The following is a 60,948-nucleotide window of genomic DNA, read 5'->3' on the forward strand; positions in this document are numbered from 1 at the left end:
AGAAGCATTCCAGAAACTGTACAAATCAAAGTGGTCGGAATTCATATCTAACTCAGCGTTAAGCACCATTAATGATTCGAAATACAACAAGCCGACCAAAATGCCACTCACTCAAGACATTGAAAAGCTTAATGACTATTTACAAAGAAGTGCAGAATCGGCCTTCCAGGAACTTAGCCAAAATACCTCAGAGTGCAACTATGCATGTCTCACCAAGCTAACAATGACCAGGATCATCCTGTTCAACAGACGACGGGTTGGAGAGGTCTCCAAGATGCCTTTAAAAAATTTCCTCCAAAGAGATGACTCTTACACATCTGACGAGCTGGGTCTTTCAGCTTATGAGAAGAGCTTGTGCAAATATTTTACACGAGTTGAGCTAAAAGGAAAAAGAGGACGAAAAGTAGCTGTTTTGCTCAACCCAGACATCACAAAAGCTCTGGAAATGCTTATTGAGAAGCGGGCACAATGTGGAGTACTGCAAGAAAATGAATTCCTCTTTGCCATTCCAAAGTGCTCTAGCTACTACAGAGGTCACGACTGTCTCAAGAGGTTTGCTGCTGAGTGTGGTGCAACTCACCCAGAGTACTTGAGATCGACACAACTGAGGAAACAAGTTGCAACAACTTCCCAAATTCTTAATTTAAAAAATAATGAACTGGACCAACTGGCAGACTTTCTAGGCCACAATATTAATGTGCATAGAGAATATTACAGACTACCTGAGGCAACCATCCAGGTGACCAAAATTTCAAAACTGCTTCTAGCCCTTGAAAAGGGTAAGCTGACAGAATTAAAAGGAAAATCTCTTGATGAAATCCAAGGTACAGTTACTATACAATTTTTTAATCAATTAAGTAATGAGTACTAACTAACATGAAATGAGCAATGTTAAGCTTATTTTTCCATTGTGTTTTCTAAGATTTTACAGACGAAGATGACGACCAGGACATTGACAGCGATGAAGACTCCAATGGAGCCAGACCTCTGGAGCTCAACTCAATCAGTAATGGTTAATGTTATTTAATATTTGTGTAAACGTGTATGTATGATGATTAATTTTAGTTCATTTTAGCATTCTGTCTGTGTGATGGATCTTATTGCAGTCAGAAACGGATTTTCAAAGTGTGAAGGGGAGAACGCAAGGGTATGTGAGGGGAGGCAAAGATAATAGCTGGACAATATTTGATATATCCTGGTTAAAATATGAAGCAGGTGTGTTTAATTGGGGTTGGAGCTAACTGCAGAGCAATGACCCTCCGGGAGCAGGATTAGACACTGGACAAAAGTTGCAATTACTGCTGGTCAAACATAACTTTAAGCATCAACTAAAACTGTTTTGGATGAGAAATCAACATTTTATTAATGTTACCTTGTTACCATTCATCCAACCATTTTCCTCCACTTACCCTGAACCAGTCCACGGTGGCAGCAGGCCAAGTAGGGCTTTCCATACTTTCCTTTCCCCAGCCACTTTCTCCAGCTCCTACTGTGGGAACCAAAATTGTCCCCAGGCTTGCAGAAAGATATCATCCCTTAAGCATGTTCTAGGTCTTCCCCAGAGTCCCTTTCCAGTTAGATATGCCTGGAAAAAAATCCTCTGGAAGCCATCCGGGAGGTATCCTAACCAGATGCCTGAACCACCCTAGCTGGCTCTTTGTAACTTGGAGGAGCAGCTGCTCTACTCCCAGTACCTCCAGCATATATGAGCTTTTCGCCCTCTTTCTCAGGGTCAGCCGAGACACCCTACAGAGAAAACTTCTCTCAGGTCTTGCATGTAACATTTTTCACCCCTGATTAGTTGCATCACTATGTCAAGCATAATGTGTCAAGTGTCAAGGAATCACCATGCTCCACCCTCACTCCATTCAGCCTTACCAGACTTCTAATCTCCTGCACCTTTCACTTATCCAATCATCTCATCAACCATATAACCTCTGTATAAGCTGACACCAGACACAGTCATTGTCAGGTCTCGACTGCGACAAGGACTTTCGTGACGTTCCGATGAGCTACTTACCTGTGCTACCTACCTCCCAATCGATTTCCTGGTTCCGTGTTCCTTGTTTGCTCCTTGGATATCACTAGCCTGGATGCCAGCCCGAACCCCGCCCACAACATTTCTTTGTTCGGGAAGTTCGGTCTGGACTTGATCCGTTGAGGAGTACGAATACGAATGATGGACAGATGATCTACAATTACGTAATCATCCACATAACCAAAGAGCGCTTGGGTTGAATTAGTTTACAACAAAGATGACTGCCACTGGAGAATTGTGATTTCACGAGTTCACACTTACAAATAAGTTAGATAGAATAAATGCCTCATAGTTCCGAGATCCCCTTCCTTTAGTTCACTCAGCCCTGAAACAACTACGTGGTAACACCTACAGGCCACATTGAATGATGTTTTATTAACAAAGTTTGGGAGGAGCATGTTCAGATAATTAACCTAATTAACACGAGAGGAGGGCATTCAGTTAAATCAACTCCATTAACGATAAGAGGTATATATACAGCAGACCTGCCTCTGTTTGTTGACAGTTTATCAGCATCCCTCCACCACCCCATCTCCTGACTTCTTACTATTCCTACCACAACAGGGGGGAGTACTCTGGGTTCGGGCCAAATTCCGTGCTCAAAACCCCTGCCCTGGACAGCACACCAAATACACATAAACCTTAACTCTATCTAATTATATGTAAGTGTGAACTCGTGAAATACCTTTTGATGGGCTGGTAAAAGCCACCTCCGTGTTCCAAGACTTCACGCATGAGGTGCTCCGGAATTTCCTCCACTGATTTGTACTGGTCTACTACAACAACATCCTCATTTATTCCCGGAGTTTGGATCAACTATTCTTGAAAGCAGAGAAGTGCCAGTTCCATCAGTCAGAGATCCAGTTCCTCTGGTACGTCATAAACAAACAAGGCACCATGGATGAAAGGAAGGTGGATACTATCCTAAATTCCCACCACCATAAGGGAACTCCAGAGATTTCTTGGTTTTGATAACATCTATCTCTTCATCAAGAACTACAGTGTCATCACCGGCCCCCTCACCTCTCTCCTCCGTGGAAACCCCAAGTCTCTGTCCTCAAGTCTCTGTCTCTGTCCCTATTGAATGAGATTCCATAATCATTCACTGCATCAAGCTACGCCTTTTATCTTTTTGAATAAGCGACCTGTAGCGGCACAACTTACAGTTACATACTGTGCCTTTAAAATCATCTATGAATAAAAGTGTAGTATATGTTTCTTATGCAGCATGCAACTGATTTTTGAGAGGGAAACAATGTCATATGATTTCATATGCAATGAAATTTGGTAAATATGCCATGAAAAAAGGTTTTAATTTAATTTTTTTACACGGTATAGGTGAACATGTGCGAGATGAACAAGTCTGCAGAGATGCTACTTCATCCACTAAAGTTAAAGGTATGTCTGGTTTTGTTTCAACTTTGCATTACCTTGGTATTCATTTCTCTCTTATATACATTGGATTTAACTATGTTGTACTTTAACCATCTAATACATTTCTAATAGAGCTTGACAGACCAAAGAAAAAAAGGGCCTATGTAAAAAGACCATGGACCGCTTCAGAGGTCAAATCAGTCATGAAATTCTTTGGAAACCACATCACAAAAGGGAAGCTGGCAACTTTGACTGAATGTGAGGCTTGCAAGAAGGCAGACCACCCCATTCTTGCTTCACGGACAAGCCAAAACATAAGAGACTTTGTCCGGAACAAGGGCACAGCTTACAAGAAACAAATATGTAAATGAGTTTATTCTATCTATCTTCTATTCTATCTGTCACAATTCAGTAAGTGACCGTCAAATCAAACTGCTTCCCTAGCTTACAAGAAACAAATATGTAAATGAGTTTATTCTATCTATCTTCTATTCTATCTGTCACAATTCAGTAAGTGACCGTCAAATCAAACTGCTTTCCTAGCTTACAAGAAACGAATATGTAAATGAGTTTATTCTATCTATCTTCTATTCTATCTGTCACAATTCAGTAAGTGACCGTCAAATCAAACTGCTTCCCTAGCTTACAAGAAACAAATATGTAAATGAGTTTATTCTATCTATCTTCTATTCTATCTGTCACAATTCAGTAAGTGACCGTCAAATCAAACTGCTTCCCTAGCTTACAAGAAACAAATATGTAAATGAGTTTATTCTATCTATCTTCTATTCTATCTGTCACAATTCAGTAAGTGACCGTCAAATCAAACTGCTTCCCTAGCTTACAAGAAACAAATATGTAAATGAGTTTATTCTATCTATCTTCTATTCTATCTGTCACAATTCAGTAAGTGACCGTCAAATCAAACTGCTTCCCTAGCTTACAAGAAACAAATATGTAAATGAGTTTATTCTATCTATCTTCTATTCTATCTGTCACAATTCAGTAAGTGACCGTCAAATCAAACTGCTTCCCTAGCTTACAAGAAACAAATATGTAAATGAGTTTATTCTATCTATCTTCTATTCTATCTGTCACAATTCAGTAAGTGACCGTCAAATCAAACTGCTTTCCTAGCTTACAAGAAACGAATATGTAAATGAGTTTATTCTATCTATCTTCTATTCTATCTGTCACAATTCAGTAAGTGACCGTCAAATCAAACTGCTTCCCTAGCTTACAAGAAACAAATATGTAAATGAGTTTATTCTATCTATCTTCTATTCTATCTGTCACAATTCAGTAAGTGACCGTCAAATCAAACTGCTTCCCTAGCTTACAAGAAACGAATATGTAAATGAGTTTATTCTATCTATCTTCTATTCTATCTGTCACAATTCAGTAAGTGACCGTCAAATCAAACTGCTTCCCTAGCTTACAAGAAACAAATATGTAAATGAGTTTATTCTATCTATCTTCTATTCTATCTGTCACAATTCAGTAAGTGACCGTCAAATCAAACTGCTTTCCTAGCTTACAAGAAACAAATATGTAAATGAGTTTATTCTATCTATCTTCTATTCTATCTGTCACAATTCAGTAAGTGACCGTCAAATCAAACTGCTTCCCTAGCTTACAAGAAACGAATATGTAAATGAGTTTATTCTATCTATCTTCTATTCTATCTGTCACAATTCAGTAAGTGACCGTCAAATCAAACTGCTTCCCTAGCTTACAAGAAACGAATATGTAAATGAGTTTATTCTATCTATCTTCTATTCTATCTGTCACAATTCAGTAAGTGACCGTCAAATCAAACTGCTTCCCTAGCTTACAAGAAACAAATATGTAAATGAGTTTATTCTATCTATCTTCTATTCTATCTGTCACAATTCAGTAAGTGACCGTCAAATCAAACTGCTTTCCTAGCTTACAAGAAACGAATATGTAAATGAGTTTATTCTATCTATCTTCTATTCTATCTGTCACAATTCAGTAAGTGACCGTCAAATCAAACTGCTTCCCTAGCTTACAAGAAACAAATATGTAAATGAGTTTATTCTATCTATCTTCTATTCTATCTGTCACAATTCAGTAAGTGACCATCAAATCAAACTGCTTCCCTAGCTTACAAGAAACAAATATGTAAATGAGTTTATTCTATCTATCTTCTATTCTATCTGTCACAATTCAGTAAGTGACCGTCAAATCAAACTGCTTCCCTAGCTTACAAGAAACAAATATGTAAATGAGTTTATTCTATCTATCTTCTATTCTATCTGTCACAATTCAGTAAGTGACCGTCAAATCAAACTGCTTCCCTAGCTTACAAGAAACAAATATGTAAATGAGTTTATTCTATCTATCTTCTATTCTATCTGTCACAATTCAGTAAGTGACCGTCAAATCAAACTGCTTCCCTAGCTTACAAGAAACAAATATGTAAATGAGTTTATTCTATCTATCTTCTATTCTATCTGTCACAATTCAGTAAGTGACCGTCAAATCAAACTGCTTCCCTAGCTTACAAGAAACAAATATGTAAATGAGTTTATTCTATCTATCTTCTATTCTATCTGTCACAATTCAGTAAGTGACCGTCAAATCAAACTGCTTCCCTAGCTTACAAGAAACAAATATGTAAATGAGTTTATTCTATCTATCTTCTATTCTATCTGTCACAATTCAGTAAGTGACCGTCAAATCAAACTGCTTTCCTAGCTTACAAGAAACGAATATGTAAATGAGTTTATTCTATCTATCTTCTATTCTATCTGTCACAATTCAGTAAGTGACCGTCAAATCAAACTGCTTCCCTAGCTTACAAGAAACAAATATGTAAATGAGTTTATTCTATCTATCTTCTATTCTATCTGTCACAATTCAGTAAGTGACCGTCAAATCAAACTGCTTCCCTAGCTTACAAGAAACGAATATGTAAATGAGTTTATTCTATCTATCTTCTATTCTATCTGTCACAATTCAGTAAGTGACCGTCAAATCAAACTGCTTCCCTAGCTTACAAGAAACAAATATGTAAATGAGTTTATTCTATCTATCTTCTATTCTATCTGTCACAATTCAGTAAGTGACCGTCAAATCAAACTGCTTTCCTAGCTTACAAGAAACAAATATGTAAATGAGTTTATTCTATCTATCTTCTATTCTATCTGTCACAATTCAGTAAGTGACCGTCAAATCAAACTGCTTCCCTAGCTTACAAGAAACGAATATGTAAATGAGTTTATTCTATCTATCTTCTATTCTATCTGTCACAATTCAGTAAGTGACCGTCAAATCAAACTGCTTTCCTAGCTTACAAGAAACAAATATGTAAATGAGTTTATTCTATCTATCTTCTATTCTATCTGTCACAATTCAGTAAGTGACCGTCAAATCAAACTGCTTCCCTAGCTTACAAGAAACAAATATGTAAATGAGTTTATTCTATCTATCTTCTATTCTATCTGTCACAATTCAGTAAGTGACCGTCAAATCAAACTGCTTCCCTAGCTTACAAGAAACAAATATGTAAATGAGTTTATTCTATCTATCTTCTATTCTATCTGTCACAATTCAGTAAGTGACCGTCAAATCAAACTGCTTCCCTAGCTTACAAGAAACAAATATGTAAATGAGTTTATTCTATCTATCTTCTATTCTATCTGTCACAATTCAGTAAGTGACCGTCAAATCAAACTGCTTCCCTAGCTTACAAGAAACAAATATGTAAATGAGTTTATTCTATCTATCTTCTATTCTATCTGTCACAATTCAGTAAGTGACCGTCAAATCAAACTGCTTCCCTAGCTTACAAGAAACAAATATGTAAATGAGTTTATTCTATCTATCTTCTATTCTATCTGTCACAATTCAGTAAGTGACCGTCAAATCAAACTGCTTTCCTAGCTTACAAGAAACAAGTATATAAATTATTTTTTTCTATCTATCTTCTATTCTATCTGTCACAATTCAGTAAGTGACCGTCAAATCAAACTGCTTCCCTAGCTTACAAGAAACAAATATGTAAATGAGTTTATTCTATCCATCTTCTATTCTATCTGTCACAATTCAGTAAGTGACCGTCAAATCAAACTGCTTCCCTAGCTTACAATAAATAAATATGTAAATGAGTTTATTCTATCTGTCTTCTATTTTATTCTTCTATTCAAACTGCTTCCCTAACTTACAATAAATAAATATGTAAATGAGTTTATTCTATCTGTCTTCTATTTTATTCTTCTATTCAAACTGCTTCCCTAACTTACAATAAATAAATATGTAAATGAGTTTATTCTATCTGTCTTCTATTTTATTCTTCTATTCAAACTGCTTACCTATTCCCTATTAATATTTTGTAAACACAATCATGGTATACAAGGACACATGGTTTAGCAGGACTTGTGTATGTAGTTCTATAATCAACAGTTCATCTCTATCAAATGTGTTTGTGTAAACACAATCATGGTTTACAAGGACACATGGTTTAGCAGGACTTGTGTATGTAGTTCTATAGCCGACAGTTCCTCTCTATCAAATGTGTTTGTGTAAACACAATCATGGTATATAAGGACACATGGTTTAGCAGGACTTGTGTATGTAGTTCTATAGCCGACAGTTCCTCTCTATCAAATGTGTTTGTGTAAACACAATCATGGTATACAAGGACACATGGTTTAGCAGGACTTGTGTATGTAGTTCTACAGCTGACAGTTCCTCTCTATCAAATGTGTTTGTGTAAACACAATCATGGTATACAAGGACACGTGGTTTAGCAGGACTTGTGTATGTAGTTCTATAACCAACAGTTCCTCTCTATCAAATGTGTTTGTGTAAACACAATCATGGTATACAAGGACACATGGTTTAGCAGGACTTGTGTATGTAGTTCTACAGCTGACAGTTCCTCTCTATCAAATGTGTTTGTGTAAACACAATCATGGTTTACAAGGACACATGGTTTAGCAGGACTTGTGTATGTAGTTCTACAGCTGACAGTTCCTCTCTATCAAATGTGTTTGTGTAAACACAATCATGGTATACAAGGACACATGGTTTAGCAGGACTTGTGTATGTAGTTCTACAGCTGACAGTTCCTCTCTATCAAATGTGTTTGTGTAAACACAATCATGGTATACATGGAGAAGAACACCAGGTGATGAAGAGGTTCCACTTCAGAGCATAGGCGTGTCTTGTGGAGGCCCAAGCAGAAGTGATGGTGGCCACCACCTGAGGTGGTAGGGTACTCAAACCTGCCGCGTCCTGTCCAGAACACACACATGCAGCCGTCAGTTGTGTTCTAGTGCATCCAAGCCGAGGGTCCCCTCGGTCAGGGAATAAAGTGGGAAGTGTCTGGGGAGGCAAACAGATCTACCTGTGCTTCGCCGAACTGTTCCCAAATCAGCTGAACCGTCTGGGAATGAAGTCTCCATTCCCCGGGAAGTGGACGAAATCGTGAGAGCCTGCGGTTGCACAATTCAGCTCTCCCGGACTGTAAATGGCTCAAAGCGACCTGACTCCATAAGAGTGAAGGGTGAGTTGCGATATACAGCAGGAGTGCAACCTTGTTGGTTGATATACACTACTGTCGCCATGATGTCTGAACGGACTAGTATGTGTTGGTCCTTGAGCAAACGTAAACGGTGCAGAGTGGCGTGGCAGCCGCTGCGGATGCCATATGCCCCAGGAGCCTCTAAAATAACTTCAGTGGAACCGCAAACTTGCCCTTGAATTGACTCAAGAGTCAGTTCAGCAGTGACTACACGCGCTCGCTCGTAAGCTGTGCGTACATGGCTACCGAGTCAATTTCCATACCAAGAAAAGTGATCCTCTGCACGGGGGAAAGTTTGCTGTTTTCCCAGTTGACCCGAAGGCCCAGACGGGCAAGATAGTTCAGGTTGTGAACCCTGTGTTGCCGGAGTGGCACAAGGAGTGCCTCAACGACTTGAAGATGCAAGGAGACACTAGCCTGAATGGAAGTACCGTGTACTAGTATGCCTGCCCCTCGAAAGCAAACCGTAGAAACGGTCTGTGTCGAGGAAGAGTGGAGACTTGAAAGTATCCGTCCTACAGGTCGATCGCTGCAAACCAATCCAACGGACGAACGCATTCAAAAATGCGTATGGCTGTCAACATCTTGAATGGAAGCCTGTGAGCCTGTATATATATTCAAAATGTGCAGGTCCAGGATTGGCCGTAACCCACTGCTCTTCTTGGGTACAATGAAGTAGGGGCTATAGAAGCCGGACTACATTTCGGCCGGAGGGGCGGTCTCGATTCCACCCTTCGCCAGTAGGGTGGTGACCTCTGCACGCATGACAGGGTAATTGCCACCCACCATGGTATAGCAGACTCCCTGCTTTCAGGGAGGAGACTGCGAACTGAAATGCATAGCCGAGCCTGATGGTTCTCGCGAGCCAGCGGGACAGCTTAGGAAGCTCCAGCCAGGCTCCCAAAAACTGAACCAGCGGGGTCATGTGAACCACAGATGTACCCATGATGGGGCAGCAAGGCTGCGTCCTGACCATAGACTGTAAAAAAAGATGGACGACGCCCCTTCGCTCTCTTCCATTGATGAGAACTGAAGCCGCCAGTGTCCCGATATGGCGCTGACATATTGGAACTTGAGTCTGCGCAGTAGCGATCTCGGGACCAGACCTGCGCAGTAGTGAGCAGGAAGTAAAGCCGCAAAATCAACGCTCCGCCCTCACTCTCACAGTTCTGCACACTTTTTTTAAAAATTAAAAGAGGCTTGTTAAAATAAAGTAAATACAATCTCCTCAGTCCTCCGAAGATCCCGAAAAAAATGTCCGTTGGTGCTTCAGTGACTACTTCGCTCAGAGAACCTGTCAATCACAGCTGTCAATCATGACGTTACACCACCACATCACGTAACTAACTAAAAAACAACTTATTTTTGAAACAGACACTTGAACTTACATCAGCGTGATAAAAACGACAGCAAATGAAAGAAACCACCTTTGGAAAAAAGATATTTGAAGTGTAATTTAATTGTTTAGTTGGTCTCACGTCTCGTTGAATAACACGGGGAGGCGGGGCTTATGACCTATACTAGGACCAGTCACCGGGGGGCGATCGAGACGTTTTGGCTTCACTTTTCAGGGCTTGTGCGGCACGCTTGGTCCTGACAGAGAAGGCCAGGGAAGGACGAGTCTGGCGACAGAGGGGGATGAGAGTGGCGAGGTGGAGCTTTCACATTTCCATCTGCCCGTATCAGGAGTGCCGCTTTGCCTGCCGTTTGACAGCCTGCAGGGCTGGTGAATGCTGCTGCTGGGTCCGGGCGGGAGGAGCGGGAGCCACAGTAGGGCGTCCTCGGCGGTGAGCGGACTGAGGCGGCTGAGTCGGCGGCTGGGTGGAAGCAGCAGCTGGCCGCCGGGGCAGAATGTTTAATGGCCTCGGGCTGCTCCTGGGTGGGCGAAAACTGTTGGGCAAAGTCCTGGGATGCGCCGCAGAAGAGGCCAGCCTAGGATATGGGGGTGTTGAGGAACGTGTTTTGCTCAGCCTCCCGCATATCATGTGAACCACAGACATACCCTCAATGGGGCAGCAAGGCCGCGTCCAGACAGAGGAGGCTAGGGAAGGACGAGTGTTCCGCGGTGACAGGAGAAAACACACACTGTTGGCAGATCACTGCACAGACCAGCAGCAGGAAAGAGATCTCGCTGGAACACGCCATCAAACCAACACCGCTGAAGAGTCACTCGTCTCGTACAGTATCTAGAACTCGTAGACAGCTTGCAGTGGAGAGAAGTAAAGAAACACTCGGCTCCGATGGAAAAACATAATGCGAGATTGCCGCGCTGCTCCTTTTATACCCACGCGGTGGGGCGGAGTTGCGTTATGCAAATTCAAGTTTTGCCATTGGCTCGTTTTGTAAGATCTCGAAGGTGATAGGCTTCCAAGCGAAACCCCCATTCGTCAATCACTTACGTAACTCAGAGTGATTGAACGAAAGGGAACTGTCCCTTTAAACCTGGATGTCCTAGCAAACCATGATTCAGTTGACCATGGAAGCCTGTGTAAAATCAGGTGTGTTATTTTCCATGATTTTATGGTTAGAGCAACACTTTTAAGTGAGATGTATCTTAAAGAGACCATATAACATTGTTTAGCATGTCTGTTTAATTTGTAGAGTGTTAGGCACTGGGTGTCCCTCTAAACCACATTGGTTACATGCTGTCCTCGTAAACCATATAAAATCAGGTGTGTTATTTTCCATGATTTTATAGTTTGAACAACACTTTTAAGTGAGATGTATCTTAAAGAGACCATATAACATTGTTTAGCATGTCTGTTTAATTTGTAGAGTGTTAGGCAATGGGTGTCCCTCTAAACCATAGTGGTTACATGCTGTCCTCTTAAACCATATATACCAGTATGTGTGTGTGTGTGTGTGTGTGTGTAATATTTTTAATATTAAATATTTTGTATGCATGTTGTGAAGTTGTGTCTGTACTGTAAAAGTAATGTACGTTCCACATTTCAATTGTATCATTTTGTCATGACGCAATGAAACACACCGAATTGTGCGGATTTCACTTTTGGTGAAGTGGTCATACCAAGCTTGCACTCATTATTCTCAGCCTAGAATTCAATAAATCAGAATGTGACAAGTATTAGCTATATTATTAGATGTTATTTTGTATTTAGTGAAAATGGCCAGATGGAAGGAGCAGGATATTTTATTTTTATTTTGTTATTATATATATAAATATATATACACTCACCTAAAGGATTATTAGGAACAGCATACTAATATTGTGCTTGACCCCCTTTCGCCTTCAGAACTGCCTTAATTCTACGTGGCATTGATTCAACAAGGTGCTGAAAGCATTCTTTAGAAATGTTGGCCCATATTGATAGGATAGCATCTTGCAGTTGATGGAGATTTGTGGGATGCACATCCAGGGCACGAAGCTCCCGTTCCACCACATCCCAAAGATGCTCTATTGGGTTGAGATCTGGTGACTGTGGGGGCCATTTTAGTACAGTGAACTCATTGTCATGTTCAAGAAAACAATTTGAAATGATTCGAGCTTTGTGACATGGTGCATTATCCTGCTGGAAGTAGCCATCAGAGGATGGGTACATGGTGGTCATAAAGGGATGGACATGGTCAGAAACAATGCTCAGGTAGGCCATGGCATTTAAATGATGCCCAATTGGCACTAAGGGGCCTAAAGTGTGCCAAGAAAACATCCCCCACACCATTACACCACCACCACCAGCCTGCACAGTGGTAACAAGGCATGATGGATCCATGTTCTCATTCTGTTTACGCCAAATTCTGACTCTACCATCTGAATGTCTCAACAGAAATCGAGACTCATCAGACCAGGCAACATTTTTCCAGTCTTCAACTGTCCAATTTTGGTGAGCTCGTGCAAATTGTAGCCTCTTTTTCCTATTTGTAGTGGAGATGAGTGGTACCCGGTGGGGTCTTCTGCTGTTGTAGTCCATCCGCCTCAAGGTTGTGCGTGTTGTGGCTTCACAAATGCTTTGCTGCATTCCTCGGTTGTAACGAGTGGTTATTTCAGTCAAAGTTGCTCTTCTTTCAGCTTGAATCAGTCGGCCCATTCTCCTCTGACCTCTAGCATCAACAAGGCATTTTCGCCCACAGGACTGCCACATACTGGATGTTTTTCCCTTTTGTAAAAACATTCTTTGTAAACCCTAGAAATGGTTGTGCGTGAAAATCCCAGTAACTGAGCAGATTGTGAAATACTCAGACCGGCCCGTCTGGCACCAACAACCATGCCACGCTCAAAATTGCTTAAATCACCTTTCTTTCCCATTCTGACATTCAGTTTGGAGTTCAGGAGATTGTCTTGACCAGGACCACACCCCTAAATGCATTGAAGCAACTGCCATGTGATTGGTTGATTAGATAATTGCATTAATGAGAAATTGAACAGGTGTTCCTAATAATCCTTTAGGTGAGTGTATATATATATATATATATATATATATATATAACAGTTTTTATACTAAACATAAAACAGATCGAAATCTCACAAAATACGAAAATAATTCTATACATAAAATAAACAAAAAAGCCCCACGCACCAGTGAAAAATATACACTTTAAATGATAACTCTCGCTAAAATGCAACCTAGGGTCTTTTTGTTAATCTACCCGAGGCAAACTTTCGTTTAAAAGCATAATTAGAATGGAAATGCCACTTTTCGGTCAAATTGTCTTTTGAATGGGAGTGCTATAGGGGCATGACTATGATAGCATCAAAATCGCTATTTTTAAAACACTAAGAAGGCTCAACACAACATGAAACTTTGCTCGAAGTATCACCAGGGGCTCTACACATGAACTGGGGGCTCATCAGAGCAGGTGAATTTCTTCCATTGCTCAAAGGTCCATTTATGATGCTTACGTGCCTATTGTAGGTGCTTTCAATGGTGGACGGTGGTCATCATAAGGCTTCTGATTCATCTGTGGCTACACAGCCACATTTGCAGCAGAGTCCAATGCATTGTGTGTTGTGACACATTCCTACCATAATCATTATTACAATTGTGTTGTGTGTGACTTGTGCCACAGTAGACCTTCTGTTGGCTCGGACCAGACGGGATAGCCTTTGTTGCCCTCGTGCAGCCTTCGGTGGCCAAAACCCTGTCGTAGGTTTGTGGTCTGTTCCTCCTCTGTCCCAATGTTGGTATATTCTCACTCCTGCATGACCCACAAGCCTTGCCATTTCAGAGACATTCTGACCAAGTCATCTTGCCATAACAACTCGGTCCTTGTCAAAGTCGCTCGGATCTTTATTCCTGCCCAGTTCTCCTGCATCCAACACGTTGATTACAAGAGCTGACTGTCTGCTTACCATTTAAGGGTACGTTTAGACGACAATGATACTGTATGCTTAAAATGGAGACGTTTTTCCTTTGACTTTTCCGCGTACAGACGACACCATTGCCAAAACGATCCCCATTCACACGGATCCTTGAAACGCTGTATTCTGCTGCCAGGCCATTAGATGGCGATGAAACACTATAGACTGAACACGCACCCAAAACGCCATTGTCGTGTAAACAAATGGCCAAAACACGTAAAAAGTATAATATACCCAGACCTTATATGTGGCTTTGTTCGAAGATGATCAACGATATTTGCTTCACCTGTGACTGGTCATAATGTTTTGGTTCATGAATTGACCAATCATTTCTCCCACGCTCATATTTATTCAATCCAATAATGTGCCTACTGTGTCATAGAAATTTCATCATTCATAAGAGACAGCATGAATTAAAAAGCAACATGGCTTTAAATTTAATTTTAGGATGGTCATAAACAAGCAAGAATATTTAATTAAAATTATGTACTTCGTGCGCAATATGTGGTAATACAAGCAAATAAAAGTGTCAGATAGAGAAAATAAACCCAGGACATCTGTGGTTGTTGTTGTTGTTGTTTCAAAACACAGTGGTATAATGCCTTTCTCCGAAACAAAATTTCTTAAGCTCTTTAAAATGACAAATGGTTGACATGCACAGGATTGATTGTTTACTGCTGTCCAGTTTCTGCGTAGCCGTTAATTGGGGATGAAAGACTTTTGTTCTACAGACGTCTGTATCCAACACTCTAAGAAACACAAAACATTCACATCACTTTGCATTTCCTTGATCCTCTAGTACAAGGAAATTCTTGCGCAAAAACAACCACAAGATCTATTTTCCCATTGGATTTCAGCCAATTACTTCTTTTTACTCACTGTCTGCAGTCTGAGATAGGCTGAATTAGTCATGATGAAATGATGAAACCTGGATTCACTCAAAAGGCCCCTAAATCTGATATTGACGAGATAAGACCGAAGTTTACTTACTCACACACATCAGCTGGGTTTTCCACAATGAGCCACTGTGAATCAGAAGTGGTGTGAAACGGGAAGACAGGAGATTTATTTAAACGATAACACCTGTATCTCAGTTGTTTGTTGTTTTTTATCTGAAACTACTGTAAGATATACTTTTCCCACATTTATCTGCTACAAATTTAATTATTTTAAAATCTACTGTAAACTATATCCCTGACCTGTAAATTAGCCTCAAATAGAGTGCTGCTAATGTAACAGATAGGCCTATTAGAAATCATGGACACCCGTTTAAATTTTGAGTTACACTTTACAATAAGATCCCAATAGGTTACTTAATTAATAGGCTACATTTGTTTTTACAATATTTACAAGTACTTTTTTATATATACATAAACTATATTTTTTATACTATTCATGTTAGCTCAGGTTAAATAAAGGGATTGTTCACCCAACAATTCAAATTTTGACATAATTTTCTCGCCTTCATGTCATTCCAAACCTGTATGAGTTTCTTTCTTCTTTTAAACACAAAAGCAGATATTTTAAAGAATGTTGGTAACCAGACATTGAGTTGACAGCACCCATTGACTTCCATAGTATAGGAAAAAAGACTATGGAAGTCAATGGGACCCATCAACTGTCTGCTTACCAACATTCTTTAAAATATCTTCTTTTGTGTTTAAAAGAAGAAAGAAACTCATACAGGTTTGGAATGACATGAAGGTGAGTAAATGATGATTTTTGGGTGAACTATCACTTTAACATATACAACTTCTGATTTTTTAAATGTTTTAGTAAATATTGAAAGTTACATTAGCTAAGATTTATAAATGCTTTGAACATATTTGTCATTGTTATAATCATATAGTCAAGTAGGTTACACACTCAAGGTCTACACTCAAGTTACTGTGGGATCTGTTTGCAGATTTCAAAATTGTATAAAGGACTTTTTTCCCCAGAAATGCGTTATTTATGAGGCGAAGCTAGCCTACACTTCAGTTCATCAGTTCTGTTCAATTCCTAGGACCTAGCAGTTGTAAGAAAAGTATTTTGATTTTAACAGAATATGTATAAAACAAAAGTGGGGATTATAATCATCTTCAGTCATAACCAAAGCAAGGTCCGCTATTGTATGAATAAATTGCACTGTAGCGCTCTCTAGTGGCCATCGACGGTAACTCTACAGGTTTTAGGACTGCGACAGGTTTTGTTCAAATGTTTTATTATCCTCCTGAGACCTAGATTTTTTTATTATTATTTAGTTGTTGTTTTTTTCATGTCATTACATTGTTTAGAGCATAAAAACAAATAGTTTCGAGCATAAAAAAAAAGAAAAAGAAAAGATTTTCTTATTTGAAAAATAAAAAAAAATATATATATTATTCATATGTTATGCTATGTCCATTAGTGGACTCCAGGACTCAGTTGTTTAAGAAATGAAAGACATGACATTTTTTATTTATTTATTTTTCATTCACCAATCAAAATATATATATATATTTTTTTTTTTTTACCAAACGTTGTGTGTTGCTATGTTATGAAAGATATGAATTGATATACCATTTGACTTTTTTGCAATATGTAGTCCCACTCAATACAATGTATCTCTACACTGTATTTGAATATTAATGTGTTTTTGGGGGCAACATGTAATTAAAAAAAGAACATTTTCACAACAATATGTAATATTTCATAGGACTATTGATATATAATTTCTTTCCCTATTCCCTTGTTGTGTCTTCCAAAATGCCTGATAAACATGCTTTGAGTCCTGGTGTCCTCTACAAAGGTCATGTATGAAATCAATGCCCTGTTTTGTAACAAAAAGTCATATTTTGAGAATTTCCTGTCAACATTTTCCTGAGATGTTGATTTATGACAAACAATTAGAAAATTAGTCAGATTTAAATGATAATTACGAAATATTATCATATTTCCATAAGAGTCACTAAATTAATGTCAGTCATTTTTAAAGACCAAGGGGCCAATGAGTTGTTCTTGTCATGGTGAACCCCTAAATATTTGTTATCTTTGAAAAACCCTGTATGTGCTCTTTACATCCTTCCAGACTTAAAACTGTGTCATGTATGATGTCAGAGAAATTCACTAAAATAAAATATCCACTACAGTGGACAAAAGTCTATTCCTGGGTCCCAAGACGATATGACACACATAAATGGACTGAATCAGTCTAGTACAAGAAACACTGAAAGAAGCACTGTTGTTTCAAATTGATCTCAGAGCATCTCAGTCATTCTGATGGTTATCAAAAGTAAACTAAACATGTAACGCTGACATGCACAGCAATGCACGCATCTCTGAAGGGAAGACTGGCTTTTTATATCTCTAGTCTTGTTTGCTCAAGTCCTCAGTTGATTAGAGACCTCAGCTGGAACAAGAAACAGATAGTGAATGAACACTGATGTAATTAAGTGTAAGGGATTCTCTGGCAGCGCCTGTGAATCTCATGGGTATTTATTCCTATTTTAGAGACAGCTTATATCTCTAGAGAATAAGAATGGGCTTAAAAAAGAGCCCCAAAAACCCAGTGGGTCATTTATATCACTGTATAACTTCACAAGAGGATTAGAAGACAAACATTCATCTTACTTTATCTACATTTGTCCTCATTTTAATTCCATATTGCTGATCTGCAGGCACTGCATTTCTCTTCAGGGAAGAGACACTAGTCAGGGACAAGCGGGCTAAGCCGGACACGGAGCGCGCTGTCCAATGCAGGTTGGCATGTTTGCGTCTGCACAAGAGGGGGCATTTGTCTGGTGCAGAGAAACAGCCTCAGCATGTTTTACCTTCACGTGGAGTATGACGCGGCCACGGCTCACAGGGACCAGGATGCATCTGTTGCCATTGTAAAGGTGCCATGGGAAGGTCACTGCCAGGAAGGTTCTTGTATTGGCACAGTCAGAGTGATCAAAGGTCGCCAGAAGAAGAATATTATAAACTTTCTTTTGCCCTTGGAAAATGCTTGTGGATTTGGTAACATGGAAAAGGGCGGATGCCTGAAAATAATAATAATAAATATAATAGAAGCAAGTAAATATGATAAATCATGGCAACAATGACATGACGGGTCCCGGGGGGTCCCAGGAATCCATTGTTCAAAACAGATCATCTGACCTTTGACCTATTTAGGCCTATACTACAGTAAAGCAGTGACTGGTTAGTGATCAGTTAAGCATGTTTGCACATGTGAGGAGTGTGTCTGTGTGACCTGGTGAATAAGTGTAGCATTTTGATTGGTTGGAAAAGGAAAGCAAGATAGATCTTTGTGTTTTAGGTAGAGAATTGTGTGTAGTGTTTTGGAAAAAAGTGTTTTATGCAATTGAAAACTGAGTCAAAGGCTGAGAAATAGCTTATGGTTTTGAAGATTTGCCATGTAGCTTTGCACTTTGAGTGAGAGGTTTCAAAAATCGTGTGACATGAAAAGATTTTGTGTGTAAGCAGTTGGTAAAAACTGGAAGAGTAATTGATTGGTTTGAGTGCGGTTTTGAGGCGGGAAAATTCTTAGCTTTTCACTAATTTCCAGTTATTTTTCTCTGTTTGCATTCACTCATTTCCCAAAGTCATCTTGAATGTTGAATTGTCAATACAACTAAAAGAAAACAGAGAACACTAAAAGTGTCAGATAGACAAAAATGAAGCTCATTCCATAAGCTGACTTCATAAATTGATGTTGATTTTCCTAAAATGTTTTTAGTCACCATTATGGAGATTAGTGATCCCTTTGGTTGGGCACTTGGAACTTAACTTTTACTATTGTAATTCTCTTCCCATTGATGTAGCGATGCAACAAGAAATCAGTTATTTGCTTTCAAAGGAAGAGAAGTAATATGTGTGTGTGTGTGTGTGTGCGTGCGTGCGTGCGTGCGTGCGTGCGTGCGTGTGCGTGTGCGTGTGCGTGTGTGTTAATGTCAATTAATGATCTTTTATAATTTTGTTGCTAACACTCATGTCCTAACCACCTTGTGAAAACTTTTAATTGGGTTTATATAATACCTCTATATTTGTGACAATCTTGCAATTGATCATGCTTGAGTCACACAGACATTCAGAATGCAAGCAAAACACAACAATGGTAACAATTATATTTTATTTAAAGTAAATTATCAAGTACTCTCTACAATTTTTTTTTTTTTAGTTACTAGAACTCCTGTGTAAGTGAACTATTTAAGCATTTGCCAGTACCACATACTATTCCTATTTCACTTTTCTTTTCTTTTTTTAAGGAAATCAGTTTGCATACTTTTTTTAAGTAAGTCTAACTAATTCGATTTTACAGTGTTGTTGTGATGTACAGTCAAACCAAAAATTATTCAGACACCAGATATAAATTTTGCTATTGTTTTACTAGTGCAGGACACTATAGTTCATTTATGTAAGTGAGGATAGCAAAATAAAGTAAACTGTGACATAGTATACCCAAAAATTCTTCATACAGTGGACTACCAGTAAAATGTATACAAATTTGGGACTAAAAATGATTCAGACACTTTGACCTGACCATGTTTTGCTTAAGTGTTTTTTTCTTTAATTGCTAATGTGACCTTTTTACACAGACTGAACAAAATTAAGCATTGCTTGGTAATTGGTTGACCTAAATTGGTCTAACTAATTGTGTACTTAAATTTAACAGCTGATAGCTGACAGCTATTCAACCTAATTCATTTGTGAGATGGTCTAAAAGAAGGATGGCCAAAACTAGTGAAATATCAGTTGATTTGATAACTCTCAGTTCGTGTCATATGTTATTGCCATTTTCTAAAATAAAGCGAATAAACTGTGATAATGTGAGAAATGTTGAAGGTGTCTGAATACATTTTGGTTTGACTGTATATCCAAATGAAACGGTTTCTCGAACAAGAACAAGGGCGGGACTTAATTTTGTCCATCAGATGATTGGATGGACTGATTGGATGGTTGTGGTTTGCTATTGTTGTGATGTCATATGAGTGACAGATTGCCCCGCCCTCGTGCCATTAAACACGTCACCAGAGAAGAGATGTTGTTGCAAACGCGAGGGGAAGTTATTTTGATTAAAGGGTGTGTGAGTTAAAAAATAAAATAATAATAAATCCTTTATAATAAATACAACAATATTCCATAAATAATAAGAAGAATTGTCTCTAACTCTAATTGTCTTCAACTCTGTCCTAACCAGCATTAACACCCTCCCCTTCCTCTCTCCACCCATTCATGTGCTCTGTGCCCCTATTGGTCATTGTCTCTCCACCCAGCCAATAGAGTCTCTGTGGGGACTGCAGCAGCCTAGTTCTCCAGGGGATTGGATATGCTTTAGATAGTTTTTTACAGTGCCCTTCTATTTCTGTTAAAGTTCTGTTTGTCACTTTACTTTCCAAAGAACAATTCCACGTAAAGAAAATTATATATTAAGCCTGAAGTGGAGGACAGTTCAGTATAATTAAGACATCAAGGTTAAGTGTTCACCAAGCACACTGAAATGAGACGCTCATATTAGAATACATCTATATAATTTTGAATTGTTATTATTCTGCTAACTTATTCCAGTCATGTGGCTGTGTTATTTCTGAAGAACCTGATGCCATTTTGAGTTCATTGTTCTTACCCCTTTACAACCAGACATATTTTAGTAAGTGAAATAACAGATACTTGACCATTTTTCACTCTGAGTTTTAGTGAAAAAATGACTGACCTCAAGACAGGTTGAGATCAATGAAGACCAATGAAGAAGAAATGGCATTACAGGCTGTGTCTGTGAGCTACGCCAGTTTTTGCTGCTTGGACAGTCAATAACAGTGGTTTGTGTATGAAGGAATAAAGATATTGGTTTCAGACAGACATCCAGGCATCATATTTAATAACCCAGAACGAAGATTGCTTTAGTCCAAGCAAATTACTATTATGCTTTTTCTCAAAGCACTCATGCATTTCATGCATTTACAAAAAGTAGAAAGAAAGAAAGAAAGAACAATATTTATAAATTGATTTGCTTCTTCCAGACTTTCCTTCAGATCTTTTCCACCAGCCATCGAACCACACTGGATTGTGGGAAATCATAAGCAATGAAGGAATGACCAGATGAACCAATCTTGCCAGACATAATATTATGAAAAATATTGATTCAGACATCCATTATTGTCTTCTATAGCTTACAAAGCCACAATGACTAACATATTAAAGAGACTGAATTAAATTATTTAAATCACACTGAATTAAATGTTACTGAAATAAATATCTGTTAAATGAATAAATGTAAACTTATGTTAATTTGTATTTCATAAGAATGCTGATCATTTCACCCAACTGCCTTATGATACTGCATTTTGTTCAGGTGAATGAGCTGACTGAATCATCCCAAGCTGATGTCCTGGAGTCCCTCTTATTTAAGATATCACGCTTAACACACCTGAATCTTGAACATCAAAAAAAAACTCAACTGGGTATTGTGCAGATATTCCTTACTTAACTACAAAAACATAGACATTGTGAGAATGCTTCCGCTCATTCTTCAATGTGAAATAAAATACCCAAATAACAAGACAAAATTATGGTCTACAAAGAGATTGACAAAACAGTTAAAGGGTTAAAGAGAGCACTTTCCCCCTGTAAACCTAAACCTGCCTTTGCAAGTATAAAACAATAAAACGTTTGCAGAGTGCTGATGTAGCTCAAGGTTTGTTTCAGGTGATGCACCATTCATAAAATATTTGCTGAGAAAAAAAAAAAAAGAGAGAAAAAAAAAGGTTTAGTCAATGCAGGTGCATCGATCTATGTATCTCTAAAGCAAGCTGTGACATTTGTAGCTATCATAGTCAACTTAAATCTATAATTGCCAACAAAAACTACTATTAAAGATCATAACTGTTTCAGAATGAAATTTACTTTAGAATGGTTCATTATTTTTATAATAGGCTACCCTTAGAAAGAAAAAAAAGCCTACTATAGAAATGGTAGTGATGGTGTCAGATGGTAATAACATAGTACTATAGCCTAAATAACCACTTTTAAGAATACCATGGTATTACCATGGTACCACATCAAAGAACAATGTACTACCACGATATAGGTAACCCTGGTATAGACCCAAAAATACACGATACCACCATGGCACGTGTCCAAAAAACACACACAGCAGCGTCATGGTACTTTTGCCACTTTTTGTAGGTAAATTTGTTGTCCTGAACTTTTTTATCTGCCGTCTCTACGGTGCTCTTGGGCTGTGGCAAGTGCCAACGGGCATTACAACAGCAAGCGGCCATCTGGCAGCCCAGCGAACTAGCAGCAACCCCACCAGCTGCAGTCGCAAAACGCCCTTACAAAGCAGGACATGCGAGCAGCTTCTGACGTCTGCGGCCACACTGCGCTACAAAGCGTACCAAAGCAAGAGCGGAAACCATGAGAAACTATCCTTCAAAACAGCCCGATTTAGACACCCATGAGTTTCCCGGGCGCACATGCGAGACCGTTTCTGTTGCTTTTGAATTTGCGACTAGTTTTGACGAATATTTACCCCGCTAAAATAAATAAAAGACTCATGCAGGGGCAGTTCAATACCCCGACATGGCGGCAAGAAAAAGAGGAGAGCTTTTTACTATTTTGGAAACTAGCACTGACACAGAAACGAACGCGCTCTCCGACAGCGAGGACTCCCCGTTAAATCTGCCCGTCGATGTGAAGTGGTTCGAGATTCCTTTCAGAAAGTCCGAGTCGGACGAGGAAGACGAGGAACTGCAGGAGAACAAGGGGGAGTCTGAGCTGGAGAGCTCGGCGGCGGCGGCTGCGGCTGCGGAGACGGCAGAGGGAGAAGAGACTGCGGACTCCGCCAGCTACATCGCGGGAGGCGGCTGCAATATCATTTTAGTCACTGGAAATGGGATCAAGCACGAGGACTACGAGGAGGACTCCTATTTTGCGACTTCCAATAACTGCTCTGAAACCTCTTCGACTGACTCAGACATCGATTTTTCCGATCTAGAAGAGGAGGAACACCCAGCTTTATTCAGCACATATGATGTTTTGGACGACGAGTGCACTTCTCAGGATTTCTGGGGAGAGCCTGACCAGGTAATATCAATTGAGCCTTTCACCGCTGACAGTGGCCCTCAGCACTCGCTAGGGGATGATGCTGACACTTTAGACTATTTCCGGTTGCTCTTCCCAGATTCATTGTTTGAACACATGGTAGAACAAACAAACAACTACGCCCTCTACCGGCAACGGAGAAGCGGTAGATCAGACACCCACTGGCACCCCACTGACATTAGAGAAATGAGGGCATATGTTGGCCTTAACATCCTCATGGGCATCAATCAGCTGCCAGATTGTGGCATGTACTGGGCCAGTGACATTTTCATAGGGAATGCTGGCTTTAAGAAAACAATGACTGCACGGCGTTTCGAAAAACTCAACCAACACTTGCACTTGTGCGACCGTGAGTCAGAGCCTTCCAAAGGGGAGCTGGGCTACGATGGACTTTACAAAATACGCCCCCTGCTGGATATGGTTGGAAATACCATGTGGGATTCCTACCTGCCTAACCGCTGTTTGACTATCGATGAGTGCTCTATTGCCTCAAAGGGACGCTTTTCGCCAACGCAGTACATGCCGTCAAAGCCTTTGCGGAAGGGGCTGAAGGTGTGGATGCTTTGTGACTCTCGCTCAGGCTACTGCCACCGCACTCGTATTTATGTGGGTAAGCCGAGCGACGATCTGGCAGCTGCCGCGGTGGGCCACAAGGTGGTGACGTCACTGGTGAGGGGCCTCGAGGGCAGACACCACCACATTTTCATGGACAGCTTCTTCACGTCGGTGCCCCTGCTGCAGCATCTGCTGCTTCAAGGGCTTTATGCCTGCGGCCCGACCAACCCGTGTCGCAGCGGTTATCCTGATGCCCTCAAACCTCGCAACGTTGGAAAGCTAGCACCGGGCGAGTTCTATCAGTGTCAGCACGGCAACCTGGTGGCCACTGTCACAAGGGATGCTAAAATTGTTAGCTGCGTGTCTTCTAACTCTGCGCCTGGCATCGTGGGCATCGGGCCGGGTAAGCGGGATGCAGATGCGAGCGACGGAGATTGTGGACTGGCGGGGCTTGGGATACCTCGTCCACTTCCTCTGCTTTTATACCAGGAGAACATGAGGGGGGTTGACCTGTGCGACCAGCTTAGGGAGTGCTACCAGGTCGGGAGGCCGAGCAAGAAATGGTGGCGCTATTTCTTGTGGTTCTACGTAAACCTCTGCATCGTCAACGCCTACGTGGTTTTGCGCGAGAGCCGAGGAGGGTCGCCGCCAGCAGGTTTTAATGGCAAACAGTTTACACAGCGTCATTTCCGTATTCGTCTGGCGCAGCAGCTGATTGGTGACTACCAGGGGGCAAGGGGCATGGAGCGGGCGGCCCGTAAACGGCACGCGGACTCGCCCTTGGAGTACGGGCACCGCCTCGAGCGCATGTCAGAACGCTCACGGCGCTGTCGGAACTGCACAAACAAAGGCCTGAGACATGAGAGTGTGTTCGGCTGTAAGATCTGCAACGTGCATCTGTGTAGAGGAGGGTGCTTCAGTGAATTCCATAAATGAGTGGAATTTTTTAAAAACAAGAATTTCCACTTTTTGTTTGTTTGATTGTTTGGAAAATGTTTAAACAGTGGATTTCTTCTCCAAAGGCGACCACTGCAAGTGCTGTACCAATCATAGTCTGATTTGATTAGTAATCGTACTCTAGTAATAGTTGTTGTAGTAATGCACGATTTGCAAGAAAACTGAAATTATACACTAGCATTAGCATAGATTGTTTTATCCAATTGACTTTCATATTGCCAACAAAAGGCCTTGTCACTTTTTATATTATGATGAACAAAAAATGCATTTTATGGATTAATACAACTTTTCAACACATACATTGGCACCTAAAACAGCATATGTTTTCTGTGAGAAGTTCTTATGCTTTTTTTTCTAAATAAATACTTGAAAAAAGAGCCTGTTATTTCAATTTTTCAATCAAAGGTTTGTATATTTTTTTTGTCAAATGTCAATTTTCTTTTTAGAAGGACTTTGATTTGCTCACTGTTGTTTTACGTGGTAAATAAGTATTTCGATGTCTGAAAAGGCGTCAAAATCCATGCGAATAGAGATTATTTTAAAAGGCACTGATAACCACAGTCTTAATCTAAGTGCAATTAATGCGAGACATCTTTAGGGACGGTGTAAAAATTGCTTAATAAAGCTCAGTTATTTTCAGCACATTACTTGAACTGTTGGAAGCCAGAGAGATCTCAGTGTTAGCTATAGATATGAGTACAGTCAATATGTCACTATATGATTTGGATCTGTTTTGCACTGTTATGACAGCTTGATTATATTGACTACTGATAATTCTTACTGTATTCATAGTCGTAAAACCATATGACTAAATCCAAAGGGTCTCTTTTATTGTACATTGTTTTTAGTAATAATGAGCACTTAAAAATTACATAATATTTGTAAACAATTTTCATATAACAAGCAGAACAATCATCAACAAGCTCATTCACCAGCTCATAACTTTGAAGTGCCATTGTTTGGTTGTTCCCTCGGCTCGTTTTGGTGAGTCAGTGTTAGGCCTCTAAGCGTAGTCCTCTTGAGGTTTTGGTTTCTCAGATCCACAACAGTGCTTTTTCCCTCCAGCTCTCTGATGAAGAACGGGTTAGTCAACTGGACGCCCCTCCTGTCGATCTAGGGGGAGTCCCGCGGGGAGTTGCTATGGCAACCCCAACATGTGAAGACAGTGAGTTGCCAGCAGGCTCAAATAGTTGTCATGGGTACTTGCCGGCTGTGAATTGGGAGATAGCTCAAACCACACCCCTTGAGCTCTGTTCCAAAAACAGACCACGTACAAATGTGGAGAGGGACGCCGGCAGAAGCAACCAAGGGTTTGTTTAATCCCGCAAATAGCTGAAAGTGGGATATTTACATGTATTTAAATGGTTTTTGATGGAAAAGGCAACTATTAATTTGCAGCTTATAGCTGTAATCAATATGCATGGTGAAAAGGATTTAAATACTGTAGTCAGGTTCAGCTAGATTTCAGGAAAAAGTTGGAAGGACAAAATACTGAGTATTGACAGAGCATATTATACATTTGGCTCAACAGAAAGCTGTCAGACAAAAGGTGAACCTTAAAGGGACAGTTCACCCAAATATTTACTCATTTACTCACCCTCAAGTTGTTCCAAACCTGTATAAGTTTCTTTCCTCTCCAGAACACAAAGGCAGATATTTTGAAGAATGTCGGTAGCCAAACAGTTGATGTCTGTAACCTTTCATAGTTTTTTTTTTTTTTTTTTACATTCCATGGAAGTAAATGGGGTCCATCAACTGTTTGGTTACCCATATTCTTCAAAATATCGTCTTTTGTGTTCAGCAGAAGAAATAAATTCATACAGGTTTGGAACAACTTGAGGGTGAGTATATGATGACAGCATTTTCATTTTTGGGTGAACTATTCCTTTAAGTACAGGCTGTGTATCAGCACATGGTTTTCAGAACTAGTTGGTTTTTAGTACTAGTTTGTTTTCCAAGTAGTCAAGCAACAGAAACACACACAGAGACATTAAATTGTTTATTGGTTTCTAAAGTAATCAACTGCTAAAAAAATATTTACCTACTAGTATCAGCCAGTAGATGGCAGAGTTTACATGAAAATAGATGAACTTACAAACTACAATGCAACTTCAAAAATAATGTGGGCACTTAGATAAATTTGATAATTTACTTTAGGGCTATTTCTTTGTTGGGTCAAATAATTACAAAATATATGAGCATCTCTAATCTGCACAGTACATGACAGTGTGGTCGACAATGCAATAAAAATGCTTCTGTTTTTTTGGTATATTTTGGTATTATTTCTTCAAAAACTGTTCTTATTTCAGGGATAAAAAAAATAAATAAAAAAAAATCCAGAATGTCAATGTCTCAGATTCAGGTCCACTGTATGGACACAGTTAGTTTGAAGTCCTTTAAATATTTGCAGGCGATATGTATAAACAGACCTTTTGCCAATATTTGGATATAATTGAAACAATCTTGGCAGCCAAATTATGCTTGGCAAAGCATGCATGAAATGCCACTTTACATTACTCATTAGTATGCTTGTTGAGAGGATGCAAATCTGTTAATCAGGATTAACAATATAAATGTTGAATATGTATGAAAATACTACAGAGAATACATGCCAAGCAATCTAGAGTAATACAAGAATAACACTGGTAAATATTAATTAAAAGCAAACTACATTAAAATCTTGAATTATATTTCACATTGCTACACAGCTTTTTTGATTTAATTTAATTTATATTGTGTAGTCCTGTGTGTTATTTATTCCTGTTGTATTCCCGTAGTATTTTAAATGGGACATTTCTCACTTGGTACACTCGGTTTTGCTAAAGACTGATGTAAGCTCTTTAAATAAACTTAAGAAGTTGCTAACTATTTGTTAAATATACTCAATAAATTGAAGAAACTTAACCAAAAGTAACATCAATAACCCAAAATAGTGGCTTATAAAAAACACGACAATTTATAACAAAACATCTCCCAAAAACACCAAATAGAGCTAAAATGCTGCAGTACGTTTTGCGAAATAAAACCCAAAAGGTTTCCACCACAGAAGTTTCACAAAAAAATGAAAAATCTTCAAAATCTTCAGCAAAAGATCTAAAGCAATTGCTTTAAAACATTCTAAGGTAATATTACATTTTAGTATTTACATTAAATAATAATAATAATGATAAATACTGATAGTGAAAAGTCAAACACGGGAAAAACTATCTACCCCTTCTGCATGCTCAAAAGTCTGTGAGTTCTACAAAGTAAAGTATGGTTCTATATAGAACCCTAGGGTTCTTGACTCAATTAAATACCAAAAAGGTTCTGTATATGGAGAAATGTCTTAAACATTGCATATACGTTCATGTTTAACAAGTTATTTCAAAATTTTCTACTGATAATAGTACAAGCTTTAATTCATAAAATGTCATTGAAATTAAAAATTACTAAAACAAAATTAATGAATTAAAACTGAATCTATAAAATGATGTGCCTATATATACCTTTACCACCATACCTGACACTGCAAGTTCTTGCTTTTTAAATGTAAGTTTCTTGTACTAAATACCCCAGATTTTGATTATTTATAATTTTGTAATCTCAACGTTTTTTTCATTAGCTCTATCATATTGTCAAAAAAAAAAAAATGGAAGTGGACTACCTGAGTAGATTAATATTTACATAAGACTTCAATTATTTATATCATAGAAGCAGTGACATGAGCTTGAGTAAACGATGAAACTAGTGATAGCAATCACTAATCGGCTTTATAGTAAAACAAACAATGGAGAAGAAAGAAAAAAAAGGTGTCAGCTGTATGGCAGACATGACATGTGATCCTATGAAAACAATAACAGCCTGAGGAATAGGTGCTGATCATGTAAATTCATTCTCACAACATATAATTGAGATGGGGAATCACCAACAATATTTCAAAAACTGTAAAACAAGAAAAACAGCTATTTCAACTAGTGAAATTAGCCTACAACCTAAAATCTAAACTGCAGCATATGAACAAGACAGAATGAGTTAGGAAATATGCAAGAATTGGTCTCACACAACGTGAAATTAAATAAATAAAGCTAAGAGTTACAAATGACTCGCTGTGATGGGCATTAGGTGATCTGCAGGATTCAGGGAAAGAGGCACCATGGCGAGAAAAAAAAGCTATGGCCAGTTCAAACCAAGCGCAAGAATGCACTATGTCCTGAGACCATAATTCAAAACCACATACTCGAAACATAAAAACAGATAAACAGCCTAAAATAGCCTTATAATAAATAAAATATATTGTGCCAATGATTGGAAGTATAGGCAACAAAGTAAAATCATTCACCATCTCCCATCAAGTGAAAAATCTGCTAATTTATACATTAGCTTTCAATTTTGAAACACTTATTCAATAAATGTTCTATATAAGGTGTTCAAGCATTTAGTTGACATTGTATGGTAACAATAAATGGGGGGAGGGGGGTCAATTTCAAAAAAATTATAATCTGAATCAACTATGATAGTAATACGAAAATTAAAGTGTTGATAAACTAAAACACATCTTAATATAGATTCAACATACCCCACAGCACACAAAAACTATAAGGCAGAGAGATCTGACAAATTGAAATTAATTTCCATTGTCACAAAATAAAAATGTAGCATGATGAGCATACAGCATGTATGTAGCATGTAGCATACAGAGTATGTAAATAACAACCCAAATTTAGGAGTCTGTAACACAAACACACTACTGTAAAGAAACACACCACTACTCAAAAAGCTCAGTCTCGCAAAATGAATGTCACTGCACAGTACCTTGATCGAAGTGCCAATGAGAGCCAAGACAGGTGCCATGATTGAAGACTCTTGTAAAACAAACCAGGCCACTGAAAAGCACTGGTATAAAATCCCTTAAATTCAAGTTGTTGAATCCAAGTAAAATCCATCTCTGCAATATGTAAAAAGTTATATATCCAGTGTAACAGTGCAGCGCATAAACACAAAAAACTGACTACACTTAAAACTGACTATTGAACACGTTGCCATCTTGAATGGGCTGCCATGTTGGTTATGTCCATTTTTTGGTGATTTAGTTGGTCTAAATGCATCATTATTCTGGAATGAGGGATTTGTAAAAAAAAAAATCAATTTGTACAGCCAACCAGCACTGCAATACATAGAAATTGTAAAACGTGAGGTTAATGATGCATTTTGGAGTTGACACCATCTTGCTGTGTTTATTTTTATGCCCTGCAGGGGGAGTCGTGTCTTCGTAGGCTATTGCATTCATTCATTTATTTCATTTAGTTAAACATTTATGTATTTCCCTATAGTCATAATAATGTAAAACAAGGAATATGCTTAGCTTTATTTAACCCAGAGTATACATATTGTGTCCCTGATTAACAAGTATTTATATCAGAGAAATGCTGGAGGGTGCAGATGATTCTTTTTTCTTCTTTTTTTTTTTTTTTTGGACATAATTAATGACTGTACCTTAATTAATTTGACTGTAGTGTTAAACATTGCTGTGCTAGTATGCATGGCTCACTTGCTGACAAGTCAAATGTTAACAATACACAATAAATGAATGTGTATTTAAATACAATCTCAATGTCTGTTAATAAGAAAGTGATAAAAACATCTAGAATTTGCCCAATGTTTAATATTCTTTCTTAATATGCAATAATATAAGAAATGGTTTCATTTTGGTTCTGGACAGTTGCCATGGATCATAAAAACTTATGAGTGTACACTTCAAAATACATCAGTATATTATCACTTTGCATGCATGTCCATGACTCATAGGTTATGAGATCATAGGTTAACCGGTATTTCTGACAACTCAGAGATTGAGACGTGTATAGGCCTATCTGAGGTGGTTTACTGATGTAATCATTTGACCTTGATGCTGAGACCCCATAATATAACTATCCTTCATTTTTCATATATTCCACCGGAATATTCACCAGTACTGAAATATCTGCTCTCATTTATTTACATAACTGGTTACAGAGGTAGTGTTGCAAAAAGGCTATATATATAAATCAGTTTTAACAGACTTCCGTAGAATAATAGCAGTCTGTGTTTATGTTTTACTTTCAGATTTAATAGCATAAATACTGCTGCTCAAACTGTCTACTCTCCAGGCAGCTGGATTTGCCTTTGAATGCATGGGAGTGCTAATGAGACAAAGGTGTGTACAAAACAGGGAAGAAGCCAGTGGGTCATATGTCATTCTTGGAATTTACCATTAGTTGTTACATCCCTTTTCTGTTGCACACGTAGCATGCACAACCTACCACTGTAAAACTACCAATTTTACATTTAAAGTAAGAATAAAATAACAATATTTATTGGTGCGTTTTGGTCATGGAACCTTTCATCATCTATTGAAAAGGCATATATTGATGGACAATTAAAAAAAAAGTGTTTTCATGGACATAGACATTTGAGCTCTCCTAAAATTCAGAATTGTATCATAATTTGCAAGAATGAAGAGCCTTTCTAATTTCAATAAATAGATGACATTTAAGCATTTAGCCGACACTTTTATCCAAAGCGACTTATAGAGGAGCATTGGTTGTGGAGTGGTTAAGGGCTGGTGGAAAATGTGTGTTATGAGCTGCTTCTTGAAAGTTCTGATGTTTCAGCAGTTCGGGAGGTTGACAGCTCATTCCACCAGAGAGGAGCAGAGAGGGCGAAGGTTTTGGAAATCAACTTTGTGCCATTATTTAGATAATGTTTATTCTTAAAGTAATACCTTCAATATCCAAGGTCTATGTCATTTACAGTACATTCATTTACATTCTCTCAAAACATGTGAAAAGCCAATCCCCTTTAAGACACATCAGCACATATCAGTGGCTCATGCTCATGCTCAAGTACAGTAGTCACCTGTGAAGCGGATCAAAACCTTTCATCAAAGTTATACATGAATTTTGAACAATACCCGATCGTCTTAGGACAACTTTGATGAACTTTTTTGATCCACTTCAAATGTTGACTACTGTAGTTTCATAATATTTGGCCTATGCTTTTCAGAAAAAGAAAATAATCAACCATAATGCTATTTATATACAAATCTATTCTAAAGCTCTGCATGTGAATTTACACAAATGCATTACAAAGTAGATTTATGAATTTACTAAAATAGCCAAAAATAAAAGTTATAATAAATAATAAATATTCAAAGTTTAAATCTCGCAATTCAGACTTTATAGTTTCTATATTGCAATTGCAATAATTAAATAATGAGATGTAAACTCACAATTGCAAGAAAAAAGGTCAGAATTGCAATTCTGACCTTTTTCCTCACAATTGTGAGTTAATATCTCGCAATTTAGACTTGTTTCTGAGGTAAAGTCTTCTGAGGTAAAAAGTCACAATTACCATTTTTATTTTTTATAAAAAAATAGTGGAGGACAGCTTTCATACAAAAAACCTCTTCACGGAATTATAATGATTTTTCTTATTATACAATCATTTAACAAGAATGAAAACGGGAGAAGTTTAACAATGATTAGCAGAAGATTAGAAGATTTCTTTCCAAGAAAAAAACAAAAAAACTCTATAAGACCATTTTGAAAGTTGTGAATTGTGAAAATTCCATAATAGGATCGGGACAATCGGGGGAGAGTAATGCTTTTTTTGGCAAACATCATCAGTATGACATCAGAATAAGTACAAGTGTCATACACCTGTGTGTGTCACGTCATAGGTACCTATCCATAAACAGAAAAAGTTAGCTCCGACTATTCTGGCGTGTATGGCGTTGTCAAAACGAGTGAAAATGGACCATGTAAAACAGCCAAACTAAGGGTTACAGGATTCGTTTCGAGTTGACAAAACCAAACCAATCCAATCAAGACGCTGATAATTAACTTTCTCTGTCAACTCTTTCTTTGGCTTTGATCCTGAGTTTATATGAATAATTATGGAGCACATGCATTAAAGTGTGACATCAGTAGCGAACAGCCAATCACATGCTTTGAAACAGTCACTGCTGCCAACTAATTTGCAGGAGAAGTTGCTAGAGGCAGGTTGATTTGTTGCTAAAAGTTGCTAAATGTTGTTGTGATGTTATTGCGTGGTGATGTCATTACATCACGTAAAACTGCATCGTTAGGTAGAATACACTGAAGTTACTCAAATTGAGTGGCGGCCATCTTGGCAAAAAAATATGATGGGAAATTTGTTCGTTTAGATTTGTTTATTGTTTTCTTAAGGTCCCTTTTGAAAATTCTGTAGTCTATAAGTAACTTTGCAACTACATGTTAACTTGTTCTAACCATTACCCTACCAGTCTGCTGTTTGACAAAAAACAAACAAAAAATCACTGCTGTCACTTACTGCTGACATCACTCACAATGCACTTTTGACTGCACATTTTGCAGTCACGTAGATAGACCATGTGTTGTGACTGTGTTAGCAACTTTAAAAAGTTTATAAAATTCACCAAATAAAATTTAAACGTAGCTAAATTTGTTGCTATGTGCTTTTTGAAGAAAAAAAAGTTGACAGGGTAGTCTGAAAAGTTGCTAAATCTAGCAACAAAATTGCTAATTTGGCAGTGAAACTGCGATTCACATCTCTCTTTTGCTAAACATTCCGAGATTGAAAAATATTTAAATGCAATTATCTGCTAAAAGCAGAGCCACTTTTATGGTGCCTAAGACCCAGGATTGGCACAAACTAAACTTAAACATAGCTTGCTAGCCAGCTAAACCAGCTTCATGGCATAGGGGAGACCGGGTCTGGTTGTAACACTTTTTGCTTCAGCATCTGTAACTCAATACATTTTTGAGCTAGAGTGCTTAAACTTTTAAAATACAAAGTGCCAACATTTGTACAAACGCACCAATTCAAACCTCTGTGAGAATATCACAGCCCTTATGAATTGATGTCAAATACATGGTTTGCCTTTGTTACATTTCTTCCCCACCACTGGGATATTGTAACATGCTGGGGTAAGTTGTAATTCGACAAAAGAAGCAAAAACAGCAGCCATACCATGGAATATGCTTCAAAAACAGGTTTACTGAAACAAAAGAACAATTCAAAACGATGCCTCTCTTTCTGTGATCGACCACAGCTCAAATACACTTTCTGTTTGACTCAGGAGTGTGTGCACGTGTGTGTAAGAACAAGAAGTCTACAAGAACAAACTTCCGTGGTAACAATGGTGGAAAAATCTGTGTTTTTAAGTCTGGAGTGCAAGCTTGGTCGGACCAGAAACTGCATTGGGTACATTTTACCAAGTAAATGTGGATCAGGCTTCACTCAATGTATATACTTGTAAACTTTAAGAGTGCTGGCCTAGATAATTGCTGGCACATTTTACCAACACTTCCTTTGGCTTTGAGTTGCCAAATGGCTTTAAACAGACAGCATACAAGTTTTCAAGTTTTCGAAGGTCTCAGAATCCTCACCACTGGCTTTCAAAATTATTGTTGTCGCAACTGATCTGACTGACCTGCCCTTCTTTGAAACCTCATCAGTTCCTTTTTTTTTGTGTGTGTTACAAAAAGATGTGTTACAACCTGCCCCACCCATGTTAGACAGTGTTTAAATGCATAATATTTTGCCTAAGAAACTACAATTTAATCTTAGTTTTGATATGATTGTATCTGCAAAAGGTAAGTACTAAACAAAAATATAGTTTAAGTAAAAAATAAAAATAAAATCTTTATAAAATCTGCATGCACCTATTTACAGCCTTGACAGAAGAGGGTAAATTATGAAATGATCATAGGACTCTAGGTTATCCCTAATTGGTGGACTTGGTGGTGTTACAACTCTCCCCATATTACAACCATTCCCAGTCTGGCCCCTGGAAAATCATGGTTGTAAAAAAAAAAAAAAAAAAAGAAAAACAACCAACCTTTTGTTAAACTACTGATACCTCATTTACTCAAAATTATCAATGTTTCCTATAGAGTCAAAACAATAACATACAATATGGCACCTGTTCAGATTATATCTTTTAGATTTCCATGTGTTCAACGGTGCCACAAACCAAATTCAAATAATGTTCTTCCGCAAGATACATGCAGTTTTATTTAGATGGCCCAAATTTAAATAGTGTAGCTTTAGGGAGCAGCATATAAAACCGGCTACTCATTAACCGCAAACATCAATACATCATTTCTAACTAATAATGAACTGCTCGAACTCCTGTTTTTCCATCTGTTTCCAAGATTGGTCCTATAATATGCATGCGTAAAAGGTCCTATAATATGCGTGCGTAAAAACAGTTTTTAATTTCATTCAAAAATAAAACAAATATATAAAACACTTATTCAGTCTATTTTATTTGTTGTTTATTTGAATAGGGACAGATACAAAAAAAACATAGATTATTACATAAAGAACATGGCTATTATCGTGATAACGATAATTTTTCGATATATATATATATATAGTTTTTTCAGCAGACTTGTTTTTCTGCTTTTTCTTAAATTTTGTAAGAATTCAAGTAGAAAGTCATAGTAAATTCAAGGGTTTACACACTTTTTCCTGCAACTGTATAATGCATAAATAAAGCAGGATTTGTCTTTTTTAAAGGATGTAAAATAAAGCATTATAATGAAGGTTTAGATAGACAAAAATAAACAGTACAGGATCTATGTTTTTAGCTTAATAACAATAAACATCCCTAACTAAAAATATAAAAGGTAACATATTAATATTAGTGCTGTCAATTGATAAAAAAAAAAATGAATTAATCGCATTTTTCTGAAATTAATCGCACCTAACATTAAAGTTTTTAATATATTTTTATATTGTAATAATTACACAAATCAAACTCCAAATTAATGTAGAAACAACAAAGACAGTAGCCTATATTTTAAATATTTGTTTAATGGCATCTTTTTATGAAAGAAGGCCAGTATCACCAATACCAATACTGCTACTGATGTCTTTAGTCATAACTAGCATTATAGAATAATTTCAATCTATAAATTGTAACATTTATTAGGTTTTTTAATTTAAGTGAACTTAAAGTGAATTATAATGTCACATTTACCTGTGTCCTTCAATAATATCAGGGCTACATCTTTTCTATTCAGTCCGATAGGTTTAGATTTTTACTTGCCCTATTAAAATGCACAAACAGTTACTGTTTCTATTGTTTTTGACCCATGTAACCTTGTAAACCTGCTTTATGATTTTTAGGTAGATCTAACAAGTATGATTTTTGAGTTAACAAAACACTTCACAGTCTTCACTGCATAACTTGTAAATTAAATATAGATAAATCCTTATTAAAGCTACAAAAGCAATGAGGGATTTTCTCTTTTTCTTGTATTTTTTGATTATCCTTAATGACAGACAGCAGCAGGTTTATTAGGCTGCTGTCACTTTAAGACCTGACACGGATCTGACACGCATCTCATTTTCTAATAACTCTTTATGTTCATTTAAGACTTAATTTAACTCATTTAAAACTGTGCTTGGAAGGATACTCGACAAAACGGGCTTTTTTTTTGCATAATTTTGTGTGTTTTTGTCTGTTCAGTTGCTGTCTGAAGCTGCTTTACAGACAGGAGACTTAGAAAAACTAAGAAAAACTTCTCTTTTGTGTCTTATCACGCATGAATAGTTTAAAAGCATTTGCATGAATAAGAGAGTGTAATGTAACGCTAGCCAAAGGATGACGGGAAAAATATTTAACACAATTAACGCAACATCTGTTTTAAAGCGTTTAACTGAAAAAAAAAAAGAACACGTTAATTTTGACAGCCTTAATTAATATGAATAATTATAGCAATTTAGATAAAACAATAAAAATAAAAGAAACCTAGAGGGGGATTCTAAGATTTTTCAGGGTGGTCTGGCACCTGTGGATATAGTTGATATTCCACATATGGAGGTGGAGCTGATGAGTCAGACTGACGTAAAACTGAAGGACCAAACTGACCCGGAGGTCCAGGGTAACCAGGAGCAGGAAACTGACTGAGAGGAGCTCCAGGGTAATCAGGTGCAGGAAACTGACTGAGAGGAGGTCCTGGGTAACCAGGAGCAGGCGGTCTGTAGTGGCCAGGGGCAGCAAACTGACCAGGTTGTCCAACAACATTAAGTGGTGGGGCAGATGGAGACGGGTTGGGGTATGCATTGCCTCTTGTTGGTCGATTCCAGATTTGAAAGTCATTGTTTGTACCACGACTTGCAGCTGATAAAGACTGAAGAGGAAGAATCACTATTGGGAATTTGATCTCCGGGTCTGAGGCATACGGCACATCCAGGTAGACCTAGGAACAAATTATGAGTGGGTAATGGCAACAGAAATGTATTTCTGTACGAGATGAGCAATCAGCACACCTCTTGATTTAAAAGATGGTTGCCATGTCAAAATCCAGTTTTGAACTAAAAATATTTCAAAGCTGGATTTTGACATAATTATGCCAATGTAATGTATTTGTTGACTTCATTGCAATGTGAGTGTTTGTCTTTGCTTTAGATGCTGAAACTCACCCTGAGTCTGTACTCAACCTTGAGGATCCTACAGTTTAGGATAGAGATGGTAAGGCTGGGAGGAATGGGCAGCACTTTGGTGACGGTTTTTCTTGAGTTTGGCTCAATAGGTTCTCCTTCCTCTTTAAAAAGGTCATGTGTGTGAAGTTTTCTCTTTCCTCTTGCGAAAAAACTGTGTTTTTCATACAGGCAGTATTTTGGCTTGATTGTACGGGATGAATTGTTCTGAACTTCAGCCAAAATTTTTAAGCCCTCTCCTGTAATGACACACAATAAGACACGATTATGTAAACGAAAATTACTTGATCAATTATCCCAAGAAACTATGACTGTCAATTCTGACAAAATAGGCATCTTAATTCAGAATCATGTTACATATATTATGAGAGATAAACAAAAAAAATACACAATTAAAAATGTACATTTATAAATAAAACAGTATTTTTTACATTATAATTGAATGTATACATTTTGTGTAAGGTCTAAATGATGCTTTTCCACAACAAGTTGAGGGAGAAAAAACCGGTAGAACCAGTGGTGAGTGGGTTCAGATGGACTTATGGTTGATTTCAAGCATGAAATGTGTATCTTCTTTGTCAATTATTACAATAGCCGAATCACAAAATCTGAAAAGATCTGATTTTACCGAGGTAGTATCCCATTTTCTCAGTGTTTATGTTCATGGAGACACTCCCAGAAGTGAAGAGTTTCATTTGTTTATCTTTGGTTCCATACTGAGGGGCCTAAACAAGACAAAACATGTAAAAGAGAGGAAACTGAACTTCAAAACATAGTACAGGAACGTGAGGTATACATTAGAAAGACATGCATGGGATATAGTCGTAATCTCACCATTAGTTCAGGATTGGACACATCAGGGCTGGGGACATAGTGAAACTCTGCTTTGGCTTTGCTAGAAATACGCATTGATCGGGATAGTTTTGTCTCCAAACTGTAGACGATTTTTCCAACTGAACCTTTGAAGGTTGGTGGGAAGTGCCTATAAGAAAATAATGTCATGTGTAAACACAGAGTAATTGTACAGCAGAAAGTAAAGCATCATTAAAAGGTTGACTTCTTGAAAAAATAAATATTAGATAAATTATAAATTTAATGTTATTAATTCTATTTTAATATTTTAGATATATATTTATATTAAATAGTGCAGTCAAGCCATTTTTTTTTAAAGATATTATTAATATCTGAAAAACTTGTCCACCAAATCAAAGTTAATGAGTCACAACCAAACCGTCTGGGTATTTAACATTTTTAATAACAGTTGTGTTCATTTGCATACTGTGCATACTATGTACATTTGCATACTGTGTTCACAGTGCAAATAAAGGATTAGTATATATATATATATATATATATATATATATATATATATTTTTTTTTTTTTTTTTTTTTTTTTTACTTGATGGTACATTAAAATACATTTATTTATGTTTGTTTGTCTTAATAAAAAGATATTTTACAAATATTTATGAAAACAAGATGAATACAAAAATTACTGAAAATGTAGGCTATATTATATATATTTTTAAAACTTTGCTCTTCAAATACTTTTTTTTAGCCTATATTATCTCTGGCATCCTTCTTTTTGTTATAGACCCACATACACATTTTACAGTCAATTAGCCTACATTTTACTAGATGCAACTAACCATAACTTACTGTAAAGGCAACTGAAAAGTGAATGGATAAACATGATGGCCTGGTGCCACAACCGATGAATCTAAAAAATAATAATAATAAAAGTTATACAGTTATATATAAAGTTTCATTCTCAAAGAGAATTTTTGCAATATTCATCCGCGAACAGACTTACACGGCTGTCCTGATGGATCTCTCAGCGTCTGGTCATTACCTTCAAGATCAAGTTACAGAACAAAATAAAACTTTTTAAATCGATCTGATTTCCACTAACTGTACCACAAAGACTACAGATTCCTCTTACCATGCGTTTTATCCTCCCGAACGAAAAACTTCTCCACGGAATAATACTTCTCCTTATCCGAGTAAACAACAGTGGTTTTACCGTGACGCTCGCTCCAGCAAACCTCTGCTTTCCCTTTAATTTTCACACTCAGTGACTGCATTTGCGTGTCCTTCGCTACATCTAGAATGACTTGTCCCGATATAAAATCCCCGCTGGTGAAGGTATTGTTCTGATTGATAGGATTGTAAATGACAGAAATGTTTTTCACGGTGAGGGACATCGTGTCTCTAGTGGCATGTAGTATCCGCTGTCGTTTGCACTCAATGGAATCGCTTTGTTAGTTTGGACTGGCAGGCGACTGCTGCAAGAAACAATCAGCAAAGTATGTGGACTTGCAGCTGTGGGTGGGGCATACCGGAGTTTGAAGCACTTAAGCCGCCTTTCCACTGCACACGACATTCGCATAAGATTGGCATTTCGCCCCCCAGTGTCCCACGGAACTTTCATTACGATCGTACACGGCATTTTCTTTTATTATTTCTTTTTGCGTCTCCAGTAAATGAATGCAACAACAATAGCCTTTATTCTCTGTGCATTTACCATGGTTGAATGAATGAATGAATCCATTAATGAATGAAAACATAAAAAATGTCCGCCAATAATTTTGGAGGGAAAATTAATATATTAAAAACAAAATATAGGCTATATATATATATATATATAATTTTTTATAATTTAATACTTTTTTATTAATTTAACTCGAATAATTCTCAACTTGCTCACACTGATTTGATTGGACTACACTGGGGTGTTTGGCTCGAGGTTATGGTGCAAAGGACACTAGGTTGAAATTACTCCGAACCATCCCTTTAAACACATCAGTATATTTTTGGATAAAACAGATGAATAAGGTATTTTTAGTTAAAAGGCCTAGAGTAGCCTATCGCCATATTTAATTTTTGACAGGAATCTGATCTGACGAAATGTCTCTCCGACATAAAAAAAAACAAACAAAAAAAAACGAGTTATAGTGTGTGCCATTAAAGTCACCATGAAATCAAAATGTTTTTTTTTTTTTTTTTTTATGGAAAATTGCAGTATTTATTATAAATTCTATATTCTGTGCAAATCTTTTTTATCATTATAATTCATGTATAATTCCTCAGGACAACCTGTCACTCACACAAGATCACAGCAATAGCAAACCACAATGATCCAATGATCTAATCAATTCCCAAAGTCCCGTCCTACATTTTTTCTTGTTCGTTTCACTCAGACATATGCCACAAACAGAAGGAATGAAAGACTATCGCTACTTCCGTTTCATGCTGACGTATAGCCTATAAAATAAGCTACTATTTTACTCCAAACTGCAATATTTATCTAATAATAAACTACTCAAACTACTGTTTTTCCATCCATTTACAAGATTGTTTCTATAATATGCAGTGGTGACTTCCATGCCAAAATGATATTCTAAAATTATTAAATGTAAAATAGTGAAGTTTTCTTTTTAAAGAAAAAGGGTTAACAGAAGGAAATATCCAAAATAATAAACAATAACCAAATGACGAGTCCATATACCTCAGAACTATATTGAGCACAACAAAGTGCACATGAAAACATTCCAGAACATAATTTTATTTTTTGTAATATAAAAAAAACTTTATATTTATAATTCACAATGTATAGCCAACAGTGCAACTGCAAGTACTGAAGAATAAATAGATAAATAAAATAGATAAATTACATGTTACATTTGTTTAGAGCTTTCTTTTATATAAATAAATACTAGCCAAGCTGGATACCATAACCACCACATGGAAATGCCAAAAGACCACTATACCATCCACCTTGACCTTACTGCATATAGCTAACATGTGGATTTTGTTCAGAATTACTAAATACAGCAAAACACATACATGGTTTGTTTGCTTATTATTAATAATAACAGACTTGCATGTTCCTATAAGACTCCTGCATGTCAATGCAATCGTCTTTACCTTGAACACAATCTTTTTGAAAATTTATGGCTCGTTGGGGCTGATACAATCTCTCTCTTTTTGGATTAGATTAGAGAACGCTGATTGGCTGAATTTTGTCATACCTTGAAATATGTTCATATCTTGAATCAGCAGTGAATTGCCTAAACTACTACATGCACTTCCTGTTGGTGATCCTCTCTCTATCACCCCAGAGCTTAACTTGAGACATGCGGACAGGCAGAGGGGACATGCATGCAGAGCATATGTTTTGCACAGATGATTATCAATGATAATATGAGTAATTAATAATTAATTTCAGTTTTATGTTTTATATTCATTCATAAATGAAAATATATACAATACTTAATCTAGTTGCAGTATAGTCAGTGTTCAGTTCACACGAAAATATATGGTCGTGTTAAGCAGACTCGCTGTTATGACAGTTGAAAATCTGATTATTTTGTAACAATTTATGCAGAAAATCAAAAACCCAAGTGTTCACATAATTTTTCCTTCAACTTCATAAGGCATATTTCTGGAGAACAGTATACTTCATAATAAAGAAGGATTTATCTTTTTCAAGAAAATGTACACTATACCAAAGGTTTAGAAATAACAAAACAAAAACAAAAAAAAACAGTATAAGATTTGTTTTTAACTTTAAAGGAACACTATGTAATTTTTACAAACACGTAGCTTGATGATGAACGTGATTTTGGCTCGAGAGAAGAGGAGCTTTTATTATGCCGCAAGATGACCTCTTCCGCTTCCTCTGGTCGCATATGTGGGGTAACAGTTTACATTTGAGTGTGTTGAAAGTTATGTTATAATGCTACTCTGTGCTTTCGCTACTATGCGGCTACTATGAGACACTTGTTACACACTGCAGTAAGCTAGATCGATATTAGGTTTGGTAAAACATGGTACTCGCGGTAAATCAAGAAAACGAGATTTAAACAATAAGACTAACTGTTGAGCTATATAAGAATTAGTTTTCTGTCAATGAATGTATTCAAACAATTGCTCACCTGTCTAATAAAACATACTATTTTAAAGCGTCTTTGGTGTTTCCATGGTTTCTACAGAATAAATCCAGAAATCGAGGGTCATGATGTCATTGATAGGCGATGGATTGCTAATTTCTCTGGATTTAAACATTCTTGGAAACATTTGGGATAATGCACTACACAAGTCAACTAAATATATAACATTGTTCTAGTGGTTTTTAATCTAAAAATCTTACATCGTGTGCCTTTAAGGGGTCCTATTATGCTTTTTCACTTTTTCAACTTCAGTGTGTAATGTTGCTGTTTGAGCATAAAAAAAGATCTGCAAGGTTACAAAGCTCAGAGTCCACTCCAAAGGGAGATATTTTAACAGAATCCTCTTTTCAAGAACTACAACGAACAGCTCGTTTGGACTACAACGAGTCACAATGTTACTCATTTAAATGATCTACACGGTACACCCACGGAATTTGCAAAAAGGGGGTGATGCCTGGTTGAGTTGCGCTAGAGAAGATTAAGAGTGTTGTCTCTGTTTTTTTTCCACATTGGGACAAAGTTTGCCCTAAGGCAGATGAACTTAGAGTGGTTCATTTATTTTTAAAACTGTTCCTGAACATTATAACCCCAACGTTTGTCTGTGCGCTGCAATTTTATGGAGAACAACTTCCAGAACCTACAATGCAGGCTACGGACAAAAGCTTCTCCTGCAAGACGTAGCTGTTCCCACTTTGTCGGCACAATCTGTTAATAATGGATCACAACTAGTAAGTATGTCTTATTATTTGTAGTTGTGTTTTCTATTAACAGTATAAGTTGTATGTAGTTGCTATGATGTAAACAAAGGGCAAATATTTGCCTCCGCTAGCCTGCTAACTAGCATTACAGTATTGATGTAGTGTTTACTGTAGCTTTTGTAAGCTCTTGCTTTTGTAAGACTGTTCACCGCTCCTTAGGAAAATTATCCATGGTTTTGTGATCAATTACTGTTTGTATTACCATAGTATCCGACAAATATGATTAAATGGTGAATAATCTATAAAAAATTACAAAAAACATAGCACTCTGAAACATCCTGTAAAATATGTGCTTGCAAAGTCTGTGCTTGAAATCCGTTCTGCACGATCCTCTTGTTCGTTAACATTGTTGCGGTCTGAAGCGGGCTTGAATTTGTTTAAAATTTACGCCATCCTTAATTATTGACATTAGAGAAGAACTCGCAGTTATGGAGGGGCGTGACATTTCCCAAACATGTGCTTCTCTGCTAAGCGGAGCCAATCACAGCACATTCCGTATTTTGGAAGGAGGGGCCTCATCGAAACAGGAACTAAATGGTGCATTCAAGCCAGACTGGGGAGAGAGGAGCTGTAAATCTGTCAAAATATATGAAAAATAAGGCTTTTTTTAACAATCAACCATGAAAACATTGTAGTACACCCCAAAACAAAATCAAAACTTGGTAAAAGGACATAAAAGGACCCCTTTAATTACAGTCGACATCACTTACTAAAATAAGCACAAAATAATATGAATCATTTTAGCGATCTAGGTAAAAAATAATAATCAGAAAACAAACCTACAAGGTGATTCTAAAATGTTGTCATCATTTTGTCAAGATTTTTCAAGGTGATCTGGACACTGTGGATACAAATGACATTCCTGATATGGAGGTGGAGCTGATGAGTCAGACTGATCTGAAACCGAAGGACCAAATTGACCAGGAAGTCCATCATAACTAGGGGGTGCAAACTGACTCGGAGGTCCAGGGTACCCAGGAGCAGGAAACTGACTGAGAGGAGGTCCAGGGTAACCAGGAGCAGGATAGTGACTCAGAGGAGGTCCAGGGTAACCCAGAGCACCACAATGGCCAGGTGGTTCAACCATATTAAATGGCGCATTGCCACCTGGTGGTTGATTCCAGATTCCAAAGTCACTGTTTGTAGCCCTACTTACACCTGATAATGACTGAAGAGGAAGAATCACTACTGGGAATTTGATCTCCGAAGCAAATGGAACATCCAGGCAGACCTAGGCACAAAACGTACATTGAAAAAAAAACCAACAACAAATTATTCAATTAGGAGTGGTTAACAGAAACTTTTGTCTGTACAAGATGAGCTATCAGCACAGACCTTGATTTTAAAGACAGTGAACATGTCAAGATACAGCTTTAAATTAAAAATACAACACAGATATGCCGCTGCAACTTAATCTCAGGAGTATTTGTGTGTAGGCCTATTGGTTCTACCACATGTCCTTTTACTTATGTTTTCATACACACTAAAACGTACAATACTGATGTATTGACAGCACTAAAATGTAAATGTATGTATTAATAACTTTACAGCCGTACAAATGTGTACAAATCCTTATTTATAAATATAAAAATCGTGGCATTAATAGAGAATGTGAAGCTGACGTCACACCGCGTTGGTTAAGCATCTTGTTTAGATGCCATATTAGGAAAACCGCGCTGCCTTTCCGCTAGTGATTTTAAGGCAGTGTTTTGATTTTAAACCAAACAAAAAACTAAACTTTCAAAAACTCTCAGCAATTTGATTATTTTATTGAGTGATAGGCAGTGGGTTTAATCAGTGACATTATTAATATATTTGCTATCTGCCATCTTCTTGATAGCAACCCCTTAACCTGCTTTCCTTGTTTTTACACGTAGCAAAGGTGAAAAAACGTATTACATTGTTCGGTTTTCTCCCTTAACAATGATATGAGTTACTATGGCAATTCTGATGCAGCATGAATGACCTACAATGGCGACAATTTTCACAATCATGATAGAAATTCAAAACACTACCTTAAATTCACTAGCAATAAGGCAACAGGATCTTACTAATATGGGGTCTAAACAAGACAGTTACCCAGAACTCAACAGGGCATGACGTCAGCTTCACATTCTCTATTTTGATTCTTTTTGTATTAAATTGTCATATCAATGGCATTGTTTTCAGTCACATTTATTAAAAGCAGTTAACATAAAAATGATAACATTTCACTCTGTTCTATGACTTCTGCTGCAAATTAGTTTTGATTACATTGTTAAACAAGATTACACATTAAACCCTTAAAATGAATAGCATTTCTGTAATCGTTTAACCATTGTTTATCATGTAGCCTAATATTTATTCCATTTGCTGTTGGAAACAGGCATTTTCTCAGTATAGTCCTATGCTGTGACTGACAATAGAATCATACCAAAAACGTAAAATAAATTCACAAAATTAATCAATTTTATTCGTATGCTGGTGCTCTCTGCAGAGCCAAATTAAGTCCGGCTCCACCTTCTCTGGGTGTCATGGGTATAGGGATAGAGCTATGGATAGGGTTAGGGTACACTTTCTAGGTCTCAAATCCAGCGTTTGTTACAAATTCAAAAATAGCCGCCCCATGAAGCTTCACAACATCTTTGCCACAGATTGTGACATGCCGCATTTTGGGTGATGTGCATTTGGAATGAGAAATGTGCACCTTCACAGAGTAGATTGGGAAAAGATTTTCAGCAACTAATACCTTAAATTCTGCTCCGTACCTCATACAAAACTGTTATATTCTGCTATAGTGAGGACTGCGAGATTTTGACATTTTTTCAATAAATAAATTATTTATGTCTTGTCTGTCTTATGTTTTTCTTTAAAACTGTACATATGTGACCTTGGACCACAAAACCAGTCTTATGTGTAATTTTTTTGAAATTGAGATTTATACATCATCTGAAAGCTGAATACATAATCTTTCCATTGATGTTTGGTTTGTTAGGATAGGACAATATTTGAAGATCTGGAATCTGAAGGTGCAAAAAATCTAAATATTGAGAAAATCGCCTTTAAAGTTGTCCATTTCAATTGGCGATAGTGCTGCATTCACTCACAAAAATAAATGTTTTATATATTTAAGGTGGGAAATTTACAAAATATCTTCATGGAACATGATCTTTACTTAATGTCCTAATGATTTTTGGCATAAAAGAAAAATCTATAATTTTGACCCATACAATGTTTTGTTGGCTATTGCCACAAATATACCCGTGCAACATAAGACTGGTTTTGTGATCCAGGGTCACATATTTTTAAAAAACGGTTATGGGTAGGTTTAGAGGTAGGAGTAGGATTAATTGGCTCAAAATCTTTTTGATGCTATATTGTTTCTAAAAGTGTCAGTTAAATGTTGTCAACACGTCCATATTGTTTCAGCATCTTTTAAACGTACAAAAATGTATGTTTTGCAGCTGTAAATGTTACGTATTAAAGGGGTCATATGATGCAATTTCTTGTTTTCCTTTTTCTTTAGTGTGTTATGTAGCTGTTTGTGCATGTATTAGATCTGCAGAGTTACAAAGCTCAAAGTCTCAAACCCAAAGAGATATTCTTTGTAAAAGTTAAGGCTCAGCCACGACTTCCTAAAACACTTTGTTTAAACACGCCCCCACAAATCTACGTCAGTCTGTGGGGACAGAGTTTCATAACACCGGCCAAATGTATACGCAAAGAAAGAAGGCGGAACTTTTATTCTCGCTGTATTATTGTTGCCGCCGGCGCCGCCATGTCATGGAGACACTGTGTTTTTCATTGCGAAAGCCATGTACTTTGTTTGGCCTTCCAAAAGAGGACACAATTAGAAAACAGTGGTTAAGCTTTATTTACAACACTGTTCCAGAACAGTACAATCAAAATATTCGACTCTGTGCTGCACATTTTTCGGAGGACTGTTTCCAGAGGGTACAAGTCCAGCTGTGCACAAAGGCTGATTCTAAAGTTCCATCATTACATGTACAGTCTGGCGCTTCGGACTCACAGACACAGCCTGTAAGTATGTTTTCATATTTTAAGAATTTGCTACGGACTATTCAAATGCGAGTTTTGAGCAGTACAGAGTAACGCTTATTTGTCGTTTCTACGATCAAAAATGCAAACATGGTTTTATGTTTACATAGTGTTCTCCCCCCGTAGCGCAGCGCAACGCGTAAAAAGACAGTATAAGTCATTATAATCAGTAATTATGTCCCCAATGAAATAAAACCTTACCAAGTCAAGTCAAGTCACCTTCATTTATATAGCGCTTTTAACAATATAGATGGTTTCAAAGCAGCTTTACAGTGATAATAGGAAATTTAGGTAACAGAGATTGTTTTGGCTTTACAGCAGCTCTAGAATAAAGTTATTGTCCAGCTAAAGTTAGTTTTGATTGATTCGATTCCGTTGCAAAGATCATTAGTTATTAACTTAGGGGCCGCTTACACAATACCGTTCTAACAGAAACCCTTACTGAGTCTGCGCTCCGGCCTGCTTATTTGCACAACAACAGTGCCTGGTGGCTCGAGAATGCAAACCTTGAAATAGGTTCCAAGGTGCAGGCGTTGAAAAATGTTGAAAAACGTTATCTCCGCGTAAGCTTCAAAAACGCGAATCTGTGAAAACGCTGACAGCGTGTCTATAGGTATGCGCGTTTGCATATATATGTGCGCAGGCGAGTAGTCTTTCTTTACAAACTGACCTCACCAAATTACTTGTCTGGCCTTTTCATAATACAGAATTTTTTGTTGCTTCCGCGTATGTGAACTGGAATCATTTTGACAATGTTTTAACTGTACAGAGGTAAAGGGAAGGGAAGGAGGCCTTCACAGGGGATAGACTAGTTGACACTTCAGGACTGTGTTGTCGTTGTGTCCAGGCGCAGGTCCTTCATCACATCTGAATACGGCTTGGATCCGGTGGACTGCGATAAACCTCGGGATTAACAGAGAGACTAATATTAGCGTAGATGCCATTCTTCTTATGATGTAACGAGTACATCAGGTGTTATGGGAAGTGTTCCCATACTGGTAAAGTGTTGCCTTACCAATCTGATACGTTCTGGTCCAGTCGCGCTGGCAAAGTTGATCGATCAGCTTGGTCATCTGCATTTTCTGGATCAGATTCGGGCTCGAATTGATAAGGTAGTGCCAACATTATCACCTGTCATTATTGCTTTGGGAGCTGATGTTCCAAATATGGTAAGGAGCATGACATTTCCATCACAATGCACTAGATCGCTGGCCAATCAGAGCACACGTGCTTTTAAGAACGATGAACTTTGTAAAAATCTATGCGTTTCAGAAAGGCGGGGCATAGACGAGCAACAATAATGTACGGTATGTGTAAAATAATGACTTTTTTTAACCTAAAACCACGTAAACACATTGCATTAAACCAAATACACAAAATAATGTTCTTTTTAGAACCAACATATGACCCCTTTAATACCTATGTATTAACAATGAGACCTGGCTAGTCAATCTAATGTATTTGTTCATTTCATTGCAATTTTACTATTTGTCTTTGCTTTAGATGCTGAAACTCACCCTGAGTCTGTACTCAACCTTGAGGATCCTACAGTTTAGGATAGAGACGGTAAGGTTGGGAGGAATGGGCAGCACTTTGGTGACGGTTTTTCTTGAGTTCGGTTCAATAGGTTCTCCTTCCTCTTTAAAAAGGTCATGTGTGTGAAGTTTTCTCTTTCCTTTTGCGAAAAAACTGTGTTTTTCATACAGGCAGTATTTTGGCTTGATTGTACGGGATGAATTGTTCTGAACTTCAGCCAAAACTTTCAAGCCCTCTCCTGTAGTGAGACACAATAAGACAATTAGTTAAATTAAAATTACTTGATTCTGTCTATTTGGACAAAACAGGACTCTTAATTCAGAATTATGTTACATATGAGATATAAAAAAAAATACACAATAAACAAATGTATAAAGAACTGTAGTAATAACATGATGATTGTATGTATACATTTTGTGCAAGCTCTGTAATAAGTCTAAGCTACATTGAAAAAAACCCAAACATAATAATTGTACAAGTGGTGCGTGGGTTCAGGGACTTATGGTTGTTTTCATGCCTAAAATGTGTAACTTTTTTGTCAATTATAACAATAGCTGAATCACATGATCTGAAACTCATGAAAATGTCCATCCACCTCTCCCCTACTCCAGATATGTTTGCAATTTTACATACATTTCATCTTCTTACAAAGATTCAGAAATAGTTTGAATAAGACTCCCCTTAAAATGGTTGTCTACAAGAGCCAACTTTGAGTTTGACAAACAAAAAAACATGCCGAGATGTTATAATAATATATATAATTTTACCAAGGTAGTATCCCATTTTCTCAGTCTTTATGTTCATGGAGACACTCCCAAAGGAGAAGAGATTCATTTGTTCATCTTTGGTTCTGTACTGTGGTGCCTAAACCAGACAAAACAAGTAAAAGAGAGGAAAATGAACCTTAAAACGAGGAACGTATGGTATAGATTAGAAAGACAGTGCATGGGATTTTCAATAATGATAGTCTCACCATTAGTTCAGGATTGGACACATCAGGACTGGGGAAATAGAGAAACTCTGCTTTGGCTTTGTTAGAAATACGCATTGATCGGGATAGTTTTGTCTCCAAAGTATAGACAATTTTTCCAACTGAAGCTTTGAAGGTTGGTGGGAAGTGCCTACAAGAAAATAATGCCATGTGTAAACAGTAATTGTACAGCAGAAAGTAAAGTATCATTAAAAGGTTGAAATTCTTGAAAATAACATTGGCAAAAGTAATATTTATATTCAATATGTGCTATATAAGCCATTAAATTTACTTAAGGGTCAGAACAATGACATCTGCTGGTTGGGCAGTGCTCTGCATATGGACAATAATCATTGTGCCTATAAAAAGATGTAAAAGACAAAAAGTTTCAATTGTTGCCCATTTCATTCATTCTTTTTGGTTTAAAATATTGGATTGCTGCCCTTTGCATGTCTCTTGAACAATGTTATGTGCAATAAAAAAAAAAAAGCATTGTATCACCTCACTGGAGCACTAATGAATTCCCTGTAAGGACATCTTAATTGAGAAACACGAAAAGATCAAGTAGTGTAATAGTCACTATAAAAGGTTGAAACCTTCTTCATTGTGGAACTTTGTATGGATTAATTAGTTGACCTCGTTGGACTTGGGTTGTACATTTTTGGGTTCTACAAAGCACATGCAGGCAGTTGGGACTAGGACAATGACTGTGGATACATTTATGGATGGATTATTTCCAAGATGATGAATGAAACAGACTTGACCGAGGAAAGTAGTACGGGGTACGGGGGTACGCCTTGTAGTACGGGGAGAAAAAGTGATATGACTGCAGAGCGAAAGTACCTTTTCCGGGAATCCTTACTGAATATTCTCAATTGAAATGTTCATTTAAACATCTAAATCTAAATCTTTAGGCATATTTAGTTGAGATTTCGAAATAAAGAAATAAAAGGAACAAGATGTTGCTAATGCCTCATACAGAGGAAACTCAGATTTTACTAGAAAATGTAATAGACACCATTGAAATGAAATAGATGTTCTTGTTGAAGCAAGTGAAATTAATGAAACTGTTTACAAACATTTGGAAACATTCAAAAAAGTTTACAGAATTACAGGCAACTGTGAAGGGTTTAATGAAAGATGATTGCAAGAAGGGAGTAGATCATTATGATTTGAACCAAAGTTAATTAATGTATTAATTAATTAATCGCATCAGTTGGTGCACAGACGTGAACCAACCAGGCTTCAGTACTCGAAGAAACACTGAGTTTTCCCCATACACATCACATCAGCTACTGATGCAATGTGAGTGAACCATATCAAAAGGGAAATTTACAGTTCATCTCTCACTGCTATTTTGAAAAGGAAAACTGACATTTTAAAACAGGGATTATTCCTGCTCCCAGATTGTTTTGATGGTGATTCCCTTCAGTATAGGTCATCATTCATCAAGTCTTTTGAAAGGGGCATAATAAAACAGGAAGTACGGATGGCAGGCACACAAGGAGGCAACCTAGAAATCTTGTCAATACATTTCTGCATATGGATCCGTATAACACCGTGTCCTAACCAGACGCGATGCAATAAGATTCCAGCGACAAATAATTTGACTGTCCACACCAGACGCAACGCGACTATGGGACGCAATGTAGTCAATCAAAAATCACAGCCAATCAGAAGAGCGCATGGGTTGGCTCTCTCGGCAAGCTCCCAGCACTCTCACCGAAATGGATAAGTAGGCTACATAATCAAATTCATGAATATTACACCATTTTACATTTACGAGTTACTGAAACAATCTGAAAAAAAGTTTCTAAAATAGAATCGTTGTGTGTTGCTGTCGCGGCTGGTTAGGACAAAAATTCTGATTAACATGGAAAAGATACCTTTTATCGCATGTCGCGGCGTCGCATGTAGTTAGGACATGGTGTAAGGCCTACAAGGAAGCAAAAGGCAATTGAATTGGAACTTTGGAAACAGCACTAAGATATCAATATCATATGTCGACAAAGTACTGAAATTGACTACTATCAAGGCTGAGGATGGTTTTGCTTTATGATCGTATCCTCTTTTTTGAGAAGATGTTGATTTATGAATGAACTAGAAATTCCATCAACCGTAAACTTGTATCTAAGGGCATTTTCACACTGGCAGTTTAGTTCGGAACGGGACAGGGTTCGCATGAAAAATTGCTAATGTAAAAGCAGTCATGCGGGTACCGAACCCAAGACTACATGAAGGAGGTGGTCTGAGTTCGGTTGCACTCGAGCTGTGCCGTGATTCGCATGAATGTGAAAGCAACACGGACTCGGGAGCATGGTTGTTCAGGAAGTAAAGTAACCAGCGCATGCATTTTAGCCGATTATGATGTATGTAGTTAAATAAAACACATGTAAGGGATCATAGTGCTGATGATTTAGCTGGGATACGAGCGAGAGTGAGTCTGCAATGTAATCATGCATAGCGAGTGCAATCAGGGCAGCAAATGTCAATCCACTGTCTCCTCAAAAGAGTCTGTTTGCAAGCAGCAGAAAGCCAACTTCATGTGACACATAGAAGTCCAATTAAGTGTTGTTTACTATGCTGAACATAATGGCACCATATTAATAAAAAATAAAATATTTTGACCATCATGTGCCGTGCACGTTTGTGATGTTCATTTGCACAGTTCATTCAAATCAAGTTGGGTGTGAAACCAGACCAACGCTGCTGGGGGTCACTTTGAACAATCATGCTCGGAATCGGACAGCAGCAAACGTGCCCAGTGTGAAAACGCCCTAAGTCACCCTTCAAGCTACGAGCTCAGTGGAGAAAAATAGTCTATAAAATTCAGTCCATCTGTGATAAGTAGTGTAGTCTCTGGTTTGGAAGTAAGCAGTATGGAAGTCAATGTCTACACCAAACTGTACATGCAAGACAGGTTGCTAGTCTCAACGGACCACACAACCACACAAGAACTCATCAATAAATGTCGTCAATTGAGTGAAGTCAAAATAGCACAGTTAGAAGCAGACATTATATAGCTAATATAAAATAGCACAGTAAGAAGCAGACATTATATAGCTAACACAAAATAGCACAGTTAGAAGCAGACATTATATAGCTAACTGGAACAAATGCTGGAAGACTGATGGAACCGTGGAAAGTTGTTAATACAGGGTGCATACAGATACTGTAAAATGAAATTCTAGGACTTTGACTTTTCAAGCACTACTGTTTTGGTTTTCAAGGACTACAATCATCTCACTTATCAAACAATATCTTTATTATCTTTTGAATTCTAAAAATATATAAATAGGTAAATAGAAAAAAAAACACTAATAAAACAAAATGGTACAAATAAAGTGCAGCACATGCAATGGCTGTGGTAACTTTAACCATTAAAAGGAAACTATGACAAAGATATTGTTTTCCTTATTCAAACAGACTTTTTCTCCCTTGAATATATGATTTTTCAGAAGAATGAAATCTGTATCAAATACTTGAATATTTATTTGAGAAATATCACACTTATAGCCATGTGAAATGGCTGTATATCAATGTGAAAAGATTGTTTTATCAATCAAATGAAACACTATTTTCTAACATAGCCTATGTCTTCCTATAATTCAAGCACTTTTCAAACACCTTTTCAGAAATATGGCTGTTTTCAAGGGCTTTCCAAGACTTCCAAAAAGTCAAATTCAAGAACTTCCGAGCACTATAAGCACCTTGTACGAACCCTGTTAATAGTCATGGCACATGGAAATGGGCCTTATGCTGTTAAAACACCCTTAGGTTAGGTTGTAAATGGTCTTATGTAAGAGACTGCCTGTCAAACTGGAAAAAGGCATACATCCTTGGTTGTTAATCAAATCTCTGAAGCAAATTTAATGTTGTCAGGTGGCACAACTAATATTTATCAGGTGGTGCGTGCAACCATATAAATGATTGTATACCATGATAGGTCAAAGTGAACAACTGGCTGATAACTAGATTGTGAATAGTCTTTTTTGGTCTTTAAAATTTTAATCGGATGCTAAAGATACTAAATACCTGGCCACTAGAATGCAATAATTATAAATTAATGTGAATAAAATACACAATCGCAAATGCCTTTTTTGAAGCTTTGTCATTGACTCCAGTTGTCATTGACAATTTACAATTTATGTCAACTGTGGAAAAATGTGTGGAATTACGAAGTGGACATTATTATTTACCATTACCCTTCAAAGAAGATGATGTAATCAAACAATTATCAACAAGCACAGCAGCTTGCCACTTCCCTGAAAAGTCTGTTTCAGCAGAACAAACAATATCATGAGGAATGTCTTTCTAAGAGGGCATGGTAGACATGCTGAAATAACTCAAAAGGACATTAAGCAAACAAAATGGAATTGAACTTCCTAAAAAAGAGACACCTAAGAGTTGTATTTGACTGCTCAGCATCCTTTCAAAGAGTGTCTCTGAATTGTAAACTCATCCAGGGACCAAACCTAACTAGCAACCTAATCTGTGTTCGGTTACACTTTCAACAATTTCAAAGACTCTTTCTCTTCTGAAATCATAGAGACAATCAAGAACCACTTATGTAGACAATTGGTTAAAATCTGTGGTAACTGAAGCTGATGCGATTAAATTATGTAAAGAGCTTGAAATGGCCTGCTCAATGGGTGGTTTTCGTCTGCACAAATGGGTCAGCAACAGTAGAATGGTGATAGCTTCCATCTTCCAATCAGACAGGGCTAAAGAAATAAAGGATCTTGATCTTGAGTCCAACAGTCTCCTGTAGAATTAATTCTTTGCATAAAGTAGTGTGTAGTAAGACAAACTAAAATTTGCAGTAAGCTTAAAGGGTCAGCCATGTGCATGAAGAGGAATTCTGTCAATTGTCTCGTCTGTGTATGATCCACTTGGATACATCACTCCATTAGTTTTTATTTGCAAAAAAAAAAAAACATTCTCAAAGAACTATGCAAGCTGTAACGAGTGGGAGCTAGAGAAAACAAGCAGAGGCAAGGATCTAATTGAAGGGTTTTAATAAAGTAACTAAATAAACAAATATCGAGGAACACTGTGAACAAAGCAAAATTTTGGATCCGTTGACAGTCAACTCCCCGGATCTTAATCCCATAGAGCAGGGGTGTCAAACTCAGTTCTTGGAGGTCCACTGTCCAGCAGTTTAGCTCCAACCCTAATTAAACAAACCTGAACCAGCTAAGGTCTTCATTACTGGATAACTAGAAACTTCCAGGCAGGTGTTTTGGATCTAGTTGGAGCTAAACTCTGCAACACAGTCGCCCAACAGGAGCAGAGTTTAGTGTACATGTACAGTGAAGCAGTGGTTCCCAACCAACCCGATCTCACAGCAATTCGTACGAATTTTACGAGGTGGCGAATTCGTACAAATTCATATGATCTCAATCGTACATATTTTACGAGTTGCCCAATTCGTATGAATTCGTACGAATGACCTACATCTGACCCCGCCCCTAAACCTACCCATCACGTGGGTTCAGACAAATCGTACAAACTCGTACGAATTAGCCACCTTTTTCTCACTCGTACAAATTCGTACGAACTGGTCGTGAGATAGCATTGTTCCCAACCCTGGTCCTGGAGTACTGCACAAGCAGTTTATACCTCTCCCTAATCAAACACACCTGATTCAACTCATAAGATCATTAGTAAAGACTAAAGCCGCCTTTCCACTACACACGAGAAACAACAGCCGTTGGACCGGAAGTCATTCATTACCGATGGAGAGTCGTACGGGAGCTGCGGGGAGTTCCAATCATATGCGTATGCGGAAAATTTGGATCCGATTTGAGCTTTGGATCCGTTTAAATATCTGAACTTAGGTGAATAGACCGTATGCGACCGGCCGACCGGATGTGATGTATTCTAATGTAGTCCAATCAAATCAGTGTGCGCAAGTTCAGAATTATTAATACTTTAAAAAAAATAAAAAATAAAAAAATAAAAAAAAATTCCGAAACACATAGCCTAATACTTTTAAAAATGCACGGAGAATAAAGGCTCTTGTTGTTGCACTCATTTACTGGAGACGCAAAAAGAAATAATAAAAGAAATTGCCTTGTACGTTCGTAATGAAAGTTGCGTGCGACTGACACTAGGGGGCGAAATGCGACAATCTTATGCAAATATCGTGTGCAGTGGAAAGGCGGCTTAAGGCCTTGTCCACACGGAGACCCATTTAGCTTTATACGTAAACATTTTGTATCGTATTGGCGTTTCGTCCAGACGGATCCGGCGGATTCTTCTCCGCGTTTAGTGTATCTCTGTGGCAGAATTTCAGCGCCACATACTGGTCTGGCATGTAAACAACTCTGTGTTTACGGAATTTTTTTTTTTAGAATGAGGGAATAAAAAAAGATCGGATAGGGAAAGCTCTGGCTTCGTGTGGATGTCGCCTAGATGGGTACTCAGATGGGTATGTTATGGCGCTTTTCCACTGCATGGTACGGCTCGGTACGGTTCGACTCGGCGCGGAACGGTTCGGCTCGCTTTGCTTTTCCACTGCGTGGTACGACTCGACTCAGTACGGCACGGTTCGGCTCGCTTTAGCTCGGTTGCTTTTCCACTGCAGTTAGTACCGCTTCAAAGTGGGTGGGACTGACCGTTATAGTTGCCGTCTTTCTATGGCTTGGCTTCGTGAACGAAGATTTGGGAAGGAAATCCAAGTTTTCTACAGGCACGCTGGTGGCTGACGAGGCCTATGCGGGACAGGCAGGTCCTGCCACAACTGCTGCAGGTAAAGGTCTGGTCCAGGATGGGTGCTGAGGGGACACGTTTTTTTTTTTTTTTTTTTTCTCCTTTTGTCCTCCATACTGGCCCTGCGAGCACTGTCATCTACCATGACATCATCATATTAAATGCGAATTTTTCATTCCGTGTACTTTCCCCATCCGCTCCTCGGCAACCAACGAGAGGAACGTCTGCACCTCGTCCACTGACCACGATTCAGCCATTTCTTTTCTTTTTTTTTAAGTTTATACTCTTTTTTTTTAAGCAAATACTTTTAAAACAGGTGCTACAGCGTTGGCTGTTGTCTACTGGCTATTTAAATCTAGTGGGTTTAGTGTCTCGTGTCGTAAATACAATGACGCTGGTAGAGATGATTCTGTCTGACCAATCAGTGATCTGCAGTGTTTTCACGTCACATTTTAGTATCGGTACGGTACGCTTGGAACCTCAACAGAGGTGTTACCATTTAAAGCGAGCCGAAGCGAGCCGTACCGTACCGTACCATGCAGTGGAAATGCGCCATAAGTGAGCCGTTCCGAACCGAGCCGTACCATACCATGCAGTGGAAAAGCGCCAAAGCGTGCCGTACCGAACCGAGCCGTACCGTACCATGCAGTGGAAAAGCGCCTTTAGATAAGAGAGGCATCCAAAGTGTGCAGTGTTGGGGGTAATCTAGGACCAGGGTTGGGAACCTAACCTGTGGTCAATCCTAAAAAAGGTAGGTCAGTAGATAGCCAGTAGATAAGCAGAAGTCCACAAATTGTGATCAACTAAGCACTAATAGGGCAAGATTGTCAATAAAAGCCTTTAAAACTTATATTTTCCAGTATACCATAGAAACATGTAAAAATAAATCTACAAATACTGAAGCAGCAAACACAAAATGTATGCCACTGCCAACATCTGTACAAAACAAAACCCTGCAGATTGTGCATTATTTTGGACTTAAAACTTTCTACTTAAATCTTTTCTGAACGTTTCTACTATTCTAATTGAAACTAATTAAACAGAGCTGTTGTATAGTTATTTAAATGAAAAGATTTACTTCTTGGAAAGAAAACAAAGGAGATAGTTGCCAATGTAATTAGTACATGAAACCCAAACAAGTAAAACAAGAAACCCAAGTTTTGGTGGAAGCAAAAATTAAAGCTGTTAGAAAGCATGTGAATGTACAAACCCTTTCAACTGTTCAAAAAAATAAACAAATAAATAATAATAATAATAATAATAATAATAATAAATATATATATATATATATACACACACACACACACACACACACACACACACACACACACACACACACACACACACCTAAAGGATTATTAGGACCACCTGTTCAATTTCTCATTAATGCAATTATCTAATCAACCAATCACATGGCAGTTGCTTCAATGCATTTAGGGGTGTGGTCCTGGTCAAGACAATCTCCTGAACTCCAAACTTAATGTCAGAATGGGAAAGAAAGGTGATTTAAGCAATTTTGAGCGTGGCATGGTTGTTGGTGCCAGACGGGCCGGTCTGAGTATTTCACAATCTGCTCAGTTACTGGGATTTTCACGCACAACCATTTCTAGGGTTTACAAAGAATGGTGTGAAAAGGGAAAAACATCCAGTATGCGGCAGTCCTGTGGGCGAAAATGCCTTGTTGATGCTAGAGGTCAGAGGAGAATGGGCCGACTGATTCAAGCTGATAGAAGAGCAACTTTGATTGAAATAACCACTCGTTACAACCGAGGTATGCAGCAAAGCATTTGTGAAGCCACAACACGCACAACCTTGAGGCGGATGGGCTACAACAGCAGAAGACCCCACCGGGTACCACTCATCTCCACTACAAATAGGAAAAAGAGGCTACAACTTGCACAAGCTCACCAAAATTGGACAGTTGAAAACTGGAAAAATGTTGCCTGGTCTGATGAGTCTCGATTTCTGTTGAGACATTCAGATGGTAGAGTCAGAATTTGGCGTAAACAGAATGAGAACATGGATCCATCATGCCTTGTTACCACTGTGCAGGCTGGTGGTGGTGGTGTAATGGTGTGGGGGATGTTTTCTTGGCACACTTTCTTTAGGCCCCTTAGTGCCAATTGGGCATCGTTTAAATGCCACGGCCTACCTGAGCATTGTTTCTGACCATGTCCATCCCTTTATGACCACCATGTACCCATCCTCTGATGGCTACTTCCAGCAGGATAATGCACCATGTCACAAAGCTCGAATCATTTCAAATTGGTTTCTTGAACATGACAATGAGTTCACTGTACTAAAATGGCCCCCACAGTCACCAGATCTCAACCCAATAGAGCATCTTTGGGATGTGGTGGAACGGGAGCTTCGTGCCCTGGATGTGCATCACACAAATCTCCATCAACTGCAAGATGCTATCCTATCAATATGGGCCAACATTTCTAAAGAATGCTTTCAGCATCTTGTTGAATCAATGCCACGTAGAATTAAGGCAGTTCTGAAAGCGAAAGGGGGTCAAACACAGTATTAGTATGGTGTTCCTAATAATCCTTTAGGTGAGTGTATATATATATATATATATATATATATATATATATATATATATAAATAAATAATTCATGTGCAATCACATTTTCATTCCCAAGTTGTACACCATACAAATGGACTTCTGCATGTTTCTGTGAGACTTAGCAAATTGGCAGTGCCAGAAGATAATGATTTGTTTAGTGTTTTTGTTCTTGCAGTATACTCTAACTTTGTATAACAAAAGATTTCAGACGTGTTAAGAAAAGTAGCCTTAGACCTTCCCCCCTTTTACATATGTTGGAATAGATTATTGTAAAAAGAGATGATGACATCAAAAGGTACAGCGTTATTTATTTCCATGCCTTGCGATCCATGCGATGTGAACATTCTCTTTTTAGTGCCTGAGGCAGATCAGATCATACAATTATTTGTTATAGGCTACTTAATAAATAATTCACAATACCCCTCACCCAACAAGTGTTAGATTTTCTGTGATGATACTACCCCCAAACTGCAACTAACATCCTGAGGCAGAACAATGCAGTGGTTAACACAGCAGCAAAGACACACCAGCAAGATAAAATTGTATTAAGACCCCAACATTTTCTTTTTTTTAGATTTACTCTCACTTAATTCACTTTGAAACGCACAAATAAACCTTCTAATCCTATACATTACCACTTGAGAAATGTATATGCTAAACATGCCTATCCCATTTTCCAATCTGATGGTTGTCTTTTTACATTGTTTTGCATATGTATTTATTCAAACTCTTTTGAATGTACGTAGATTTGCATACCATTGTTAACAAAGATCACATTGGCTATATAACCAACGTGCAGGAGGAAGAACATTTCTGGATATTAAAACTTTTAAATGGTTGTTAGAGGGTGTTCATTTGCATGCATTTAAGGAGCAAAGCAAAGGTTTTACTTTTACTTGAATGAACTTGTCAAAATGCAACAAACCCCGTAACTTACTGTCGAGGTAACTGAAGGGTGAATGGGTAAACATGACGGCCTGGTGCCACAACCGAAGAATCTAACAAGTCAAAAATCAAAGCAGAGATCAGCATGTTTTTCAGATTAATTCTCAAAGCTCTTTTTGCAATATTCATCAAATATTTCGCGACCAGACTTACACGGCTGTCCTGATGGATCTCTCAGCATCATCTCATGGTCATTACCTACAAGATCAAGTTACAGAACAAAATAAAGCTGGTTAAATCGACCTGATTTCTCCTAATTGTAACGCAAAAAATACAACTGTAGTTCCTCCTACCATGTGTTTTGTTCTCCCGAACGAAAAACCTCTCCACGGAATAATACTTTTCCTTATCCGAGTAAACAACGGTGCTTTTGTGACGCTCCCTCCAGCAAACCTCTGCTTTCCCTTTAATTTTCACACTCAGCGACTGCATTTTCGTGTCCTTCGCTAGATCCAAAATGACATGTCCCGATATGAAATCCCCGCTAGAGAAGGTATTGTTCTGATTGATAGGACTGTATATAACAGAAATGTTTTTCACAGTGACGGACATTGCGTCTCCTGGTGCCAGTATCCGCTTCTGACGTTTGATCCTAATGGAATATCCCTTTATAGCACTAGCAGTCAGGAACGCGCTTCCTGCAGGAAACTATATATAGGCTAAAGGTAGGTCCTGTCTACATAAAGCAAAACTGCTGAAAATACAAGAAACAAGCCATAAGGTCACATTAACAGCCTGCTGACCAAGAGATTGTGATCAGGCACAAATCTAGGCAGGGCTACTAAAATGCTGCTGCATTAAAGGTTCCCAAGAGCACAGTGATTGCCTCCATAATTTGCAAAAGGTTTTTTTTAAAGTGCTTGTCAAAGTGCTTAAAGGTCTGAATACTTGTCAATTTGATTTTTTTTTTTTTTTTTTTTTAAATATGAACTGTAATACTCATTTATTTAAAAACATAATCAAAATAAAATATTTTTGTACACTGAATCTACTTTATTTATTGAAATTTGCCAATAAATATTTCAGGTTTTGATTTTAACACAGGAAATTATGTGTTTTCTTGTTTTTTAACAATAAATAAAAATAAATAACACAAATAAGTAAAAGTAACAAAACCAGACATTACATTCTTTC

General features: G+C 37.7%; 3 protein-coding genes across 4 annotated transcripts in view; 1 reads left to right on the top strand and 2 right to left on the bottom strand.

Annotated features, from left to right (window-relative positions):
• Window positions 1–9,404, top strand: part of LOC311293750 (uncharacterized protein) — a gene marked incomplete at its 3' end in the record, with an annotated part of 20,094 nt that extends 10,690 nt beyond the window's left edge. Inside the window, exons 9-13 of the mRNA XM_084414242.1 lie at window positions 1–824; window positions 923–1,006; window positions 3,377–3,436; window positions 3,545–3,775; window positions 9,274–9,404. The exon at window positions 1–824 is cut by the window's left edge and continues 1,115 nt beyond it. Of these exons, the coding sequence (XP_084270368.1) occupies window positions 1–824; window positions 923–1,006; window positions 3,377–3,436; window positions 3,545–3,775; window positions 9,274–9,404 (1,330 nt within the window). The remainder of the gene's footprint in view (window positions 825–922; window positions 1,007–3,376; window positions 3,437–3,544; window positions 3,776–9,273) is intronic.
• A 26,746-nt stretch (window positions 9,405–36,150) lies between these two features.
• On the bottom strand, window positions 36,151–39,620 carry LOC311293463 (arrestin domain-containing protein 3-like). Its single transcript, XM_084413779.1, has 7 exons — window positions 39,272–39,620; window positions 39,143–39,181; window positions 38,989–39,049; window positions 38,164–38,311; window positions 37,958–38,054; window positions 37,312–37,568; window positions 36,151–37,088 (listed from the first exon to the last, which is right to left on the bottom strand). Exons 1-7 carry the CDS (start codon window positions 39,531–39,533, stop codon window positions 36,651–36,653), a joined length of 1,302 nt encoding a protein of 433 aa, XP_084269905.1. The 5' UTR covers window positions 39,534–39,620; the 3' UTR covers window positions 36,151–36,650.
• A 3,933-nt stretch (window positions 39,621–43,553) lies between these two features.
• LOC311294521 (arrestin domain-containing protein 3-like) lies at window positions 43,554–60,433 on the bottom strand. Of its 2 annotated transcripts, XM_084415441.1 has the most exons (8): window positions 60,108–60,423; window positions 59,968–60,012; window positions 59,807–59,867; window positions 49,587–49,734; window positions 49,381–49,477; window positions 48,595–48,851; window positions 43,819–44,270; window positions 43,554–43,615 (listed from the first exon to the last, which is right to left on the bottom strand). In XM_084415441.1, the coding sequence occupies exons 1-7, from the start codon at window positions 60,364–60,366 to the stop codon at window positions 43,854–43,856; spliced, it is 1,284 nt and encodes a 427-aa protein (XP_084271567.1). In that variant the 5' UTR covers window positions 60,367–60,423; the 3' UTR covers window positions 43,554–43,615; window positions 43,819–43,853. The 2 variants fall into 2 exon arrangements, with proteins under 2 accessions (XP_084271567.1, XP_084271566.1); XM_084415440.1 differs by lacking the exon at window positions 43,554–43,615 and having other exon boundaries at window positions 43,701–44,270; window positions 60,108–60,433.
• Window positions 60,434–60,948: the final 515 nt, after the last annotated feature.

Source organism: Rutilus rutilus (assembly GCF_951802725.1).
Source record: "Rutilus rutilus genome assembly, chromosome: 7".
NCBI classification, from domain to species: domain Eukaryota; kingdom Metazoa; phylum Chordata; class Actinopteri; order Cypriniformes; family Leuciscidae; genus Rutilus; species Rutilus rutilus.

Bases quoted from the DNA above. Each gene is read 5' to 3' on its own strand.
- LOC311293463 (XM_084413779.1), bottom strand. From the start codon at position 39,533: ATGTCCCTCACCGTGAAAAACATTTCTGTCATTTACAATCCTATCAAT. The intron at 38,055-38,163 runs GTGAGATTACGA...TGTCTTGTTTAG, and splicing joins TGTCCAATCCTGAACTAATG to GCCCCTCAGTATGGAACCAA. The intron at 37,089-37,311 runs GTGAGTTTCAGC...ATTTGTTCCTAG, and splicing joins AGGTTGAGTACAGACTCAGG to GTCTACCTGGATGTGCCGTA.
- LOC311294521 (XM_084415441.1), bottom strand. From the start codon at position 60,366: ATGTCCGTCACTGTGAAAAACATTTCTGTTATATACAGTCCTATCAAT. The intron at 59,868-59,967 runs GTAAGTCTGGTC...TTGACTTGTTAG, and splicing joins AGATCCATCAGGACAGCCGT to ATTCTTCGGTTGTGGCACCA. The intron at 44,271-48,594 runs GTGAGTTTCAGC...TTTTGTGCCTAG, and splicing joins AGGTTGAGTACAGACTCAGG to GTCTGCCTGGATGTTCCATT.